This window comes from Mirounga leonina, unplaced genomic scaffold (assembly GCF_011800145.1).
Source record: "Mirounga leonina isolate KUSES-001 unplaced genomic scaffold, KU_Mleo_1.0 Mir_195, whole genome shotgun sequence".
Classification (NCBI taxonomy): Eukaryota; Metazoa; Chordata; class Mammalia; order Carnivora; family Phocidae; genus Mirounga; species Mirounga leonina.
Genome location: NW_023270490.1, coordinates 7,458,069 through 7,527,611, shown reverse-complemented (window position 1 = coordinate 7,527,611; position 69,543 = coordinate 7,458,069). Strand labels below are relative to the sequence as shown.

At 52.7% G+C, this 69,543-nt stretch overlaps 2 protein-coding genes and 3 long non-coding RNA genes across 8 annotated transcripts in view; 3 read left to right on the top strand and 2 right to left on the bottom strand.

Moving 5' to 3' along the window:
- ZBP1 (Z-DNA binding protein 1) overlaps positions 1–302 on the top strand; it is a 12,220-nt gene extending 11,918 nt beyond the window's left edge. For 2 of the 3 annotated variants that reach the window (XM_035025448.1, XM_035025446.1), the window contains one exon: positions 1–301. This exon is cut by the window's left edge and continues 734 nt beyond it. The gene's annotated coding sequence lies outside the window, so the exon portion shown is untranslated. The other variant, XM_035025447.1, reaches the window with a different exon arrangement.
- Positions 303–18,377: 18,075 nt separating this feature from the next.
- On the top strand, positions 18,378–23,574 carry LOC118023999. The gene is made up of 3 exons (XR_004682975.1): positions 18,378–18,508; positions 19,487–19,706; positions 19,939–23,574. It is a non-coding gene; the product is annotated as an uncharacterized LOC118023999 (long non-coding RNA).
- A 6,169-nt stretch (positions 23,575–29,743) lies between these two features.
- LOC118023998 lies at positions 29,744–31,376 on the bottom strand. The gene is made up of 2 exons (XR_004682974.1): positions 31,285–31,376; positions 29,744–30,968 (listed from the first exon to the last, which is right to left on the bottom strand). It is a non-coding gene; the product is annotated as an uncharacterized LOC118023998 (long non-coding RNA).
- A 1,584-nt stretch (positions 31,377–32,960) lies between these two features.
- On the bottom strand, positions 32,961–38,248 carry PCK1 (phosphoenolpyruvate carboxykinase 1). Of its 2 annotated transcripts, XM_035025444.1 has the most exons (10): positions 38,122–38,248; positions 37,694–37,958; positions 37,009–37,190; positions 36,422–36,625; positions 36,105–36,292; positions 35,585–35,747; positions 34,911–35,135; positions 34,686–34,817; positions 34,218–34,313; positions 32,961–34,028 (listed from the first exon to the last, which is right to left on the bottom strand). In XM_035025444.1, exons 2-10 carry the CDS (start codon positions 37,915–37,917, stop codon positions 33,574–33,576), a joined length of 1,869 nt encoding a protein of 622 aa, XP_034881335.1. In that variant the 5' UTR covers positions 37,918–37,958; positions 38,122–38,248; the 3' UTR covers positions 32,961–33,573. The 2 variants fall into 2 exon arrangements, with proteins under 2 accessions (XP_034881335.1, XP_034881336.1); XM_035025445.1 differs by lacking the exon at positions 34,686–34,817.
- Positions 38,249–40,693: 2,445 nt separating this feature from the next.
- On the top strand, positions 40,694–42,728 carry LOC118024104. Its single transcript, XR_004682996.1, has 3 exons — positions 40,694–40,736; positions 41,465–41,577; positions 42,438–42,728. It is a non-coding gene; the product is annotated as an uncharacterized LOC118024104 (long non-coding RNA).
- The last annotated feature ends 26,815 nt before the right edge of the window (positions 42,729–69,543 follow it).

Genomic DNA, 69,543 nt, shown 5'->3' with positions numbered 1-69,543 from the left:
GACACTTGGGAAGGGACGAAGGGAGGAAGATAGAGGAGGATAGAGTGGTCAGCCAGGCAGGACCGTTGCGGAAGAGGACTCACATCGTCCACTTGTTATGTCCATAACACACACACAGCTCCGTGCCCACTACCCCTCCCAGTGCCACACCCGTACCTCACTCTCTTTTGTGTTTCCTCCTCTGGACCATGGATGTCCAATGCCCAGGAGCCATGTTTCCTGCAGCTAGCGTCTGCCTTCGTGGAGGAAAGGCTGGCTCATCACGGAGCCTCAGTAAAGAATGTCATTGAACAACCTTTTGTCTCTTTTCAATGCGACTGGGAGGATCTTGAGATCCTTGACACGTTGATCAGTGCCTGGACAAATACACAGCACTTACAGTATGTCCCTTCAAGGGGAGCCCTAAGGCATTGTTTGAGCCCCTGGGTCCGGTCATTCCTGCTTCTTTGCACGTGTCCGTTAGATGAGCTGATGTATCTGTCCCCTCCGTGTGGAAGTCAGCTCCCGCTGATTTTCCTTTCCCAGTGTGGCATGTCCCTCTCACCTCTGCCACCCCCTTTCCTTAGCTCGGTGCTACTCAGCCAGCAGGTCTCAGCTGGTGACTGGCCAGAGCAACGGAATGCTATGATTGGCCGGCTGGCATCACACGATCTATCCCTGGCACCAGGATGGGGGTCAGCCACCCCCAGTCACCTCGCTTAAGGGCAAGGGATGGGCAGTTCTCGAAAGTTACAGAAAGGGGATGCTGCCGGACGGGCGAGAAGCTCGGAAGTCCACTGCATTTCCCCCAGCACCAGCCAGTGAAGTCACTACGCACAGGAGCCTTGTCTTTTCCCTCTGCACGTACCCCCAGTGTGTGCCCGACAGGCCCCTTCACTGACCACGCCCGGGGGCTCCCGACGGAGGGAGACAAAGCCCTGCCCCGTGGTGCGCAGTTCACGGTCGGCGGGAGAGGTGGGCATCAACAGGGGTCCCCAACAGGACTAGTCACAGGGAACTAGGGAGGACGGAACAGGGGCCCACACGCTGCCTGGAGGGTCCAGGAGGCTCCATGGGGAGGAGAAAACCCGAGAGCTCACTCTCCCACATCTGGCAGAGGGAGGTAGGGTGGGATGGGGATGACTTCCTAGGCAGGGCACAGCCCAGGCAAACGCGTAATGATCAGAGCAAGACGACTTATTCAGAGCACGACAGCCAAACGTTCGGGTGTCGGTGGAACGCGCCCTGCAAAGAAAACCAGTGGGAGGTTGGCTGGAGAGAAGCAGGTGCTGGACCACATGACCCTGGGAGTTTGGACTTGACCCTGCGCTCTGTATGAGCCCCACCTGCACACGTCTTCCAGGAAGGACTGGGCGGGTGCACACGACAAGGAAGTTGGATTCATTAGGAGGGGGCGTCTCGTTCTGTGGGCTGGAATTGCCTGCCCACTGGGGGCAAAGTTATCTCTGCCACCATGTTGACCCAGGGCCACCCCCTGGGGCTCATTCCCTCAGGGGATATCTGGTTTGCAACACAACAGCAGGTAAAAGGGACTTGAAACTGGGTTTGGCTCACTCCTCCTGGCATTGTCCTTCCTCTGCGGTGAGCTGGAAACTGCTCGCCTTGAAGTTTGCCCAAGGTCTGTGGTTAACCAGGCCATGTCAGTGGAGGATCCAAAAGCAGCCCCAAACTCAGCCTCAGCCCTCATCCCCAGCCCCAGCCGGGATACTCCTCTTTCCGCGAGATTTCCTCTCTCTGTATAAATTAATTTGTCATAAACACGCTGACAAAGCATTGCCAGCTGTTAATGGGGGCTGGAGGGGAAGGTCACCCCTGGTCTCTCCAGGAAGGAAATTAACTAGCTTCCATTAGCTAGCAGGGAATGATTAAGTCCGTCCATCCTCCAGCCCTTTGTTCTCACCGGGTCCCCAGCCACCCACCCTCCCTTCTGCCATGATATGTGCAAACAGAGTTTGCGGCCCCCAGAGTTGAATGGGGGCAGTTTGCTCCATGAGAATTAGAGGTGATTTTCCCAAATCACCATGACCTGCTCACAAATGCAAATCCCAGTCTCTCTGCTAGTCTCAGGATGAGCCCAGGTGGGACTCCTCCTCACCTGTGGGGCTTTAGCAGGCAGCCAAGATTAGAGGCTTTGAGCAAGAAAGGGTCTAGGGAGTAATTCAGGAGCATTTTGGCTGCGAGTGACAGAAACTTAGCTCACCTAGGCTTAAAAAAGGAATCTATTTGCTCATGCAACTGGGAAATCAAGAGATACTTAGCTTCAGGAATGGCTGGCTCCAGGGGCTCAAGCATTATTTTTCAGGCTTCTTTCTCTCCATCTCTCTGAGAAACTCTCTTCTCTCGCTGCCCAAGGCTTAGGGCTTGCCAGTTTAGCAACCCCAGCCGAAAGAGAATTCTTCAAGCCGAATGCTGCTGATAGAATGTCCCGGGGAGGGTTCTGATTGGTTGAGCGTGGGTCACATGCTTGCCCAAACTTGTAAGTGGAGCCCATGACCGGGGCCGAGCCTTCCAGATTCTGAGTCACGTTTCTCCAGCCCTAATGATACACCCATGCTCCAGAGGCACCCTCACATCCACCAGCCTCTTCGCTCTGATAAATGAGGCCAGAATGCCACCCGACCCATGGGCAGCCATGCCACAGCGGATAAAAAGAGGGGACAGAACCAGCATTTTGTATCCTGTGAAAAGCTCCTCCTGCAAGAGGTTCTGTGAATTAAGAGTTCCCTGGGCAAATAAACTGGAGAAAAAAGGGTAGCCAGCCCTGGGTGATCCTCAGGAGCCCATTGCCCAGAGAGGTAAACAGGCTCAGGAAGGTTAGGCGACTGCCCAAGGGGTAGAGACAGGATTGGAACCGAGGCCACCGGGCTCCTAAGCTCTGACACCTGATGCTGGAGAAGCAGTTTGGGGCTCAAACCCCGGCCTGGCTCTCACTGCCTGGCTTCACTTTTTGTGACACATTCGCTCATTCCCTTCCCCAGCCCCACCTGGGACCCTATGTCTTTTGCTCCCATCAGCAGGGTCTCCACCCGCTGCTGGAGAAGCAGCCCGGCCTTGAAAAGGCCACAAAGCCCAGAGGGTAGGGATGTAGGATAGGGGATGGAGGCCCGGCTGCCCAAAAGGTCACCTTGGGGAGGCACAGCCAGCTCTACCTCCCGGTGGGAGACGTGCGAGTGCATGGACGCAGAGGCCCTCCCTATCTGTGTGACCTCACCCCCGGGTGCCCAGGTCACAGCTCTGAGCCTCAGCCTTCTCATCTGCAGAATGGGCCCGGGAGGCAATCAAGTCAGGTTTGCTGGAGGGTCAGAGGAGAAGGTGGGGGGCTGCGGCTGGCAGAACCCTCGCTGCAGGGTCTGGCCCCGGGCTCCAGCACCAGGGCCCACGTTACCCACCTCCCCCTGCTGCCGGCGCCGTGAGGCAAGTCCGGACACGTTTCTGGTTGTCACGGGGGCAGAGGGAGGAAGTGGTTTCCCGTCACGGTTGTAACAAATTGCCATCAAGTGGTTTAAAACAAACAAACGTATCTTACAGCGCCGGAAGTCAGAAGTCCCCCATGGGCCTCCTGACTGAAGCCCAGGTTTCGGCAGGGCAGGCTCCTTCTGGAGGCTCCAGAGGAGAATCCTTCTCCCGGCCCTTCCAGCTTCTGGAGGCCACTTGCGTTCCCCGCTCACGGCCCGTCCTTCACCCTCGAATCGAGCATCACCGCATCTTCCGATCTCCGTCTCTTCCTCGCCCTCCTTCCTCTTCTAAGGACCGCTGTGACGCCATGAGGTCCACCTGACCACCCGGACCCCCCCCACCTCAAGATCTTAGGCATGTCTGCGAAGTCTGCGTCGCCGAGTAAGGTGACAGAGTCACAGCCTCTGGGGATCAGGGCATGGACATCACTGGGGGGCATCATGCAGCCACCACACTGAAGCGGGACAGCCCCCCACAACAAAGAGTCATGAAGCCCAAAATGTCCGCAGAGCCAGGTGCAGAAACCCACCACAGGTGACGCTGTTTTCATTATCAGCATCGTGGAGATAAAAGAGCGAGCGGGCCGTGGTGTCGCAGCCCCAGGTGTAACCTGAGTGTAACCTCAGGTGAGGCCCAGCAACTCTGAGCCTCAGTTTCCTCCTCTGTAAAAAGACAGCCCCTCGTGCGCGGAGCTCACCATGTCTTACACTGGGACTCTCAGTCCACGGAGCATCTAAGAAATGCTGATGTCCGGGCGCACCCCAGACCCGTGGAGGACACCTTCTAGGGGTGGGGCCCGGGCAGGTGGATTTTTAAAAGCCCCTCCCCTGTGCCGAGGAGCCCCCCTCCTCGCTGCGATGTCCAGGGCTGCCCCCGGCCGGGCACCCCGGGCAACAATGCACCTCAGCCGTGGCTGTGAGCCCAGCAGCGCCCTCACCCAGCGCCACGCTCTGGCCGGCCTCGGTGGCAGGAGGGCCTCGGTGGCAGGAGGGCCTCGGTGGCAGGAGGGCCTCAGCTCCCCCAGCGGCGGCCACCAGCCAAGCCGGAGCTCCGCTTTTCACAGCCTTGGGCCGAGCGCCCTCTGCTGGCGGGCTGGCGGCAGCGCGCACTGAGCTTGTGCACCTGCAGGGTCCCCGCCCCCATACCCTCCCCCAAAACTGGCCACGCACACAGTGTTTTGCCTGTGGTTTTGGGTGGTGCACAGCGCCCTAAGCCCATGCACAGATGCCAGGTTAAATTCCTGCTGTGCCTTCTCATCTGGGTCTCCCTTCCCACTGATGCCAGCGCCCCAAAGGCAAAACCCTAGTGCCCTGCAAGGGCTGAGCTCTTTCAGGGGGAACATCCTTGTAAGCCGGGACCCCTAGGAGCCCCCAGCCCCTGCAGGAGCCCCAGGGCTCTTCCTTGCACCCCCTACCATAGCTGCCTTTCTTCAGTCTCCTGCTGGTACAAACTCACTTAATCCTTCTGTGCAGTCCCCAAAGAGCGGGATTCCCACCCCTTTCACACAGTCAAAATACTGAGGCCCAGAAGAGGTGAAGCTACTCACCCAAGATCGCACAGCCAGGGAAGAGCCTGCTGGGATTATACTAGGGGACAGAGCAGGTGAAGACAGCCCTGATGGGGTTGGAGGGAATCCTCCGGACACGGAAGGCTGCATCACGCTTAGCAGACGCCTCCCATCTGAGGGGTGGGGAGCTGGGGTTGGGGGTGACCACCCCTCTGAGCACACAGCTGCACGTCCTCACGCTGACCCACCACGCAGGTGGACACCCACGGGTCTATGCACAGGGTGGGGCTGAAGCGAACAAGCTCAGGGCCACTCTGGGGTCAAAGTTCAGCGCCCCCACCTACCCCCCCTTCAGCCACATGACCTTGGGATGAAATCAGCATCTGGCTCAGAGGAGACCCCGTAGGGGTGGTTCGCCGCACCACGTTCTGAGCTGCCCACGCCTTTGAGCTCCCTCCCCGTCCTCCGCGAATTTTACCTGACAATCGGCCGGGATCGGACGAACTGGAGCCACTCGCGCCTCGTGATGCCCGTCCAGGCCTGGCGGGCAGCAGCCTCCCCCTCTGGGCCTGCAGGCACTGCTTTGCAGAGCTCACCTGTCTAACCACACAATGGCCCTATGAAATGGACACACCAGGATTTTGCCCATTTCACAGATGAGGAGACTGAAGCTCAGGGGAGTAAGCCACTTCGAGCGGACATTGGGAGGCCCGGAGTGGGCACCATGATGCTTACCTCCAAATGTGGGTTTATCAAGACCTCCTTTGCATCACAGCACCCAGGCTTTGAGGTTTCAACCTTCCTTGAGGGCAGCGAAAACAAAACCAAAAAATTCTGGAAAACTCACTTTGCTCTTATAAATGCCGTGGCTCCGCAGCCCTGAGCAGCCCGGGCCACTCCCCAAGGGTGGGCACTGCGGCTCGGATTATGTGGCCCAAGAACATTCACTGACACAGAAGGAGGCCCACCACCCAGCGGCGCGTGGGGAGCAGGCCCAGCGGGCCACAGAGCTCTCTGCAGGGCACGACTCACTTTTGGGATGAGAGACTAGCTGGACGCCTGGAGGGCACCCTGAAGGAAGTAGTGCACACGCGAGGCGAGGCTCGCTCTGGGTGTGAATTCCAGGTGGTCAGTTCCTTTCGGCTTTATCTGGATCTCGGCTTTGTCTGCAGGGCACTTGCGCTAACTGGGTGACTGCAAACATCTGCAGGAATGGAGACGCCGGTGCCGACCGGCCGCCCTGTGCCCTGGACACCGCGGGTCTGGCCGGGACCTGGGCCGTGGCCGTGGCTCTGGCCACCAGGGGGCGCTCCCGATCTTTTTTTGGCAAACAGAGCCCAAGCTTGGCTCTAACTGGGCGGTGGGACAGAGGGTCCCAGGATCCACTTCTCTGCCTCAACTCAGCCCAGGACCCCTGGGGTAGGGGCTCGTTCTTGAGGTCCTTTCCAGGGCTGGAACTTTGCATTTGCAGACCCCTGGCCCCGTCCTATCCCTGCAGGGCTGACCACTCTGCACCTCTGTTACCCCAGGCCCAGAGGTGCATGTCCTCGAAACGACCTTTGGGTGCCTTTTTGTCCAGTCCCTGCAGGGGTCACTGGGGTCTATCTGTCCTGGGGAGACCCTTGTTCCTGTGGGGATCCTGCCTCTTCATACCAGCCTCTCACCCCAGGTCAGTGCCTGGAGCCCTGGCAGCTCTTGTCTCTTGCCTCTTTATAGCTTTCTGATTTTCTCTCTCTGTGTCTCTGTCTCTGTCTCCCTCTCACCATGCCCTCCTACAAGATGACATCTTCATTCCAGCAAAGTCCCAAATACCCACGTATCTGTGTAGGCAGATTCCTGGACCCCACCCCTGCAGAATTCAATCCACTGGGGCTGCGTAGGGCCCAGGAATCTGCATTTCACATAAATCTCACCAGACTCTCCCCTGCTGAAAGCCCTCTGTGGTTAGCTCACAGCTCAAAAACGATCCTAAGCTGCTATGGAGGACTGGCTTAACCTTACTGACCCTCTTCATCTCCTGACCTTTCTGCCACCCTCGCTAGCCCCAGCCTCACCAGTCTTGAATTGACTTAAGTTCTCCTGCCCCAGGACCTTTGCACATGTACTCCCTCCGGCTTCCTTTCTCTGTCTTTTCGGGCTGGCTCATTTTCAGGGTCTCATTTCAAATGTTTCCTCATCAGAGAAGTCCTCCCTGTCACCCAGGCACTCTCTGTCACAGCTCCTGAGCTATGTCCTAAGCACCCAGAGCAATCTGCCATCATTTTGTTTCCTTCTTCCTTTAATTAGTCTCTCTCCCTGGATGACCCTCAGCTCCAGAGGTATGTGTCCTCTGTCAGTCTCTCTGCTGTTTCCTCAGTGACTAGAACAATGTCTGGCCAGCAAATAGAGATACAATATGTGTTTCATGAATAAATGAATGAATGAATGAGCTCCCACAGGTGACGGATGTCCTGTGGGGGCTGGAGACCCAGACAAGTAGTCTATCATTCAAATCCTTTCAAGGTCAGGCCCCACCATGGGTCTTCATTCCCTTACACCTTGCCCCCCTGGTTGCTCCCCAGACCTGATCATCCCAGCCCAGGAAGACCCCTCTCCAGCCCCTGGGCCTTAGCTTGGGCAGCGCCCTCTACCTGGCTGCCCTCCCCGCTCAACTCTGCCCATAACTCTCCCTGTTAAGGCCTCACCCAACCTCCATCTCCACCATGAAGCCTTCCTGGTCCCTTCCCTGAATCAACATTTACCTCTGTCCTATAAATTCCACCCTACACTTTATGGGTCCCTCAGGGTTCCGCCCAAGGCCGTTACTGTCCTCTCAAGGGCCAGTGCCATGCGGGGACCCAGGCTGTACTGACCACCCTCAGATGCCGAGTGGACTCCTAGAGGTGCTGGCCGGCTCCCCCCGGCCCAGAGGTGCTATGCCTGTAGGATGGGTGTGGCCCGGAAATCAGCATTCTCTAGCCCCTTCCCCCAGAGCTGATGCAGGTTGTAGTGGGCTGGACCCTGTGACTCCCACCGCACTGAGCCCAGGGCCAGTGCAGGCCAGGGCCCAGAACCGAGAAGGAGCAGCTCCGCACCCAGTCCTGCGGGGGAGATGGAGTCCTCCCGGGCCACCGTGTCCTGAGGGCAGAGGCTTTGCCCCAGAGCCGCCTCGGTGGTTCAGACCCTGCCCCTGTGCAGCCGTGGGCAAGGAGGCACCTCTCTGTGCCTGGTTGTGCCGACCTCGCAGGCCACGGGGGGTTCAGGGAGCCCGACCCCTGACGCTCTGGGACAGGCCTGACGGGGAGTGAGGATTGTTTGTTGGAGAGGCGGTCAGCCTGGGAGCAGAGAGCGAGCGCGGAGTGGGGCGCCGTTTCCCCTCAGCCTGTATCGGGCACCCGAAGAGCCAGTGGGCGTGCAGGTGACCCTCCAAGCCTCGGGCTCCTGGTCTGTAACGGGGAATCCTTGTCCATCTGACCCCACACCTGGGCAGAAGGGAGGGACTCAGCTCACGGCTCGTTCCTGCCACTCAACAGTGAACTCCTAAAGGTAGTGGCCGTGCCCTCATTCTGGGGCTCCAGGACGTGGTCCCTGCCCTCTCGTCCCCCGGTCCCTGTGTCCGGTCCCATGGTCCTGTCCCCTTCCTCGTGTGAGAGCAGATTGTGGTCCCCCTGCTGTGGCCATCATAGCCAGGCTGCTTCTCGGACTCCCCCAGGGCCACGGTTGGGCCCCCAAAAGATGGGGTGCATGGTGAACCCCTCACTGTCCTCACCTACTTCCCTTGGACCCACTGCCAAGTGCCCCTGCGTGGGGTCGGCACATGGACTTGCATGCGGACAGGCAAGCAGCTTTGGCGGGGACCTCACTCCGGCCTGGGGTATTTACAAAGACCTGGGTCTCAGTCCACATGCTGACGTGGGGGCCAATGTCCCTGTAGGCATCACCAGGTTAAGCATTGATTTTTCCGGCCCATTCTGGCTTCTGGGCAGGGAACATCTAAGGGAACTGCCAGGTCCAGAGATTTTTTTGTGCCTGAGCTGGGGGCTGCCCTCCTGCCCCTGCCCTGCCCTCTCCCTTGCTGACACTTGAGGCCCAGACCAAACGTCCTGTCTGCCCTAGGCCCCCACACCCCAATCCCAGCCTCGCCACCTGCACATGCCAAGCATGCCCCCTACCCTTTGCTCGCCCAGCCCCCCTCCAGCTGGCCCTCCCGGCTGCCCCGAGGTGGTCCCACGCCTCCTGGGTGAGAGGGGAGAGTCCTCAGAAGCAAGAACCAGGTCTGGGTCTTAGCCCAGCAGCAGGGAGGGCACAGCCAGGTGGCTCTGAGTGTCCCCAACCCCTGCTCATCCCACTCCTCCCCAGGACTTAGCAGATCTCCCTAGAGAAGTCTCCCGGGAAGGATCCTGACCGTGTTCACTTGTTAGACTTCACACCTGCCTCTTCCCCCATTTCCAAAGCCACCCCCGGTCTGGCCATGACCATCTTTCCCTGGACACAGAAGCAGCCTCCCCACTGACCCCCCCCCCATCCATTCTCCACCCAGCATCCGGGGGACTGGGGAACATGCAGCTCCTGGCACCCCCCGGCTGCAACCCTCCATGGCTCACAATTGCCCCCAGGACCAGCCAAACCCGGCCCTCCAACCTTTCCCATCGTCTCCCTGCTCCCTGCCCCAGCTCTGCACACCAGACTCCGAGGCTGGGTATGCTTCGGCCTTGCACTCACCCCTTGGCTTCTACACGTTTCCTCTTACACAGTGCCCTTCCTGCTTTTACAGGGGGCCCCAGGCTGCAGCTCAGGTGTCCCTCTTCCAGACAGGAGGCTCATGCCCCTCGCCCCTCTGACAGTGGCCTGACCCCCACAGAGACACCATCTTGGTGTTGCATGTGGCTTTGGAATTGGCACCCACCTGCTGGTTAGTCCCCTTCAGAGACAGCTGTGTCGGGTGGGCGTGGGCCTGGGGTGATGGTCCAGGTCCCCACCCGGCTCTCACAGAAGCATACCCCACCTGCTGCCCCGGCCCCTCCCAGGGAAGCCCCCGCCCCTCCACTCCAGCTGGGTTCTGGCGCCCGGGTGGCCTCCAGGATCCACGCATCCCCACGAGCCCCCAACCATCCTGTGTACCACATCATGGGAGGACTAATCATTGGACTGGGGTTGCCAAGGGGCACGTGTCCTTCCCCATGTCCATCCCAGGCCTGTCCCACGCCTGGCTCAGAGGTGGCTGGGGGCTCAGAGTTCAGGCCCTGGTTCCAACCTGCTCTGCCATTGTCAGCGTGGGCCCCTGGGCAAGGAACCCACCTTGGTGAGCCTCAAGGCCCCCCTGGCCCGAAGTGGAGGAGGTGACTGTGTTTAGCTCTCAGAGGGGCCCAGCCCTGCATCGGCAGATGCTGAGCACTCAGGACAGTGCTTGAGGTATGGTGAGTGCTCAGGGAACACAAGTACCTCTTTATCTTACCATCCTGTACCATGGTTTCATTTATTTATTTTTTATCATGTCGGCAGCCGGGATATCCCATACCGCCAGGCACTCAGTAAATGTTTGGTGGATAAACAGTGGCACCCGGGGCTCCGAGGAGACCCCGGCCTGCTTTATGAGCAAGGGAAGTCACTCCTTCCCCACTGACCTTGAACCTCCTCCTCCCTTGGGCAGGTCACCAAAACGCCCCCATTGTAACATTCACGGCTAGGGCCTGGGTTCTCCTGGGGCCTGGAAAATTCACCCAGGCAGAGCGTCAAATCCACAGGGAATGATTAACGGGGCCAGCTCAGGCTGGATCTCTTGCAAGAAACTTCCAAGCTGCCAGAGACACTGGCTGTGGGTTAGGGGGGCAGCCCCACCCTGTCCAGCTCTGCCCCCACCACTCAGGACTTTGGTAAAGAAAAGCAAGGCCTTGCAAAGCCCTGTCCAAGCAGGGAGGAGGGCAGCGAAGGGGAAACTGGGTGGACCTCCTCCCTACTTGCCAGGACAGCAAAACTCCCCAAAGCTCCCCAAGGCCAAGTGCGGGGCAGTGCTCTTCTCAGGCATTCGATTTATCTCTGTCCTGGCTTTGCTTCTTGGCTAGTTTTGAGCCTGGAGGCATTTCCTGGGGAAGGAGCCGCTCGCTCGAAGGCTGGGAGCCTAGTGGGCCAGAAACTCACTGAGGCCAGCTGCCCCAGCTTGGACCTCTGCCCCGGACAGACCTCCTCTGAGCTGAAGCTGATCCCCGCCGATCTGCGAGTGCGGGCCATGCAGGGTCACTGCCTACTGTATACCGAGCTGGGCGAGGAGCTGGGCACGATTTGCCCCCACCCATCTTCCCAGCAGCCGCAGGGGTAGGGCGGGGCGGTGGGGAGGACAGACGAGGAGCCTCCCTGTGCCAGGGTGGTCTCTGCAACATTGGCACAATAATCCAATTCAGGGAGCAGAGCTCAGAGCAGGCAGGCATCTGGCCACAGGTCACTCTGCTGGAGAGTTGTTCTGCAGGATTCGAGTCCCTGGTCTTCCCTGTGACTCCCTCTGGCCACCAGCGGTGCCCTGTCCTGTCTAGTGATGCTGCCTGAGCTACAGCCACCTCTGGGCATGTCACACGTGTCAGGGCAAAGGTGCTGCCTTAGGGTGGAGCCCGCCTTTTCAGCCCAAGAGGAAGAAGCAGGAAGGATGGTACTGTGTGGTTGTTAACACTCATATGCTACTGTTTAACCTGAGTTCAAATCCTGATTCCCTGTGTGGCCTCAGGCCAGGTCTAGTCTCTCTGGTGCATAATGAGAACAGTGATAGCCAGTCATTAATGGAGGCCGCTCAGAGAGCGCCTCTATGGAGCCAGCCTCCAGAAGCATCTCGTTTTTATCATCCGTGTCATTCACCTGATTCCCCAAAGGGTCTGTGTGAGTGTCCAGGGTTAATATCTAGGGTTTGGACCAGGGCTCAGGAAGGCCCATGGCAAATCCCAGATTAATCACTTATCCTCCCCAGCCTTGATTTCCCCATGTTAAATGGGACTGATAACAGGCTCCCTGTCTCAGGTGTTTACAAGGTGCCAGGCGCTGTTCTGAGTAACCTCTTAGTGTGTGTTAGCTCATTCATTCCTCACCAAAACCCCACGAGTCAGGGACAGGGGTGGGGGCTGCTGGGAAGAACACAGTGTCACCCTTTCTAAGAGGCTCCAGATGCATTTGGCCCATGGGGACTTCCAAGCACGAGCAGCTTTGTGACCACTCCCAAGTGGGGCCACTATGCTTGGAGGAGACCCCTCCCCAGCCTCCCCAGGACATACTGGTGTCCACAGAGCCAGCCCAATGTTCCAAGCCCACTGGGGTCAGCAATCTTCTCCCCTTCCTGCTTCTTCTCTCTCCCTGCTTAATATTAAGTGATGTCAGGAATTCTGGCTGACATCATTCTGGGTTAAACCCCAGAACCATCCTTGGGAGACCAGGTCTGTTTCAGGCACCTGATTAGGTAAGCAAGCATGGAACCACCCATACCAGGACAGCAGGATCCAAGGAGGAATGTTGGGGCTCACAAAGGGCTGTTTTGATCACAGGGAGGGTGCCTTCGAGTGTTTTCTGAGACAAACCCGAAGCCCTTGAGGACGCAGAGAGAGGCTCATTGCTGTTGGCACCGTTGGGTAGAGGTATTCTGTGGCTGCATGAGAAATGGGAAGTGAGTTCCCCATCCCCTGAAGAAATCAAGCAGGCATGGGTGTCCCCTAATCTGTGGTCCTGGGAGGCTTGCCTGGGGCAGAAGGGTGGACAGTTTGACAAGACGGTGGGGAGTAAACGAGTCCAGGTCAAACATTTAGAACTGTGTTCGGCTCACAGAACCCAACACGTGCTGGTTACTGTTTAAAGGTCCCTTCCGGTCCTAAGCTGGAGGAGTCTATGGCTTTGTCTATATGCCCACTTGCACAGCATGAAGGAAGAACATCAGGCAAGAAATTGCTGAAGGGTTAAGAATTAAGTTAGAGACCAATTAAGGAGTGAGTCTAGATGCATCCCTGAGCCCCAGCTGCTCAAGTGCCAGAATATCCGTGGAAATGTGACAAATTGGAGAAATTCATATTTATTAGAACTCCTCTCGGGGAGAGTGTGTCTGTAATTGCAAGAAATCTCAGGACAAACCACCTGCTCTGGGGATGAGACCTCTTCCCTAAAGATGTGCTTATACGATAGAAGGCGCCCCTTATGTGCCTTCTAAGGAGGTGCAGCCTTGCTCCAAAGGACTCTGGTTCAGCTGAGCAAGTTGGGTTGGAGTAGAATTTTTCAGGATGAAGAAGGAGGTTAAGTCCTGGCGGCTGCCTTCTGCACACAGGACACCCGCAGAGGGACACCCAAGGGGGAGGCTGCCTGGGGACCCTCTGTCCTCTGTCTGAGAGTCAGTCCCAAACTGAGGAACCCCTTTCTGGATGGAGAAAGATGGGAGACAAGCAGGTTCTTTATGGCAGCAAGAATGTGTCTGTCTTCCTTCCAGAAGAATCCATGGGGGTGAGGTTTGGAGGGGAGCTTCACTCTCCTTTGTTTGAGATATACCCCAGGTGCCCCGGACACCTGAAGCCGCCTGGAGTACCCTCAGCCTGCTCCCTGGAAATGTCTGCTCAAGGATGAGCTCACGTGATGGATCTTGGGCATCCCACCAGAGCGCGTGCCCCGTGGGGTGTCTGGCTCCCCGTCCTATACCTTCATGTGTGCAAAGTTCCTGTACATGGTGGATCCTCGATTACTGTATGTTGGAGCAGATTAAATAAAACCAAAGCCCTTTTGAGAGGTAAGCATAGGTTTTCATTCCCTACCTGTCATTCCTGAGGAGTCATGCTCTTGCATTCAGTGAACCCATATTTCCTCTCCCAGCCTGATCGGCTTCTACCCCGGCCCACCTCCGGGCATCTTCTGGAGGAGCTCAGAGAGCTGCCTCACCGGCCGGTACCCAAACACGATCGTTCCCACCTCTACTCCTTTGTCTACGTCGGTCCCCTGCCTGGTATGCTGTCTCTCCAAACCCTTTCCCTTCTCACAGCTCCCACTTCGTTCCCAATTTCCAAAAGTCCTGAATATCCTCCTTTCTCCCCACCCTCCATCCTACATGAGCATCCCTGCGCCGTGTTGAAGGCTGCTTTCCTGAGCATCCAAATACTGCATGCACACAATGGAATGATTTTTAAATGCTTTTTAAAAATGGACATTCATTTAAAAGCCAGTGTCTGGGGTTAGGATAGCTCTGTTCCCTGATGTGGACACTCACAGTGAGCCCACTGGCGTCACAGCCAGGCCCCCGTGGTGAGGCTAGGATGTGACATCCTTGGAGAAGCCCACTTTTAGGGGAGCAACCATTGTTTTAAAGCTTTGAAGGCAATTGTGAACACAGCATGTTTTGCAGTTAGGATATCACAACCAAGAAGCTTCCATGGTGAGGGGATGTGTGTGTGTGTGTGGGGGGGGGTGTCGAGCCCCACCTGGCCCTTCCTACTGGATCTCAACCTGATGTGCTGGGAACCGAGACTCTCTGGGCAGAGCTGTCAGCACCCTAATCTCTGCCTGTCGCAGGCCACAGACTCCCCTGCAGCATGACCTTTGGCTCCCAGTCACTCCCTGTCACCCTCCCGAAGGCTGCCCTGTCTAGCTCTGTCCTCCCAGGTAGCCAGATCCCCAGAGAGAGCCTGGCTTCTGGAAGATGCAAGGTCAGGTGCTCGCTTCGGCAGCACATATACTAAAATTGGAAGATGCAAGGTCAGGAGGGGGGCACAGCTGCAAGGTGCAAGTCCCCTCAGGTGCGTCCCAGCCCCCCATCGTGACATGGACCCCACTCCCGCCCCGCCCACTCGCTTCCCGGCAGAGGTCCCCACGCTGATACCTGTCCCCACGACTGCTCGAAGCCAAAAACCTAGGGGCTCTTTGCTTCTCTGCCTCACCAACACCCCATCCATCTCTAGGTCTGTTGGCTCCACCCCCCAAGTGTGGCCCGAATCTGACACCGTCTTTCTACCCCCATGGCACACATCTTTCCCCCTGAAGCCCCTCTTCCCTGACATGGAGACCCCTTCTGCTGTCTCCCATCCATTCCCTGCATGGCAGCCAGAGAGAGCCTTTTAAAACTATAGATCGGGTCATGTCTACACCACTGGTCTACACCAGCGGTTCTCAAATTTGAGTGTGCACCAGAATCTCCGGACGGACAGCCCTAGAGTCTCTGATTCAGCCAGTCTGGAGTAGGGCCCAAACTCAGCCTTTGTGACAAGTTCCCAAGGGCTGCTGCTGGCATGGGGCCACGGCTGAAGGATGCAGGTCTACACTGAGTTTTGGGCTACCTTCAAGTCAAAATCAGAACCAACTATAAGCCATGCTGTGGGCAGGGTGTTAACACACAGACTGTCTGTATTCGAGTCCTGGCTCTGCCACCTCCTGTGCTTTCCTTGATCAAATGACTTAGCCACTCTGTGCTTCAGGTCGATTTTCCTCGCGGTAAAATGGGGGCAATGAGAGTATCTCCTTTCCGGGGTTGCTGTTGTGAGGGTGAAACACGCTAATGGTGCTGTGCCCGAGTTTGGGGTCAGGGATGAGAGTGATCCCAGGGAGCCCTGTGGGAGGGGCCTGAATGGGGCACGATCGCCCCTCGGGCAGCCGCGGGAGCCCTGGGATCCAGTGCAGGACATCCCACCAGTCACCTTGACATTGAGTTTACTCCAGCTGGGAGGCCAGGGACGAGAGGTATTCATCCGCCAGCCTCGGCAGTGGTGGGATGGGGACTGTGCCCGGCGGGGGTGAGACAGCCTGCCGCACCTGCAGGAAGGGCCACTCGAGGGGTCTGGCCAAGCAGGCCACCCTCATCCACACGGTCGCCTCCCTGTTTGCTGGGTTGTGGTCTGTCTCCCCCGACTAGCTGGCTTCGCTCCAGGATTCCAGAAGCTGTAGTGGTGATCATCCAGCCTCCAGCCTCTAGCAGGTGTAGAGTGGCATTCACCGAATGAATGAATGAATGAATGAATGAATGAAGTACTTGGGTGGAAGTAAGGCTGGAAGCCCAGACCATTTCTCACTCCTGCGTCCTCCCCCTGCTCCCCAATGCTTTGCCCCACTCCTGAGACCACAGAGACCCTTCTGACCTTGGCAGCTGAGGGAACTAATCTGACGGTGGAGCTGGGAACTCTGTCTAACTGCAAGGCCCCATGCAACCCATTGATCTGGGAGCAGCCTGAACAGAATGAACAGCATTTGCTCCTTCGTCCATCCCGGGCACTCCCAAAAGCCTAGAGCCTTGGTTAGGATTCAGTGTGGTACATGGAACAGAGAATCAAACCAGAAGTCACCAAAGCCCAGGTCCCTTCTACCTTATTGTCCCTCCATCCTCAGCACAGAGCTTCTACTTCAGAGACCAAGGTGGTTGCCTGTGCTCTAGCCATCACGTCCCCATTCCAGCCATCAAGAAGGGGAAAGGAGTGAGGAAGAGCTTGTTCACTTTCTATAAGGGTACTTCCTGGAAGGCCACACACAGGACTTACACTTACATCTCATTGGCCAGCGCTCAGTCACACATCCATGTGCCCAGACGCTAAAAATTAGGGTCCTCGTTCCTGGAGAAGACAGGGAGAGCAGATGATGTGGGGCAGTCAGCAGCAGCTCTGCCTTGGCAACCTCTGAGGGGAGCCATTCTATCATTCTGATTCTTCTACTCTGTGCCAGGTGCAGATGAAACAGCAGGGACCAGGAGGGAGAAAGCCCTGAGGGATGCACCTCCCAGCCGAGACCAGGAGGTGCCCATCGGCAAAGCCTGGGAAGAGAGCAGCAGTGCTGAGAAAGAGCCGCGGGGGGCAGAGGGCTAAAAAGCTACCCTAGCCGCAGGAGACGGAGCAGGCCTTTCTGGGCAGGCGGCATTTGGGCAGAAGCTGGAGGGGTGAGAAGGAGCCGTTGACCGTTCCAAGAAGCAGGAAGTGGCTTGCACATCCCAGCTCAGCCGGGCGCTGGCCAAGTGCCCCCGGGCGGGTCCCTGCGCCTCCCTGAGCCCCTTCTCTCACCTACAGCACGGGGGCCGCTGCCACTCACTCACTGGGCTGCAGAAGGGGGTCTTTAGGGAGAGACAGAACCCCAGAGGGTCTGAGAACCTTGCTATACATCGGTGGTTCTCAACTGGGGGAGATTGTGCCCACTCACCCCACCCCCCCCAGCCCAGGGAACATGTGTCCATTTCTGGAGACACCTGTGATCCTACAACTGGGGAGGGGGCTGCTTCTGATGGCATCTAGAGGGTGGAGGCCAGGGATGCTACTAGAAACATCCTACAGAGCCCTGAACAGCAAATCACCCAGCCCCAAACCTGCCCCCTGCAGTCACCCAGCCACAAGGAACGGAGTCAGGGTCTACCCGTGGGGTCCCTCCACCCAAAGCCCACTCTGTCTTCTCCAAACATGTTCCAGAACCCCCATCCCAGGCCCCTTCCATGCACCCCAGACAATGGGGTTTAGACGTCTGCTTTCTTAACAAACAGCCACGATGACTCAGACATTTGCTGAAGTTTAAGGGGACCTAAACTATGTACTTGTAAAGTGCCAGGCACGTAGCCACCACCCCCACACCAAAATCCATTACCAGTTTAAAGTACAGCTGTTATTTTTACAGCATTGCTTAGAAATGGCTTGCAATCTCTAATTTGCTAAATTGATGTGTATATTGACTAAATAAATATTCGGCACGAAGCCCGAGTCCCCCTCCACACTTATTAATCCTCAGGAAATGGAAACACAAGACACGAAATGAGCTTTTGCTCAGAGCTGCAGACAGGAATACATTATGTTGTTTTTCAAGCGTTCGGGGGCCTGACTCGCTGCAGCAGAGACGGTCCAATCACCAGGCTCCAGGCTTTCCGTGACGCACATGTCTGCCTGTGGACGTGCCTGTGTTGCTAAGGTTCTTTCTCGGACTTTGAAAGTCTAGACCAGGAAACTTTTAACTCAACGGGGAAAGATCTGGGGTGACTTCCTTTGGGGGAGCTGATTGAAGGCGTTGGTGGATGGCACCAGGGTTCGGGGATAGAAGTCAGAGCCACTGGCAAGACCACTGAGGGATAAGGCGGGACAATTCCCCTCCCCAAGGACTAGGCTGGTAGTGCTCTGGGCTCTGGGGAGAGGAGGCAGAGCTCCCCGGGGCGGGGGGATGGGGGGACGTGGCCTCTGTCAACACCCCTGCCCCAGGATAGAACAGTGAGCAAAAGGGGGTGTGGGTCCTGTGGCTTTCCCCATCCTCGGGGGCTCCGACCTCTGGGATGTTGATGGGTCCTTGGGGCTGGCTTTGCACCAGGGTGGAGGGGGGAACAGACACGTGGGGAGACCCGGGGGTGTCGGAGAGGTCCCTCGTGTATTAACTTCTAAAGGCGCCAACTTCATGAAATATTTGTCTATGGTGCCAACTGATACCAATGAAGCAATAAAGCCCAGACTTAGCAGGGAAGTTCATCTCAGGAGCCGGGGAGTGGGGAAATGTTCTCCAGAAGAGGAAAAGGCAAGAGCTTTCCTTTGGCCTTACTGGGAGGGTGTGAATCCCAAGAGGGAGGCATTTCATGGAGTCTGGCCTCTGCCCAAAGCCAGCCCAAGGCTCCCTTACCAGGTGAGATGCCAGACCCCTGAGGGCCTCCCCCCCGCTCAGAGAGGCCGATCCCACGGGCTGGAGACGGAGGGGTCTTCGGCATCAGAGCGACCTCGGGCTGTCCGATGGGGCTCAGGGTGGCATCCACACAGGCAGTGCCCAGAGCTTGACCCACAGCCAGCTAGCTCTCTGTGGCCGAAGGCAGCGGTGACCCCTCCCACTGGGGCCCAGATACAACGGGTGGAGCGGAGGGCAGTGGGGCCCTCTGAAGCCTTTGCACTCTCAGGGATGCCCCCGAGCGAGCCCGTGGGACCCCAAAATGGGACAGCTACAGAGGCTGCAGGGGTGAGGGAGAAGGAAACACAGACCTCACCTCTACCACTCTGCAGGCAGAAGGAACAGCCAATGCGGTTGACCCAGGCGGTAGGCCAAGGCCAGGCTGGCAGGAGGGATGGTTGACCTGAGAAGAGGCCGTTGGGGGGGAGGGGGAGGGTAGCCAAGGTCCGGTTCCACGGGCCCTCGTGGCCACACACAGGAGGAATTGGGGTTGTTGCCTGGTGCAGTGGGCAACCACGGGAGAGCTTCGTAAGGGACGTTATCTGAGCTGAGCCTCAGCGGCCCCGGGAACCAGCTTCAGCCTCATTTGGAAGGGAGCTCCTAGGCATGCAGCTCCTGAGCTCAGCGAGAGCCCGGCCGCCTCGGGAGGGAACAGGACCAGCGGGGACTCTGAATGAAACAGAGGGGTGTCCCATGCCCGTGACCCCACACACCTGCCCGAGCGGGGAGGGTAGAAACAGCAGATCACCGCAGGCGGCGAGGCCGCAGAGGGAAAGCTGGTCGGGGCTGGCGGGCGCCAAAGCACATGCACTTGGAAATCTGGGGGGCAGTTCCCGGCAAAGTTCTACAGCCATCTGCCCTCCACACGTAGGTATTTACCCAAGAGGAAGTACCCAGAAAGACCAGGACAGGCATTCACAGTTTCCTTCCCCCCTCTGGCAGAGCTGGAAACAGGCCAGCCGGCCGCAGTGGGGGACTGGCTCAACCCACCATGGTCAAGGCTTCCTGGGGGCCACACGGCCACACAGAAGAGGGTCCTGGGACCACAGCCTGCAAAAGAGAAAGAACCCATGTCCATCACAGAAGTCTGTCTGTCTTGGATAAGGCACAACCCTCCTCTAGTGAAGGAAAGAAGACCAATGGTTGCCTGGGGCTCAAGGAGGTGAGATTCATAGGGCAGGGCACCGGGGAACTTTCTGGGGTGATGATGGAATGTTCTAGATCTTGATCTGGGTGGTGGTGACACACAAGTGTCCAAACTCATCCCCCTTGCCCCTGAAGACCTATGTATTTTACTGCATGTAAAGATACCCTGACAAAAAAATATCTTTATAAAGGGGGGGTCTGCTTTGGGGCTTGGGGTCCATGAGCTCCTCTCCCCTCTCTCTCTCGAGCTCCCCAAGTCCCCCAGGCAAAGCAGAAGCTCTGTGCGAGTGGAAAGAGCCTCACGCGGGGGCTCCTGAGGCCACGGCGCCCGCCTTCCTGCGGCGCATCCATCTTGTTACTGCCGAGCTGGAGAATTGCTCCCGGGGCCGAATCTTGAATATTCATCTGATTTACGGCCCGCTGCCGACAGCTTTATGAATCCGCCCACCAATACCTGCAGCCGGTCATCAATCTTCCCCCGAGATTGTGCTTCTGCCAGTAACTCATGAATTAAAGAGGCCCCCGGCGGCCCCCACGCCTCCCTCCCCTCGCGGCGCGGCGGGATGGAAGGAGGGCCTGACCAGAAGTCAAAACACTCTTGTCGTCTTGCGGTGGTGGCGGCTCTGGGTGACCTTGGATGACTCGCTCAGACTGTCCACAGTGAGCAAGAGAAACTTGGGAGCCTTCAGATCTGCCTCTTCCCAGCTGTGAGCCTCAGTTTCCCCACCTGGAGAGACGGGGGCAGTAGCACCTCTGTCTGCTTCCCTGGGTGGGGGGCCGAGGCAGGTGGGGGGCGAGCGAGCCGTTCGGTGGCAGGGCATTTGGACCTGTCTGCAGGAGCGAGGGAGATGGTGGTGCTCACAGCGAGCCCCCCACCATCTCTCGTACGCAGTGTGAGAATGAAGGCAGCATTTCCTTCGAGGGCTTTCGGGGGACCCCAGGAGGCACTGAGAAGGCACTCAGCACAGTGCTCTGCACCTGGCAAGCACTCGATGGGGGGTGGATGTGAGGATTGTTTATCTAGGAAGGCACAAATGTCATCAGCTTAGCTCTGGGCTCAGGAAGCAGCTCTGAAGTGTTGGCAGAGCCCACCCTCAGCAGGGACCCCTGACCAAAAACTGCTGCCCAAAGCCCAGGGCCATGTCCAGTTGGCTGGCATGGGAGCCCCCCAGAGTCTGCCACAGGGATAACACTCAGCAAATGGTCCCCAGTTGCTCAAACTTTCACCCAACCACTGGTAGTGTCTGCAGAGCGTTGGGGGAACCCAGGCCTGGCTCCACCTGGGTCAGTAGATGGCTGGAAGGCAGACAGCGGCAGGTAGATGTAGCCCCTCTGGACTCAGACACATCGGGGTTCAAATCCTGTCCTGCCCTGAGCATCCAGGGACCTTGGCAAGTCTCTCACCCCGTGAGCCCCATAAGCTGGATCTTGGTGCCATGGCTGCCTCGGGTGGGGGGGAGGCTGGGGGCTCAGAGAGGCAGCCTGCTGTAAGTGCCTTCTCTGCCACATGGGAGCCCACAGGAGTGTCGGCCCCAATGGGTGTCACTGAATGTCTGGCTGACACCAGGCACCGTTCTGGGCACCGGTGGGGTGGGGTGGGGGTTAGTCCAGATCCTGTTCCTCAGTGGCTCGCTCAACAGAGGTTCATCAGTCTCTTCAGACCACAAAAAGCTCAGGAGACCCGTCCCCAAGGACCCACTGAGGGACAGCCCCTCCCCAGGTCCCAGCTCCCACCCATCTCTGCAGTGTGGCAGTGTCCCCCGGAACTGTGGCTTGCTGCAACGGCATCATCCCTGCCAGCCTTCGGGGTGCCCTTCCCAAGCCGACACGCCAGCCGATCAATCCTCCCCTCCGCACCGTGCCACGGCTCCGGCCTGGGGGTCCTGCCCACAGCACGGCTCCTTTGTCCGACGGGCGCTCCCCTACAGAGCCCCAGGACACAAGGGAGGCAGTCATCGGAACGAGCTGACATGTACTGGGCACTTACTGTGTGCCAAGCATGTTCAGAATAGCTGACGTGCACTCCTTCTCTGAACCCCCACCAAGAGGAAGGTCGTGTTATTATCTCTCTGGTACAAAGCAGGGAGCCGAGGCATAGAGAGGTAAGGGGACTCACTCGAGGTCACACAGCTCAGAAGCGGCTGACACCAGAGCCTACGCCCTCACCCCCTGCCGTGCCCACTGCAGCCCAGCGCAGCTGCCCCTTGCCCCGTGAAGTGTGCGTGGCACCATGAGGGTTCAGTGAGACTCTGCTCCTTGAAAATGAACTATCTGACCTGGGGAGTCACCTCACCACTCTGAACCTCAGTCTCCTCTTCTGCAAACTGAAAACAGTGGGCCCACTCGCTGCTGGAATGTGGGCTGGATCCACCGTGAAGAGGTACCTAAAGCCCCAGCCTGGTGCAGGGCCACGGGGAATGCTCTCCCCTTCTGGCCACGCTGCTCTGCACCTGGACCCCCTGGATGTCAGAAGTCCACCACTAACCAGCCTAATCCTGGGAGAAGGGTACCTTGGAAGGAGGTAAAGGGGGAGGCGGAGGCCAAAGCTGGGAGCACCAGCTTACCTACTTGGCATTGCCTGCAGAGGGGTGGAGGGTGGAGGGGTGGAAGAGCCTGAAGCTCACCAGGGAAAAGGTCTCAGCTTCTGGGAACAGCATTTCCCTGGGGCTTCAGCCTCCACCACTAGGGTTTCTGATCTATGGACTTTTCACCTTGGCATCGGCTTCCCGAACACGTTGGCAGTATTTACCCTGTGGGAGGAGGAAGGGGCCCGATAGATGGTGTGCGCATGCACGCTAGAGCAGAACATCAGCCAGGGCAGCTGGATCCGGGCCTTCGAGAGCCCCCAGCTCCTGGAGCCTCAGATGTAGGCTTCCCTCCTGGTCTTTCGTCCTTGCTCTCTGGCCCCATCCTCCTTCAACTCTTGCTCTTAGGACTAAAACGCTGGTGGTTGGGAAGATGCCAAACTCACAGCCCCCCTCTCTGGGGATTTACACCCAGGGTGGAGACCAGGGCTAAAAATCCAAGCTCCCACCTTTGCTAGCTATAAGAACGCCCCTACTGCCTCATCTACAGAATGGGGGATCATAATAACACCCAAGTCTCCAGGTTGAGAGGAGGAACAAAAGGATGCCTGGAAAGTGCGCGCACACACAAGCATTCAGCAAGTGGCAGGTGTTGTCTCCAGCCATATGGGTGCCCAGTAAATGTTCGCTATAGGTGGATGGCGGGAGAGAGGATAAATGGATGGATGGATGGAGGACAGACAAATGAACGTATACTTGAATGGATACCTAGATAGGTAAATAGAAGTAGGTGGACAGACAGATAGTGGATGTGCAGTCACTATCCATCCATTGATTTATCCATCCATCCATCCATCCATCCACCCATCCATCCATCCATGCATCCATCCTTCCTACTATCTCTGTTGGATGTGTGCTTGCGCACACGGCTAGGTAGATAGAGAATGGGACAGATAGGAAGACAGATACACAGACGGATGGGTAGATGAGTGAATAAATGGGTGGCTGGCTGGCCCGATGGGTGGATGGATGGTGGGTGGGTAGATGTTCCAATGGACAACTGAATGAATCAACAGATGGAGAGATAGATGAATGGACAGATGGATTGCTGGATGGCTGGGACCAGAAACTAAATGCTAAATTGCCTCCCTCCCGAAGGTGGTAATAACAATTGCTTCAGCTCCTGCCTGGTACCACATACATTAACACGGCCACAGGGGGCCGGAACGCCGCAGCCTGCACAATCTGCTCATTAACTGACTCACGGAGCTTTTCACCTATTCGAAACCAACAGGGTGGCAGCGTGACATTTAAGATTTCCTTTCAGCAATCACTTGCTTGGCCTTTCACAGAACACAGCGTACGCTGTTCGCTGGCTTATGTTCTCCTCCAAAGGTGCCCGTGAGCCCCCCATGTGCAGTAATGGGCCCAGGTTCCCCAGGGCTCGGGGGGGTGTGCCCCCAAAAGTTGGGAGCCCCTTCCCCCTCAGCTGCCTTGCCACACTCTCTCTCTGCAGAAGTGCTACCAGTTACCTTAATTACCCTTCAGTTAGGGGGTTTCATTTATAACGGAGTGGCGAGGAAGTATTGGAGAAAGAGTCTCCTTGGCAACCAAGTTTTTAAACACAGGAATTCTCCGAGTTTTAAAGCCACTTCTCATCTAATTTCCCCCCTGAAAATTAGCTTGGAACTTTTCAGATGCTGAAATTTTTAGCAGAACAGCAGGCTAGCACTTATGTCTGAAACCATAAAAGACCTAGATTTCTCCCCTGCCAGAGGCAAGAGCCTGGGAAGTTGTTCAATTTCCGGTGCCACTTTGTTCTTGGTGGAGAAGCAGGAACTGCCACAGCCATTATGAAGTAACCACGGAGAGCCACATTTTCTGACCTGCGGTCGGTCACACTCGCCACGCCAACCTGTTTCCTGGACTCAGGTTGTTCAAGATCCCCATCGTCTGAGTTCTGCCATGTGGGCTGGATGGAGAGACCCCTGGGACAATCGAGTGGTCTGGGCCCAGCTCCCCAGGTTGAGAAGGATGGCACCAACCAGCACCCCAAAGTGGAAAGCATACCATTTCAGATTTCAGGGTCTGCTCTCCACTGAGGTTTCTCTCACTAAAAGCTTCCTGTCTCCTCCCTGTGCCAACAAAATGAATCCCAGCTCAGGTCCACGGCTTGGTTTTTCATAATCTGCTCCAGCCTGGGGCACCCACTCCAACTCTCTCCACTTCCCACGGTCCACACACCTTACTAGGACCAAGCCATGTTTCTGCCCACTCAGCTTCCAACTGTCTAGATGGCACTTACTCCCAACTCACGGTGCACCGATCCTCAAACTTTCCACCCTCAGCCCGCCTTGATCCTTGCTTGTGCCCCTTAATCCACCTGCAATTCCTATACTCTGTCCTTTCGACCCTGGCTTTCCAAACTTGACATCATTTTACTAGGGCTGCTCACATGCCACTTCCTCTGAACCGTTGTAGCAATCTGTCTACACCCCTGAGAACATCCAGCTTTTCTGCTCTGTCCAGCTTAGCAGTTACCTCGTCCTGAAGACACATGGTATTGTGGGAAAATCAGGCAGAGCTGATTAAGCTTCTGGCTCTCACAGCTTGGGAGGTGCATTGCCCTGGTGAGAAGATGAAAGGGTGGATGGAAGGGAGATGAAGGGTTTACATCTAATGGACCCTACAGTGGTCAGATGAGCCCCTAAGTGGAGGTTGGATGGTCAACTGGGTAGATGTGTGGATGGATGGAGGGCAGGCGGAGGCATAGATGGTTGGAAGATAAAGAAATGGATAATTAAGTGGAAGGGTAAGGGGCTGGATTGATAGATGGAGAGAAGGGGGGAGGAGGGGAGAGAGAGGGAAAGGTGGGGGAAGGTAGATTGCAAATGCAACTCGCTGCCCAGGCAGAATTACAAAATATGGGAGGTGGACCAGGAGGCTGACCACCCGGGAATTCTGGAAGGGGCAGAAAGTGAGCCTATGGATTCTTGTCTGTAGGAAATATTGCTCCTGATAACTTGAGGCTTGAAGTTTTTCAGTGACCCTGGGAAAAGGACAGAGGCTCCTATGGGACCAATTCATTAAGAAGGACAGTCCTGATCAGCTCACCTAAGCACTTGGGCCGACTCTAAGTGCCAGGCAGTCAGAGGGCATTCAATAACTATTCATTGGAAAGTGACGGATTGATCTTGGAGGCCTGCCATGGTCGGGAGGCATGGCTGGCTGGGAAGTGCACACAGGCATTTTGCTCATCAGGAGCATGGGCTCTCCTATTCTGCAGCAGGAAAAACTGACCCTGCTGTGAGCAGCCCAGCCTCCAGTCTTCGGTCTTGCTCCCATGTTTGCATGGTGCCAGAACCCACCCCGTGGAGGGGCCCAGGGCATGTGTCTCCCTACAAGAACCAACGCCCATGGTACAGGGGAGGTGGCCCTTCCTCTGAGCCATCTGGGTTCTGGATGTGAAGGACATCAGATTGGAGCTAGTCAACCCAAAGCAACATGACTTATAAGTCTGTTCTGGGAGTCAACTCGCCCATGAATCCAGGAAGACCCTATAGATAAAGAACTTACCCCATGGAGCTGGGGGCGGCGGGGGGGCGGGGGGGGGCGTTGTCTAAGGACCAGCATGAAGCTAGAGGGACATCTGAAAACTGCCCCTTTTCAGGAAGGACAAATCCCGCTAGGTCACAGACACACTCAGAGGCCACAGGAAGGTGTAAACGTCTTCAGCTTGCCCTCTGAGTTTTCATCCCAGCCTGTGAGGTCTATTCTAACTTGGACAGTTACACAGAAGGGGCACTGCACAACCCCAGGGCACACTCTTCGCGTAGACCAGGGGAGAAGGTAGCGGGGCCTTGGCAGGCTTCGTGGCCAGATTCGGGCCTCGCGTTCTTGAGCAGTGCGTCCGAAAGACAAACTTCCTGACGTAACTCGGGGAGCCTTGTGTTGTTAATAAAACTGTCTCTTTACTTCTTCCCTCAGACTCCCTCCCCACGAGGGCCTCGGGTGGGGGAAATAAGGAAAGGGGTGCACAGGGGAAGACAAATTCACTCTGCCTTATCTCTAAAGTGTTTAGCTAAGTGCCAGGCACATAATAAGTGCTCGATAAATAACCATTATTAGGGGAGGAAGAGATGGAGGAGATCAGACAGATCAGAATTTAATTCTGCCACGCAGATCTATTGTGCTTCTGCCCAAAGGAAAAAGAGAGAAAGAGTATCTCAACTTCCCATCTCCCTCCCGTCTCTGAGCCTGACTTTGTGGCAGTGTCCTCTCGTCCCCTTTTGCCTGCAGCCTGTTGGAAAAAAAAAAAAGAAAGAAAAAGAAAAAGCCAATCTGGCATGCTTGGCTGAGCCTCTACCTCCCCAGCCCACAGCCCCTCCGACTTTATGTTTGATTTCCCTGGGTCGAGAGGAAGCATTCTGATGATCCAAGTTAATTCAAAATGTAAATTTCATCTCCTAGCGGCTAATGGCTCTGAGCTCCGCTTTACAAACCCGGCAGCAGCTGCCTCGTGAGTCACCGGGGCCTCTGGCTCCCTGGTCCCTGCTCTTAATGGTGATAAAGCCTTCTGTGCCCACTGAGGCCAGACCGGAGTTCACCTCTGCAGGAAGGGTGTGCTGCCAATCGAGGGGACCGTGGGGTGGGAGGTTCAGGCCAATCCCAAGGGAAGCTCCAACCCGGCCAGACTGGTCAGTCCCCCGGGGCCATCTTGGGCCGCCAAGGTGCCCCTTCAGCCAGATCCGGGAGCCTCAGCCCCTGGCAGAGAACTTCACCGCGAGCCAGTGGCCTCCACTGGGGTCAGGCCTTCACCCAGACCCGAAAAGTAGCCTCGAACCCTGCAGGGGCTAGCGCTTGACTGGCAGCCAAGGCCTTCAGATGCTGGCTTCCCTGGGGCTGCCGTGGGCCTGGGGCTGCCCCTGGGCCCTGGAGAAGGTCCCTTTCATCTTCCCAGGAGATGTGAGGGCTTCTCTCGAGGCCAGCTGAGTACCCCACTGCCTGAGTTTGCCCGTGTCCTTGAAGACCAAACCAGCCGCAGGTTGGGAGCCTATCTCTCCCCTCCATGGCCTGCAGGGAGCCAGGCTTTGGGCCGAGATGGAGGGCCGAGGGGAGCAGGGGATGTGCCGGTGAGTCTGAGCGTTCCGTTCCACACCGCCCTTCCCTGGGACGTGGCGTTGGCAGAATTGAGCGGTATGTGAGGGGCAGATGGTGTTATCAAGTGGGACGAACAGGGAGTGGGGGGTGTTCCTGGGGCAGGATTGCAGACATGCTGAGGAGCGACAGGTGAGCTGTTTGCGGGTGGGACGTGTTCTTCCCGTCCCTGAAGGAAGCTCGCCTTCTCCACCTTGTCCTTCTCCCCGCACCTGGACCTGGGCTCACTAAACCCCAATTCTAAGGGTCCCACCGAGGAGCCACATGGCTCCAACTTCATGGCAGTTTGGAGGTGGAAAGACTTTCAGGGGGAAGGCGGGGCACTCCGGCACAGCTGGGGGAACTGAGGCTCAGAGAGGAAGAGCCTGTCCCCAGACCATGCCAGGATTCTAGTGGTTGTGGGGGATACTAGTTTCATAACCCAGATCCCCTTCCACAGGCTTCTGCTATAGGGGAAGGGGGAAGGAAAGTGGGCCCTCTTGCATGGCTGGAACCCTTGATGTTCAGAGCACATGTGTCTAGACCCTCCCTTATGTGGTGACATGAGCTGAACCCTCCCTTCCATTGCCAAGCCAGTTGGCGTGAGCTTCCTGACCCACTGTCAGAGCTGGGATGCTCTCTGGGGTCCTTCTCCCTGCTGGGGACCAGGTTGGGATTATAGCACTGGAGTCAACACCAATGCAAGCCAGCCGGGAATCCGAGGCTCCTGGTGGTCCCAGGGCTGCCACTTGCTCGATTCATGATTTTTGCCGGTTTCTGTCCTCTCTGGCCCTGTTTCTCCTAGAAGTTGGTGAGATGATTTTACGGTGCTCGTAACAACTGGGAGAGGTTCACGGGCCTGGCATTAGATGACATTGAACCCTACAATAAGAAAATCTGTCCTTTTTCCATTTTCTCTGAATGCTTCTGGTTGTCTCCGGGAGTGAATTTCAGTGGGTTGTACCTGCCCCACCACCTCCTTCTTCCCTGTCACCTTTCTGACAAGGCAAGCGCAGGTCTCCAACTGAGAGCCTTTGACAGACTACAGGTTTCGAATGCCAGTTAAGAGACACTTTTGTTTTTGTTGAATTTATTCTCTTTTTAAACCACGTTATGAGCTATAACTCATGTACTGTAAAATTCATCAGCTTAAAATGCATCATTCAATAGTTTTTAACATAGTCACAGGATTGCGCAACCTTCACCCCAATCTAATTTGAGAACGTTTTCAGCACCCCGAAGAGAAACCCCATCCCCGTTAGCAATCACTCCTTGCTCCTCAATGCCTCTCCCAACCTGACCCCTGGCAACCACAAATCTAATTTCAGTCCCTGTGGATTTGCCCATTCTGGACATTTACGTGTTGATCTGGTCGCTTTCGCAAGGAATGCCTGTTTTTTAATTAATGGCTAGGATGCAATGTATTCTTCTAAAACAAACTTCTTTCGATTTTCCCAATTAAGGGAATTGATCATTTGCTCAAGATAGCAGTTATCCATGGGAGGTGGGCTGTTCACTAGAACTTTTGGGAAAACACAGTGCAAATCCTGTCCGAGGGCCTGGGGGCTAACTTTGCTGTTGGTTCTCTGATTTGGGGAACTTTTCCTCCCCCCTCCCCTCTCCCCTCTCCCACAGCCACCAAGCCCCTTCCTCCGTCCTCCCTGACTGTTCTCAGAAACCCCCTGCATGAAGGAATTTGGGGGGTGGGTGTGAGCTGAGCAAAGTCTTTGCAAACAAATGCTTAGTCCCCTCTATTCAACAAACTCAGAAGGACAGCTGTGGTCTCAGCTTTTCTCCAGTCGTTTTGTCCAGAAGCAGCATCTACAACGAGTTTAATTATGCAATTAAAGTCATTTTCCTGGGCTGAACAAATATTTACAGCATATTTTGCTGCAAATTGCTTCGCCTGGAGAAAGGTTCTGCCGAGCGGGCTGGTGTGCCTGGCGTACATTCGCACATTTACATAGCCCATTACCAGGGGGCCACACGGCGCCGAGCAGGTGGCAGACAAGTGAGCCCCCAGGAACAAGCATCAGTGCAGAAACGGTGACAGGTGTCTGCAAAGCAAATGTGTTCCTGGCCCCGCCACGGTGCTGCCGTGGACCGATGACGTCCATTATTTCTCTGCAGCAGCCCCAAATCCCGGCTCTGCGGCATCAGAGAAAACCTCTGGGCTCCGTCCCACTGCTGGGGGGCGGGGGGGGGGCAGATGGCAGAGAGAACATCGTGCGTGGAACAGCTCTGTAAAAATCAGAGCCACGTCCATCATGCAGTGGTCCCGGGAGGTGGTCCTTGACAAGAACCCGTGTGTGGAACCTCTCCCAAGGGACCCCCCTGTGTTCAGTTTCCTGTCCAAGCGGGGACAGGAAAAGTCAAGGCAAAACTTCAGAAAAGCAGAAAAAAGTCACTTTCTTTATTTTACTCCCTCTGGGCTTTTTTCCATCTCAAGCTCCCATTTCACCCCAAGGAGGAAACTTCATCGTAGTTCATTGGGGTGATGTCAGCTGACTCAGGGTCTTCTCAGCTTGGGGGATCCTCCCCCTGCCCAGCTCCCCAGTCTGCTGCAAAGATCTGGGTGGAGGCTCGTGCAGTATGAAGGGGTCGGCGCTGGGGGAGGACAGATGCCACTGGTGGAGACAATGACTGCCAGGGATAATCCAGACCCAGGTTTGGGAGCCCCTCGGCTGAGAAGGTCTGGGTGTCCCATCATCCCAGGGTGGATGAGCGGGGGGCAGTTAGGGAACCAGTGGGATGATTTCAGCTTCTCACCTCTAGCGCGACCATCCTGAATGTCAGCCCTGAGGGGAGTGAGGGCTGGTCCTGTTCCCGCCTTGGCCTGGGTGGCGGCTGCTTGGGTCCATGTGTGCCCCCCCAGCCTGCCCCCAGCGACCCTGTGTCCTTCCCAGGGACAGCCCCCCAGAGCCACTCGGGAACCCAGGGCTGGTCAGCCATGGGCCAGCTGCCGTGAGGGACAGCGAGCTCCCCGTCCCTGGTGTTGCATGAGCTCAGCCCACAGTAAAGACCTAGAGCAGAGCAAACACGTGCCTGCTGAGTATCAGGCCCCTTCCTCACATCATCCCATTTGACCTCCTCAACCCCCTGAGAAGGTACGGTCATGGTGCCCATTTTACAGTTGGGGAAATGAGGCTTGGAGTTTTGTGCAATCACTGGAGAGTATGCTGGTGACTCACACCTGGACCCTCCGGACCCCAGAGTCCATGCCGAGCTGGGTTGTTTTGTTTTATCCTCGTCAGACCCCAGCAAGGGTGTTATTGTCCTATGACACCGATAAATGTCACTTTGGGTGACACCACTGGCCAGAGGTCGAACTGGGATGTGTCCAAGGTCGCCAGTGTTTACTGCCCCCTGGGAAAAGCAGGAGGGCGGGGGCAGGTGGGGGAAGGCAGGCCCTTTCCCATAGATGATGGAACCTGGTGCCTTATTTACTGCAGTTGCTGACCGTGATGGCCAAGGTCGTGATCATGTGCCCTCTGCAGGGGAGCAGGTCAAGGGAACCTGCAGGGCCCGTGCCCGGTGCTTAAAGCTCTAGAAGGAGCATGCTGTGTGGCACCCCGAGGGACGAGTGGGCAGCCTGGGGGCTCTGGGTGAGGATGGACCTGAGGAGAGAGGGTAAGAAGAGTAAGAACTTGTGAGCCCCAAACGTGCCCCTGGCAAGCCCCACCCCGCCCACCTGCCCCGCTGCCCCTGGCTGCCTCGAGTGAGCTTAAAAGCAGCTCTGTTGTCCCTTTTCAATATCTGCTGTGTACCTACTGTATTCTGGGCTTTAACCCAGTCTCCAGCACAACTCCAGGAACCCACGGGGGCCAGAGGGCAGCACCCACACTGGATTCCGGTGGAAGGTATCAGCCCTAGTTGGTCTGGGCTCGTGTGTGCTGGGAGGGGGCAGACCAGGAATCCACACCCGCAAACCACCTGGGCTTTGTCTGTCTTTCTGCCTTGCAGGGACTGGGGCACCACGTGGTAACATGGGCAAACAAGGTCATCGCGTCCTTCGTTATTGTAGTCAGAGGTCCCAGCACAGAAACCAGGACCTGCAGGTGGATGGAACACAGTTGGCACCGTTTGGGGAAAGTGAGTCAAGGGCCAAAGGCAAGGGTTGAGTCCTTGTGTTTCCTTGAACACTTTTGTTCTGTTTAAGGCACTCCTTCTGGGCTGCTCCCCAGACTCCCAGGGCCTGGTGGCAACGTGGTCACATGCCAGTGCGCTGGGCACGTGGAGGATGCCGCGCAGGGGTGTAACATCTTCCGAGATGGCCAGCTTTGCCATGAGGATCAGAAGCCTGCTGAAGGCCCAGAACAGGGCATCTTAACAATGGCTTCCAGGGGTGGGGTGGAGGAGGAAATGCTTGGAGCCCGGCAGGGGGCAGAGAAACAGAAGCCCGGTACCCTGGGTCCCAGCTCTCCCCAGCCTGGGGTGGACGCTCCCCTGCTTTGTCTCCCTCAGACGTTTGGTTTCTGAGTCCGAGCACATGCCAAGCAAGGGTTCTGCTGCGAAAAGAAAAAAACAGGTTTGAAAGCCACCAATTTAAATTAATACAGCGATAACATTTAATTGCATTAAACGGTTTTTTCCCCATCAGTTGTTTTGGCATTAGAACATGACACTTTGTCGGGAGAGCTGGGTCAGCGCTTGGCTCTTTAAAGGGAAAGAACGCTCTGGTTGCCGTTTCCCAGCTCTGAGGGACGCTCCTGGCCTCAGTTTCCCCATCTATGAGATTGAGATGCTCTCGGCTTCACCTTCCATGCGGAGCAAGGCACCAAGGAGTTTAGGGCAATGAGCGAGTTTGCAGGCAGTGGAAGCAAGGAAAGCCGAGATGCCGGGGTGTGGTGACTAATCTGAGAACATGCAGCTCGCTGGAAGGGTGAGGGGTCAAGCCGCGCTCACTGCCTGTGCCTGGACGGGGAGACAGCAGGCCGAGGACGCCGTGTTTATCTGCCGAATGCATGTGCCAAACCCAGCTTCGGGGTCGTTTGCGTTGTTCCTGACCACCCAACAAACCTGGAAGCCCAGGGACCAGGTGAGGGCTTGAGACCAAACCATGCCCCCTGTTTCTCTCAGGGCCACCCACTGTTGGCACACTGCTCAGTATACAGAAGGCGCTCAATGAATGCTCGCACCATGGAACTCCGCTTGGTTTTCTCTCTACTCTCCCCCCTTGTGGATGACAGTTGAAAAAAGCGTTCGTCAAAAAGTTTACTGACAAAAGCCCATGAAATTGGCCTCAATTTCCTCAATATGGGAGACCCAAACTTTTGCCAAAAAGCACATTTTAAATTCTCCCACTTAGTGACACAAGACCTACCATTTAATGACACTGACTAGTGGCTTCTAGACACTAACTGGTGGTTAGTTCAGAAAATCCAAACTGTGGTGCTATGGTACCCTTGGGTGACATTCTCTCTGCTCCCACTTCCCATCTGGCTCCTTTCTGTTCCTCCATCTCGCTCCCCCCACCAGCTCACTCCCTCCTTAGGGATGATCCTGATGTCCCCACCTCCTTTGGAGGGGGTTCTGACCACACGATGTTTCGTCAGAGAATTCCTTGCTTCTTGGTGGCCCAGATAAGAAAAACCAAGCAAATGAATCCATCTTCTCTACAAAAGTTTATTTTGTAATTTTTCCAAGAAGAGTTAGGGGAAAAAATTGGAATTACATCAAGGTAAGTAACAAGGGTATATAAAAATAATTTAAACACACATATTAATAATAAAGCAACCTTTCTTTCTAGCAACAACTAGTGGAGAATCTTGCCCAAGATTTTTCCAAAGGTATTATATACATCTTAGATAACAAGAAATACAGACACACACGCACGTGCACACACACACACATTCACACACCCATCTATACAGCTCAAGTATTTTATCGGTGCATTCCAGCTAACTGATAGAGCTACAGTGATAAAAAAAAAAACCAACAACAACAAAAAAAAACAGGAAAGTCTAATGCATAGTGTCTTCGGGGTTGAACAAATGTGCGTTGGAGAGTGAATTTTGGAGACATGCTAAGATTTCCCTCCCTGATCTCACAGTTACTAGCCTATACTCTGTGGTCTTATCTGAAACCTGAATCTGCTCATCCATGTGGTCATTACAGTAGGACGGGTGGTGTCAGTTCAGGACGTCCCACTCGCTCTTCCTCCCAGCATCTCTCATGGACTGGAGAGGGGGGTGATTTCACAGGTGAAGCCCTTGGGTCTGATTACATCTGGCTGATCCTTTGCTTCAGGGCAAGGACCTCTCTCTCGATTTCACAGGGGAGATCGGTGTTAACCTGCTCCTCTAGGTACCTCTGGATGTCTTCCACCTCCTTCTCCCAGAACTCCTTGGAGAGGTGGAAGAGCTCCTTCATGTTGATGTCCCCCAGGCCTGTCAGGTTCAGGGCCCCCTCCTCGGGGACGTAGCCGATGGGCGTGAGCTTGGCGCTGGCTTCCCCACTGATGCGGTTGAACATCCACTCCAGCACCCTGGAGTTCTCACCAAAGCCTGGCCAGAGGAATTTGCCTTCCTTGTCTTTCCGGAACCAGTTGACATGGAAGATCTTGGGCAGCTTGGCTGCTGGGCGCTGGGCCATGCTGAGCCAGTGGGCCAGGTATTTGCCAAAGTTGTAGCCAAAGAAGGGCCGCATGGCAAAGGGGTCGTGCATGATGACCTTGCCTATTAACAGAGAGGGGGGTGGTGCTGGTAAACGCTCTCATAGGGCAATATCGGTACCATTTATTGTTGACATAAGCACGCGTGGCTTTGTCTCTCTCGCACTACACATACGGACTAGCAGAGACAGACAGAGAGACAGAGAGCAGGCCAGTCACTCTCTGTGGTCGTAGGTTTTCCCCTTTGATTTACCTTGGTGTTCGGCAGCCGCTGTGGCCTCTGATCGCATGGCCGCCCCCACAAAAACTCCGTGTTGCCAACTGAGAGCTTCATAGACCAGGGGGACACCTGTAGCGGGAGAAAAGGATCATCCCTTAAAGGCTTTGACACAGACCCTTTGGCTGGCAATGACATCTCACAGAACGGAAAGACATGGCCGAACGGTATCTTTCTAACTGAACTAATTTTGTCCCCACCCCCCCAAAGCGAAAGTGCACAAATACACCACCGAGGCTACACAACAGAAAGTTGAACTGGATAGAGCGCCATTAGGTTAAGGATCCAGAAAGGCTCTCAAGTGCCTTGCCAATTATCCTGGCTTTTTGGAAGCTGGAGATCTTTGGCACCCTCTGACAAGGTCATGAGAAAGGAGAGATTCCATGGATGTCCCCTGGAAGCCAACACACCCACATTCCCAGGCCGAATGAAGGAGAGCCTCACCAGCAGGTCGGCGGCCCCCAAAGATGATGCCCTCAATGGGCACCCCTTCCGGAGACTCCCAGGCGGGGTCAATGATGGGGCACTGGCTGGCAGGGGTGCAGAAGCGTGAGTTGGGATGGGCACAAGGTTCCCCTACAATAGCAAGAGAGGAGAGGCCCCTTAGGGTCTTGTCCAGACAAGTAGTGCTTGTAGGCTAGAGCCCTGGGGCCTCCAGAGGGGGCTCACCATCCTGGGGGGTCCACTCCTTGTTCTTCCACGAAGTGATCCTGATGCCTGGGGCTAGTGGCTGGTCGATACCTTCCCAGTAAATGCCCCCATCACTGGTCTCGGCCACATTGGTGAAGATGGTGTTCTTCTGGATGGTCTTGATGGCATTGGGGTTGGTCTTCACAGAGGTTCCAGGAGCCACACCAAAAAAGCCATTTTCTGGGTTGATAGCCCTTAAGTTACCTGCAAAGTTTTAAACCAGAGAAGTAGAAGTGAATGCCAAACAAAGCCCAACATATATTCTCAGCTCTGGCCAGGCTAATTTTTGCACCAAATTCTCAAGTCTTTTTTTTTTCCCCCTCCTCCCCAGAAGAGATTTCTCTTTTCTCATCCGAGCATTATTTTCTACTTTCACACTTTTACAACCCTTTCTTCCTCGTCCCATTTCTACCAGTACTATTTTAACAAATTGATTGTGTCAACAAGTAGCAACATATGGCTCGATTTCAATCCAGAGTCTATATTAAATTAAAGAATGCTTACACAATACATATTCCTAAGGCTTTGCAAGATGTGAAATAACTAACTTAAAAATCCAAACACTGGATTTGGCAGGATTTGGCACACCTTAAAAGCCAAAAGTTTGCTTAGGTCCAATTATTATTGTCAACCGTTGGGCCTAAAAGAGTCACCTTGTTGGTCAAATTTCATCCAGGCGATGTCATCACCCACACACTCTATTTTCCACCCAGGGAGGCTGGGGTTCATCATGGCCAGGTTGGTCTTGCCACAGGCACTGGGAAAGGCTGCTGCGAAGTACTTCTTCTGGCCCTTGGGGTTGGTTATGCCCAGGATCTGTTGGGGACAAGATTCCTCCTTAATCTGTTCCTTCCCGTCCCTCCTGGTGGTCAGTGGCTCAGTCTAGGAGAGTGCCCAGAAGCCCCCCAAAAAGAGGTTCCCAAGATCTATGTCTTTAGGTATCAAAACGAACTCTTTAAATAATAAAGTCTAAAGGAGCTCCATTGGTCCCATTGCATTTGAAGAGCTTCAAAGGAAGCATTAATAATCATTGGTGGGATTTCTAAATCTGTCCTCCTCGGGGCGGCGGGTCAGGTCTTGCCTAATGGGAGATGCACTTCCGTACATACTCAGACCTCCGTGCCCCCACCTCCGAGTCCCCACCTTGTGCCTGCAGAACTTCCCACATCTTACCAGCATGTGTTCCGCCAGCCAACCCTCTTCCTTAGCCAACCGGCTGGCCATCCTGAGGGCAAAGCACTTCTTCCCAAGGAGCGAGTTCCCGCCGTACCCACTCCCAAAGGAGATGATTTCCCTGCGGTCAGGCAGGTGCGCGATGAGTGTCAGCTCTGGGTTACACGGCCAGTTGTTCACCAAAGGCTCTGCACAGGAGGACGCATCGCGGGTGAGCATGCCACATCCCCACCTGGAGATCCCCAGAGCAAAGGCCCGGGGTTTAAGGCTAAGCTCATTTGTTGCTTGAGCTTCCAATTCTGAAATAATACGCTTACTTTTTAAAGGTAAAGGGCATCCCACAGAATGGAGGCACTTGACGAATTCCCCGTCTCCCAGAGCTTCCAGGACGGCTGTGCCCATCCGTGTCATGATGCGCATGCTGGTCACCACGTAGGGTGAATCCGTCAGCTCGATGCCGATCTTCGACAGTGGTGAGCCCAGGGGCCCCATGCTGAATGGGATCACGTACATGGTGCGACCTGTGGGGGCCAGTAGATGGGAACCGGTGAGAAATGACCCCGCAACCACAGAGCAGGTGACCCTAGTCTCATGGTCCCCACTAACAGCATCACACCCTTGCTACCAGCAACCCCCACACCCGATTTTGAAGACTCCACTAGAAAATGAATGGAATGCCAAAATGAAAGAGTTTTCATAAACATGCAACTGGGTTCTGTCAAGCTATCCTAAATCCCAGTCGTGAGCCAGACATTTTCAATATGCTGCCAGTTTCATACATGAATTTAAAGCTATCTGAGGCCACAGGAGTGTTCATGGCTGTCGTAATTACCATTAGAATGACATAATAATGTTTGCCTTCGCTTTATTTGATTTTTCCCAGTCAAACAAATGTCTCACTCACCTTTCATGCACCCTGGAAATCGGGCTTTGAACGCTTTCTCAAAGTCCTCCTCTGACATCCAGCGACCTAGTTGGCTGAGGCCAGTTTTGGGGATGGGCATGGTATCTCTTTGCTCTTGGGTAATGATGACTGTCTTGCTTTCAATTCTGGCCACATCCCTGGGGTCAGTGAGAGCCAACCAGCTGCAAACATAAAAAACACACAGGTTAGGAATGGAGAGGGAAGTGCCGCCATCTTGCATTGCATCTGTGCCCGGGATTCCCTTCAGCCAAGTGTCCTGTCTGAATGGGCCGGTCCCATTCGTTACTGTGCTCTTCCCACACCGAGCAGAGGCCGGGCACACTGACGATGTCCCATAACTGTGGACAACCACACCAGCTGGGGCGCCTTCAAGGAGACATTTGCTAGACTACGAGCTTGTCTTTTAGGACAGAGCAGGTCTGACTGACATTTCTATCAGGGATTTAGTTTGCAAAGAGTGTTTGTATGTACCATCTCATTGCAGACTTGAGCCGCTCGATGAATGTCATTACACTGAAGTCTGTATGGTTCCACCATTTCATTAAGTTTTTCAAGAGTCGACAACCCACCCCAGCCCCCACTGGGTGTTCGTCCACCTCTTGCAGGAGCAGCCCCGCGGTGGCAAAGGGGAGGGTGTGAACGCGGAGGCTGGGGGCTGGCTTACCAGTTGTTGAGCTTCTGCAGCCTCTTGATCATGCCCTCTCCTTCCATTTGGTCCAGCAGCTGCTGGTTCTCCCCCTCGGAGCCATCACAGATGTGGATATGCTCAGGCTGGCACAGCCTGACGCTGCTCTCCAGGAATGCTCTCACCGCCTGGGGCAGGCTGTCTAGGGTGCCCTGGATGACTTTGGCTGAGAAGTTGAGGCCGTTTTGGAGCTGAGGAGGCATCTCTGCAGGGTCGTGCTAAGGACCACGGATGCCAAAATTCCCTGAAAGAGAAAACACAGCTTCTTGAACAAAGTAACAGATGCCCTCAAAGAAACTTAACATACTTCACTGGGCGGCACCTCACAAGACAATCATAGCTCTTAAGGAGAAAAGAAAACGAGTTTGTGTTATCTCTAGAAATGTCAGTTAGAAATCTCTACCTACCTTTCTTCTTTTCGGAAGATCTCGATGAGAGATCCAAGGGTTTCTTTTGAGGTTCTTCCCGCTGGCGGACGTGCGTTCCCAGTGGGAGGGCCCCGTTTGCTGTTTGGTAGCAGAAGCTCCTGGCCTTAAATCCCACGGAGGACAAAGGCCCCACCCCTCGGCTACACCCAGGGAGGCTCGTCTCTGACGTCAGGGGCAGGACTTTGGATCAGGGCCACGGTCCGTCATGCTTCGGGACTGGCTCATCACAGTAAGCCCCAGGGAGATAATCATTGAACAGATAGTTGTTAATGAGTGCTGGGAGGCCTTTGTCCCCAGACCAGCCACAGCAAGTTCTTACACAACTTGTGATTGACTAAACTTTGACCCAGTTCACTGCTGATGTCAGACTATGCACAGGCAGGTGGGACCCCGCAAGGCTGGGGGGGGCACCTCCTGGACAGCAAGGGTTGTTGGCAGCACATTTTGTGTCCTGCTGGGTGGCAGAACACAGTCAAGACCTAGGGGAAGGATGTGCCCAAATGTAAGTGAACACATGGCTCATTGGCAAAAGACCTCGCTGGGGGCTAATAATCTTACCGAGCGTCCCCTGTGTGTCCCCCCCAAATATAAACTCTGCGAGGGCAGGAATCTCTGCCTATTTTGTTCATTTTTGTATGTACAGTTCCTAGCATATAGTAGGCCCCGAACGAGGGAATGCCAAGCATCGTTCTAGATGCTTTGCACCAACTGACACATTGCCACCTTCTGAGCTGGAGCCTATGAACAGACAAGGAAACTGAGGCTTAGAGAGTCCAAGTGGCTACTCCCAGCTCCTGGTTGTAGGGTGATCGAGGGTAGATTGGAACATAAGCCAGCGGGGCTCTGGATCACCCCACCATAGTGTCCCTTGTGAGGTGCCATTTCCTTTTCTGGAACTTCCCATGTATTCTCTAAGCAGTTTCTGGGCTGGATGCAGTTACCCGCAGAGATAACTACACACTTCTCATTGCCCTTGCAAGTCTGAGCGTCTGGGGAGTGAAGGGGGCTTGGTGGTTTTGCTAGATTACGCTTGAGCAATGAGACCTTTATGCCAGCTATAAAGAATTTGCTCTGCAAGCCATAAGAATTTCAGTCCAATTTAATGAACTCTGGAGCTGTTTGCTGGCATTTCGAGAGCACTGGGTAAGAAGTCAGGAGCACAGGGCCAGGCCCCCACTCTCTGCAGGCAACCCAACAGTGCAGTCAGTGGGCACCTTGAGGCTGGGTCGGGATTTGCCTGCCGCCAGCATGGGATATGCAGAGATAATTCTGTGACTGTGTCTGTAAGGAGCTGCAGAAATACAAGATTCTGGGAATGGCAATCTCAGACCAAGAGTATCTAAAGGACTACCCAGTAAGCCTTAGTTCCCACAGCAACATTAGGTATACACATGTCACCATCTTCCACCGAAATTATCAACCCATTGCAATGTCTCATTTACTCAGATTCTTATTCAACCCAATGAATCTCTCAGTATAAACACCATATGAGAGATTTTCATTTAGTATAAAATTATTTCCCATTTAGGTGACTGGAATTCATTCCTAGTGGCGCTGTCAACCATATAAGTTTGTGCCATGTCTAAATTCAACCACAACGTAATGCTCAGTTGCTGAGGGACACTTTCTTAGCATTTGACACCAGTGAAATTAGCCATTCAAATGCACGGCCATAAACACGCAAACACACACATTTATGCCAATGCGGTCCATCTCACCAAATGGGTAGAGATTCCCATTTTGCTGATAAAACTGATGGCTTTCATTCCCTTGAAGAGTATATAGATTGAAAACAAAAATGAGAAACCAGAACTTATTTGCAGTTCTAAATGCTAACCATAAATTCAAGGTGTTTATGTTCAGAATCTTCCTGGAGAGAAATAGCTAGCTCAATTAAAATGTAGGAGCAGTGGGCCACCATCGTCCCTTGGCCAACTGCTTAATTACCCACACTGACCTCAGGGAAGGTTGGCATGAGTCCTTTGCAACTGTCCCTCGTCAAAATAACGTGGAAAGGCAAACATTGGGTTGCAGATTAACCTGAAAGTGCTGAATTTGTTAGAAGAGGGTGATGCAGACAGAAGCGAGGGTGTTGAGGATGCAGGGCAGAAGTATGGACAAAGTTCATTTAGCCTTCTGTTGATAGGACCCCAGGGGAGGCTGCCTGCCCCAAAGGGGTCTTTGCAACTAGAGATGGTCTCCCGGTGTGAGCTGCATTTGTCATTTCTGGGGTAAACGCCATGGGGACCCCCTAATTTTTCAAGGGTGGCTGAAGGTGCAAGACTGCTCCTCTTTTTAGCAACATATAAAAAGTGGAACCGAGACAAAATTGTTTTTGTTGGAAGAAGGAGAAAGAAACAGTAGACACTGGAAAAAAAAAAATAGTTTCAAACCCCTGAGTTAACGTCTTCACTTCTCCTTGTGAGGTTCCACACACACGTGTAGCTGTGGAAGCTGCGGGCTGGCTGTCCCCAGGGTCCAAGGAAGGAGCGAGCAGGACTCTGGAAAGCCTGTGTGGAGTGGGGCAGCGGAGAAGGCTAGCATGGAAACCAGATGGCTGTCTAGAGCTGCCAAGACTCAAATAGTGTGAGCAGGTAAGGGTGGGGGCAGGGAACGGCTGCCTTCCAGGTAAACAGTGGAAAGGAAACCATGCACTTAGGTGGGGTCTCACAAAGGATGCTGAGGACAGTTTGATGGAGACATATATTGGTGGTTTCTTCGTTATCTGAGAGCCAATTAAAAACAAACAGACAGGAATTCCAAAGACCATCAACACCAGTGTGTGGACTTCCTGCAGAACTAAGAGATGCTCGGAGGGATTGTGGGGGAAGGTGGATTCCACTGAGACACCCCACAGCACGGCGGGGAGGGGGAGGCCCAGTGAGACGTTCCCAGAGCCTTCTCACGCACAGGAGTCCTGACTTCATCTGTGGTGTGTATCAGGCTTCCATATTGGGTCTTTGTTTGAACAAGGAATTCCACAGCCAAAACACACTGGGAATCCACCAATCACAACCAATTCCTTCCTTGGAGAAGTGAAACAGCTGAGACCCAGAGGATGCAAATAGGACATTTTCCCAAGCTGAGGCTCTTAACTGCAAGATCAGGGCCTCCCCTCTCCACCCCACCACTGATCGGGGTGACCACAAAATGCCCCTCAGTTCAGGAATTTGAACTCGTAGGAAAGCATGACCCTTTCTTGGTAAAGACGGAAAGGGAAGGTTGTTTTCCAGAAGGTGATAAGAAACTAGCGGTGTAAATCGCATGTCTTGTGCTGGAGCCAAAGGTCTATGCACAAGTCAATTCTGGTCTCTGTTGCCAGGATGCTACTCCGTGGGCATGGACTGGCCCAGCCATGGAAGTTTCCAAACAGCGAGAAAACATGTTCAGCTGTACCATGATCTGCCATGGAATCATTTGCCAGCGCAATCCCAGGTGTGTTTGTTAGGGACAAATATTTACATGTTCTCCATTTATGGGGTAATCCTAACGTCTTTGCAGTCTGGAGGGTATTTTTACAGTTGAATGAGTTGAGTTTCTATTTTGGAGGCATAGAATCATGTAATTGAAAGGGTCCTTAAAATATTACGTTAATCCAGCTTAATGGGTAGGGGGTCTCCTCTGGGGATGATGACAACGTCTTGGGACTAGACAGAGGTGGGGGACGCACAGAGCACTGTGATGGTATTAAAGGCCACTGAATTGTACACTTCAAGATGGTTGGGTTTATGTTATGTGCATTTTGCCTCAATTAAGAAACAAAAAAGATTCTGTAGCCCAATCTTTTATTTTGAAGAATGTGGGAACAATGAACAGGTGTAGGGAGCAGGTGTATGGGGGAGGTTTATCAGAGGCCCTCTCTAGGATGCAGGCAGGTATCCCACACCCTCCTACTCAACCATCACCCCATGACCTAATCCTGTCCACTTCTCTCAATGGCCTTGTGATGTCTCAAGACCTTGATCGTGGGCTGCATGCACACTCACCCAGCAGAGACGAAAATTTCTATCATTTGAGAATCTTCCTTCAGGAGGGTGATGATGTTGTTTGTATATTCTTTCCACGACGAGGAGACAAAAATGAATCTAGAGGTAAACCACTGTGCTGGGTGCATGTTAATAAAGCATGATTTTTGCCACAAAGATGTGCCCACAAGACGTGTTCAATGAATGTTAATAACCAGGTGTCAGAACCTTTTCAGAGGGCTGGTTCTCTCCCATTTCAATCATTAGTGACCCATGGAAATAGTGACTCCATAAAATCTTGTTGATTTTCTTCGGCGATGTCTCTGTCAGGTTTATGGAGAGGCATAAAGGAGCTCTGGCCATGCAGAAATGATGCACAGGGTGGATGGACTCCAGTGTGAGATGCCACATCCATCCCGTGAATGACTTCGCCCTTCAGAGAGCAGTGTCATCTCTGCGGGACGCCGACGCTGAGACCGAAGCTGCAGCACCAGGCCACGACGGGTGAGTTGCCCTCAAAGTCAGGACGAGCAGATTCTAGAACTGCTCGCGTGGTTTGCCTCCCATTGCTCTCTACCCGGGGCCGTGTGAGACAGTGACACCACTTTGCCCAAGCCACTTGGGTGAAATGGTCTGTAGTTTGCTGCCCAACACATCCTAAGTGAGACGAGGATCCCTCTCCCAGGCGGCACAGAACCCAGACTCAGGAGCCCTGGGTTGACTCCAGAGCCAGCTCCCCTGGGAATCAGACCACCCTCTTTGCCTGCACAGCGTACAGGTGGATAAGATACGCACCAAGGCCGTTTCCAGCCATAAAGTCCTGTTGGGTTATCGCCACTCACATTTGCCGTCACAGATTCTGAGATCGGCGGTGGCTTTGGTCTCATTTCCCTCTCACCTACTTTGGAAGACTGGTGACACTGTGTTTGCTAAGCCTCTCTTCGTGTCAGAGGCCAGGGAGGTCTTTGTTCCTGTTAAAACGGGAAGTCAGGGGTGCCTCGGTGGCTCAGTTGGTGAAGCGTCTGCCTTTGGCTCAGGTCATGATCCCAGGGTGCTGGGATCGAGTCCCACGTCAGGCTCCCTGCTCAGTGGGGAGTCTGCTTCTCCCTCTCCCTCTGCTCCCCCTGCTTGTGCTCCTTCTCTGGCTCTCTCTCTCAAATAAATAAATAAAATCTTAAAATAAAATAAAATGGGAGGTCAATATCACAGGCCAGGTGGTGTAGGTACACAACTACATTGGGTAGGAAAAGACAGCTAATGGGGATAAGACAAAACAAAATGAAAAACTCACATTGGCCCTAAGTTTTTAGAACTCTGGCTTAGCTCTCCCCCTCAGGTTGCATGCTGTAGACAGGGCAGACCCAGGTTTTGGCCCAAATCACCAACATCCCACCTTCCTTTTTGTTTCAAAGCTTTGTTGGCATAGGACTTTTAGTGTGGAGGGTGTTAGCTGTGTGGCAGGGCCCTGTGGATCTGTGTACTCTGGTCCATTCTCCAGAATGACCTACGTAAGAGCTCGTTCTAGATGAGCAGAGGGACAGATGTCCCCGGACGGGTCGTTTCTCCTCGACGATCTCCGTTTCCTCATTTCTAACCTGAGATGGCCCTTCTGCCTCCCAGGGCTGACTTCAGGAACTACAGAGGAAGCCAGCCCATGTTCTCAGTCTGCAACATGCAGAGTGAGAACAGGTTTGCCGTGAAATACTGCTCCCAAAACACTCACCCAGAAAAGACTGCAGCGCCCGGCAAAGTATGGGGACAAAAAGAACTAATTGCATAGTTACCACAAAAACAATCCAACACACTTATTTTGCAGCGAGAAAATGGATCCACTTTGTGGCACAGTTAACTCTATTGGAAATAATGATAGCCCCTCTGGAACTGAACACCACCCTCCCCTTGTGCTCACTGATAACTATGCAAATTCTTCCCCTTGCCTGTAATGTGGTGGCTCAGAACGAAAATGCCTTTTCTGGTCCGTGCTGGGAATAATTCCTGAAACTCAGTAAATCTTAACACACACTCAGCTCCTCTCCCAAGGGGGGAGGATTCATACCACGGAGACTCAATGACACAGTCCCCGGGGTGGGGGGTCCAGCCAGCACATCTCATCAGGGGTTGGGGGTGGGGGGTTCTAACTTAGCTGTAGAGCCTTGAAATCTTTCCAAGTTGAATTATATAGAAATTGAGGCCCCCCAGGACTGCTGTTCTCATATCCTGGAACAGAAGCAAAGCCTGTCTCACATGCAGAAAACCCTGTTTGTGTGAACAAGGACCAGAGTCTGGTGGGAAAAGATGCCTGCCCATAAGCCCCCTTCCCCAAACTGGCCTGCATCGCTTTGAAGAGATAACCAAGTAAACTAAGTGGTAAAGGGGAAAAGAAACGTTCATTTTTGTGTTTTGGATATTTAAAGAAAAAGTGTGATTGTTGTGGAGGCATGAGAAATCTGCGATGGGTGCACGGAGTCACCAGCCCACAGGGGCGGGGACAATTCATCTTGTCAGGAAGTTGGTGTCTGAAGCAGGAGCCTGGGAGGCAGTGGGTGGGGGGCCCTCCGTGCGCAGTGGACTCTGTGATCCTTTCATTTCCAATCAGGTTGACTTCTGTCCTGCAGTTCTTCTGCTGAAAGTGGGTGAGATTATGCCCATTTTCGTTTCCTGGCTTGAGCAAGGAAGCTGTGAGGTAAGAGCCCTCTTTCTGAACCCTTTTCTGCCTTGTCCAGAGCTGGCGTGGGCCGGGACCGGCAGGGTCTAGGGCCTGGTCATGTCTCAGGGTCTGGCCTCAGCTGCCCAGCCCCGTGGGCTCACTCTGAAGGCAACAGGGCCAACCGTTCCAGGCTGGAGAGCGGTCGCAGGGAGGGGCTTTCAGACGCCGACTCCCATACAGAGGCCGATCAACCTCACCTAGCAATTGATTCTATCTGGCCATTAAGGTCATCAGAAACAGGGACTGGCTCCACACTTCGATCTAGCAGATAGGGCCCATGGTGTCCTTGGGGAGGCAGTGAAATGTAGCCAACGGCATGCACGCCCCAGGCAAATACTTGCATTCGTCTCTAGACCACGTGGCCCTAGTCAACTCACACCCTCTCTTTGCTTCCTCGGTTCCCTCTGCTGTTAGCCGAGGACAATTACAGTACTTGCTTCATGGGGCAGTCATGAGGATCAGATCTGGTAACTGGACAACAGGGTTGGCACCATTGAGCCAACACTCATAAATGCCCGAAGGAACAAAGCACCATCTTTATGGGCGCAGATTCTTTTATTGGCTTAACAATTGAATTCTCTGGGGTGCTAGGCATGGGAAGGAGGGGACAAGAAAGCAAAGGCAAAGTCCCCGAACTTCTAGGAGTCTGGGTTCTCCCTTCTCTCAACATCTTCCACACCTCAAGCCACGCCTGGCACGTAGTAGGTGCTCAGCAAATGTCTGGGGGGACAAGTCCTACACACACGGGAGACACCAATCACTAAGCACCAAGTGCACTGTGCCGACAGTAAATATACCCAATAAATGTACCCGCTCCCTAATAAATCCCTAACCATAGAATGATGGCAGTATCACCTCTGGTTTCTGTTTAACTTTTTCCATACGCTTTCCTGTCTCCTCGTCTTCTCTCTCATTTCCTTGAATCAGATTTATGTTATTACGCGTGCGGAATAGCCGGCTCCTTTTTCACTCCCGATTCTGCCGCTCCCCCACTCATCAGCTCCCCAGAGCACGTACTGCTTGGACTCACTCGAAGCCACCCTGAGCAGGCGTTTGTCTGAGCTGCGTCGTTTACTTTTCTGGAAGTCCCACGGCGCTTTCTCATAACTGCGACCATCAAGAGCCGGGAGACGGACGCGCCTTCGATGAAATAGGTGCACTGCATAGAGCCTAAGCCGTTTTAGAAAGTCCTGAGTTACGGCCGAACAGGCTCCTATTAGCAGAACGCGGGAGCTCATTGTGAATAGTGGTAAACACTTCTGGTGGGAGACGGGTCTTGACAGCGTTGATGAATGGCTAGAATCATTTTCCACCTGCCCGACTCATTCCAACCTCAAGCTGCTGAAAATACCCTTTTCCACTTGCCCTTTGCTAAGTGCTGAGGCACGAACAAAAGTCCATTCCCGAGCTGGGTACCTAATTTTTATTAATAATATCTTCACTCTATCAGTCATTGTTAACTAACGGGAACATTTGAAGAAATTAATTTAAGCCTGGCGAGAGGAAACATGGCAGCTCATTACAAGTCCCCTCCCCAATGAATTCTGCAGCACTCGCTGCATCACAAATATGCACAGTGACTCAGGCTGGCCCAACTTGACTTCCTCCCACAGAGGACACTTTCTCCTTCAGAGAGCTGCTTCCTCTACTAGGGGCTGTGCTAAAGCTGCTTAATTAAGGTTTAACCTTAATCAACCTGCTAATAATACAGGTTTCTGGATACCCCACCCCATCCCCCAGAAGTCTCGCAGTGGCCGCGGCCCCTGGGGATGTGGGTGCCGAGAAGGTGGTTTCGGGGTGGCGGTGGGGGACGGAAAGGGGGGATGCGTTCTGTGGGCGGGGCTCAGCTGCCCCGTCTCAAGAATTCACTTGACACTGAGGTGGGCCTTTTGCAATTTGGCCTCTACATTCTTGCCCAAGGGTGGAGAGCAAAGGAACGGGAAGATAGGGATGCAGGAAAGGCTAACCTCCAGGCACCGGAGCAGGCTCTTATATCCCACGTGCCCCGGGTACCCTTCCCAGAAACCCACTTCTCCAACCCAGACTGAACATTGCCAACTGAAAAGCCCAATGTTTGTCTCCCCGGACCTGTAGCATCTTGGGTACAAGACAGCTGGCCATACAGCAGCCCTCTGGAGGATCATGTCTGAGGCAGAAAACAAAGGTGGAAGGGAAATGATTACATTTCCTTACTATCTACAGCCCATTGACAAGTCCTTGAAACAGGCAGAGTGACATTCCCCTAGGGACTCACCTGCCTCCTTGTGGATACTTTGCTAAGGGCAAAAGGCAATCTTAAGCCAACCCCCAGGATCCTGTAAGTCTACTTTAACATATAAAAACTCCTTTGGAAATTTCCTTTATCTTTACCCCCCAAGATACATGTTGGCAGTCACCCCCCAAGCATATGGCCCACCGATAGACACCTGAAGGGTCTCAGGACTGAGTTTTTACTTAACAATAATAAATGACCTTTCCTAACAATAGCCAGCCCCCTCAGGATCCTAGAAACCTTGTTTCCAAAATACCTGGGAGGCTTACACTATCCCTAACCCCCTCCCCGCTTGAAAGTATATACTGGGCCACTCCTCATGACCCAAGTGCGGCTCTTTCTGCCCACAGGTCCCGTCCCCGTGCTTTGATAAAACCACCTTTTTGCACCAAAGACGTCTCAAGAATTCTTTCTTGGCCGTCGGCTTCGAACCCTAATGTCTTCCCTACATCAGTGTTTATTTCTATGCAGCCAACTCCAACCTCAGGATGAAAGTTCAAAGAGCTGCAGAAGCATTCTGAGCATTGAGCATTTAAAAAAAAAAAAATCGTGAGGCGCCACAAGCCAGCGAGATTGGATTTTCAGTGAACTGCCCTGTGGTGGTAAATGAAAAATTCAGGCGCCTTGGGTCAAAACACGTTCTTAAAATATGTGTGTTTGGTGATTTATATCAAGTACTTCTGCGTTTAGACATTCCCGCATACATTTTGGAATGTGTGAAACCCATTCGAGCAGTCTTAAGGCTTTGTTTTTTTCTTTCAGGTGAAAATCCCAGGTGTCCTTTATGTTCAAATGAGTCTTCACGGTTTCCTCTTGCAGAGACGGCGATGAAATAATTGCGTTCAGTAGGCAACCACATATAAAGTAGCTCATGTGAATTATTAATGATAAATTCTTTGGGGAAAAAAAAAACTTCTTGGACTTTCTTTGTTGTACTTTTAACAACTGAATGCGATGCTCATCAGATGTCTTCTTCTGAGCTGTCACATTATTTAAATGACGGCATGTCTGACAGTTCCAGAGGAGCGTGCTCGGTAAGTACCCAAAAAGGGAAGGGTCTCCCTGCCTTGATGGGCACCTCTTAGGCTTTTCAAAATAAAGGTTTTGAGCGCTTTAATTTTGGAGTGACTTGCCATAGTTCAACGCAGAGTTAAAAGATTCTCAGATACTTTGCAGAACAGCGAAGAAGTTTCGTGCTTTGCTACAAACAGAATACTCCGCAAGTGACATTTGAAAGGCACCGATGGAAGGTAATGCCTGCTCAAAATATACTTAGAAACGCTTCGCTCCTCATTGTTCTTTACGTATCTCATCATTCCAGATATTGTCATGTCAAAGAAAAGTTGACTGTGATGTATGTTGTTACTCTGAAAAAGATAGCCCAAGGCCAGAGGTGAAACCTAACAGGGGAAGGGAGATCTGAACATACTCTCCGGGAGCACTGAGATTTCATGACCTCTGGCTGCAGGCATTTCCACAAAATTGCAGGCTGGCCCACCACTGCCCCATCGTACCTCCTGCCGTGCCTGGGACGCTTATCGCTACATATCTGAGTGCAATCCGGGAGGCCAGCCGCTGCGCTAACTGATCTGAGAGGTGACAGGGGCGTGGGGAGGCGGTCGAGCAACCAGAAGAATCCTGAATATTTCAGTCCATTGTTTTAGTGACATGTTCCGGCAGCTCGTCCCACCGTCGGTATCAGATTGTGGTAGGTGGGTCCCATCAGTCCTTGGAAGCTCCAAGGGTCATCCCTTCAAAGTCAGCTTCCCTTCTGGGAATGAAACTTGGTCCCAGCCTTGAGCAGCCACCTTTGTTCCGACCGCAGAGCCTTTGTTCCTGCTCTCACTTCTGCCCGGATCCCTCCGCATGGTTTGTGCGGGGCTGGGCCTTCTTCTCGGTCAGGGCTCAGCACTTCCTGGCCCCCACCAACACACTGTCCCCTAACTGTGTTTCCTTCCTGGTGCTCATAACGATGTGACATCTGTGTCTTCATTTGTCTACCTGTTACATTGCGTTACATCGCAGAATCCCTGACACGCAACCTTGTTCTGAGCGCATCTCTTTGAAAACACAGCGCCGGGGCGCCTGGGTGGCTCAGTCGTTAAGCATCTGCCTTCGGCTCAGGTCATGATCCCAGGGTCCTGGGATCGAGCCCCGCGTCGGGCTCCCTGCTCCGTGGGGAAGCCTGCTTCTCCCTCTCCCACTCCCCCTGCTTGTGTTCCCTCTCTCACTGTCTCTCTCTCTCTCAAATAAATAAAATCTTAAAAAAAGAAAACACAGCGCCATGCCATGAGTCACCTCGGGCATGAAAGCGTGAAGCCAAAGCACACTTTATATTAGTGATTCATTTGTGTTTTTGAAATTAAACAATAATTTCCCTTATGCTCTGTTCTTTTATATAACCGTGCCCACGGTAAAAACTCTTTATGAGTCAGGAAGTGTGTGTGGGGGGGTCTTAAGTTCACCTTTTATCATAAGACGATCAGTCACCACTCACCAGACGTCAGCTGAACACCCCAAACACACACTGTGTTAATGGGGCCTTTTTCTGGTCATTAGTAATTTATTCATTTATTCATTAAAACTTTCAGGGTAATTTACTAGCTGAAAAGAGAGATGACAGCAGAAGTATAAGCGTGTTACAGAAAGTCTACTGAATAAGACCTGATATTCGAAAATATTTTTAAGTTTTTCAATAGTGAAAGTATAAAAATTAGGATAGGGGAAGAAAACGAAGGTTTGGTGGTAAATGATAATATGAGAATATATAAGAAATGCGGTTACTTCATCATTTGCAGTAAAATGGTTATGATAATAGCATGGTATTATAAAAATAATAGGGTTATTATAAAATCATAGGGAATTTATCTTACCTTTTTTGCATTAAGATACAATAAAATTACACCCAGAAAACAAATTATCCCTTCTATTATTCTCATGAAGCTTTAGCTCTGCCTGAGCAGTCCACTGGAAACTTCCTTCGTTCTGTTGTGTGTTTCCTTTAGAGGGGACCTGCCACCGAATTGTCCAGAGGTCCTGCTTGGGGGCAGAGAGACAGACTGGCGAGGGGTCCGAGCTGGGTCCGACCCCGGGAAGCTCACAGGCCCACTCTCTGAGTGTGCTGGCCAAGAAGCTGGCAATAATTTTGGAGTCAGCATTCCTTTCTTCATTTGGTCATGACCTTTGAGAACTGCAGAGAACCTTCTAGAAGGAGATTGAGTCCCTCTTCAATCGGCAGAGCCATTGTGGCTGATGATGGCTGCGTGACTCGGTGTGGGCTCGAGGCACATTGATGGAGGAGCCCCCATCTCTCCTGACCCCCACTCTTGCCAGGACATGAGAGCTGAACTGCTCTGTGAACCTGAGGCTCATCTGAAGCTCACCAGGTCTTTACCAGATCCACCAGGTTGGCTGGGCACCGTCAGTGTTTGAGCGTAGCAGGGTTCCTTATGCAATTTGTTCCCATGACGCACTGAGGCACCCTCTTTGCAAGGCATTATTTTGACCAAGAGCCTGATGAAGCCACTGGCAATGAAGAGAGGCAAAAGGCAACCAAATGCCAAAGAAGATCAAGTGTTCAGAGCGGCCCCACCCATTTCCCTTTTAGTGACATGACCAATGGAATCAAGGTTGTCCAAGTCTAGGGGATCCGTGAAAAACCCTCCCTTTGTCTGGGAACCACCCTCTACCACTTGGTCTGTGGCTACAGAAGGATGCCCAGGGAGGGAGAGGTCAGGGAAGCGAGAAGCACAGAGTCCCTATTGTGTGAGCAAGCAAGTTGCCTCAGTGTCCTCCTCTGAAATAGAGGGATAAGAACAGTACCTGCTACCTAGGGCCATGGTGGGAGACCACCCGCGGCAGCCAGCGCTGGATGTACAGAGGCCCTCCATCATGGTAGCCGTCTTGACCTTTATCTGTTCTTCTCTTTCCCAGTGGAGAAGCAAGGAGATCCAGCAAAACCTCAGGCATCACCCTGGTCCTGCACTTCACGGACACCTGCAAACTTTGGCAAGTCCTGACTGTCCCCGGGGCCGAGTCAGAGAGGGCAACCCATAGGACCCCACTGCACCACTCTCCCCGCCTCTCCCCCAGGAGTGCCAATCTCAGACTCTCTGATCATGTTTCCAAGTGAAAGTACACTTATAATTTGTCTGGCTTCTTCATTTCTCCTAAGACAGAGTGACAGCCTCCTCTGTTCTCCCGCTCTGTGTTGGCTTTTAGCCTTTCTCCCTCTGGTTTTCCATCTCGCCTGCTCTTCTCTGTTGCTCAGCCCCCGCTGTATTCAATTGTCACTTCAGTATTAGCCCACTGTCTGCCTGGCAACCCGCTATTATGCACTTATTTTATTACTTGGTTTCCTACCCTGATCTTGTGATTCATTTCTAACCTTTACTGACTGTAACGTAACTCCTTTGCTGTTCTTTCTTTCCCCCTCACCAGCCCCCTCAACCTTTAACTTTCAGATGACAGCGTCAGTGAAGGCCTGGAAAAAGTCTTACCTGCATCTCCCAGCTGACAGTCTTGTTTTTCACTGAGCAATCAGTTTAATCAAATGAAGTGCTGTACTTAATGCTTTCAAGTCCTTTTGAGTAAGATAGGAAGAGATAAACAGGAATCGAGAAGGAAAATAAGGTGATCAATTGGTCCCACAGGCACATATTGGACCCAAGACAAAAGTCAAGACACTTCCTGCGTTTAGCCTGAACTTGCTCGATGGTGCATCCAGAAGGTCACGCAAGTGTAGATCAACGGTTACCATCCCCATGATCCATGCGTGTGGTTTCTTTTTTTTTTTTTAAAGATTTATTTATTTATTTGAGAGAGAGAGAATGAGAGAGAGCAAGCACATGAGAGGGGGGAGGGTCAGAGGGAGAAGCAGACTCCCTGCCGAGCAGGGAGCCTGATGCGGGACTTGATCCAGGGACTCCAGGATCATGACCTGAGCCAAAGGCAGTCGCCTAACCAACTGAGCCACCCAGGCGCCCCCGTGCGTGTGGTTTCTAACTATTTTTAGAATCGTATGCTACAGTTTAAGAAGAAAAAGGAATCTTATTGTTTTATGGATGCCCCATTCAAAGGACACCCAAAATATAAACCATCACAGTTACACAAGGCAGTGGGTTCTCTTCCGGTGGGTACCAGCAACAAGGTGGCAGGTCGGATTTTCTGCAGGGGGGGGATGCTAAGGAAGAAAGAGGACAGCAAGAGATCCTTGGAAGTCGACAGGTAGTAACGGCTGGAAAGGAGCACGTGAATCATCTTCCCCAACTCCCCGATATTCAGACGAGGAAACAGGTCCCGGGAGGTTGAGAAACTTGTGTGAAGACTGGAGCCAGGCAAGTCTCCTGGTTCCAAAACCCAGACTCTTCCCAGCCACTCAGCACCTGGAAGCAGAAACTCTATTGATTTTCTTTCATTCCTGTCTCACGTTTCTGTGATCATAACATCCTACGACACTCACCTGCTTTGCTTTCTCTCATTTATTTGTCCGTGGGTTGCCTCTCTCCTCTCCCCCCCCAACTCTGTGTGTAACAGCTTTGTTGAGATATAATTCACACACCCTGAAATTCATTAAAAGTATACAATTCGGTGGTTTTTACTATATTCATAGAGTTGTGCCACGGTCACCCCGATCGCTTTTAGAACATTGCATCCCCCAAGAAGGAACCTTTTCCCCATTAGCAGTCACTCACCAGTCCCACCTGCCAGGTCCCTGGCAACCACCAATCCACTTTCCGTCTCTATGGATTTGCCTATTCTGGAGATTTCCTGTCAATGGAATCCTACAATATGTGGTCTTTTGTGATTGGCTTCTTTCCCTCAACATCATATTTTCCAGGTTCATCCATGTTGTCACATTAGCAGTACGGCAAACTTTTTTATGACTGGATAGTATTCCGTTGTATGGATGGGCCACATTGTGTTCATCCATTCCTCTGCTGATGGACACTTGGGTAGCTTCCATATGGGGGCTATTATGGATCATGCTGCTGACCAGTCCCTTTTTATCTTTTAATGACTCCATAAACTTACTTAGTAACTGCAGCTGGCCCAGCTTTCTCTTAATCTTGCTTGTCTGGCCCTAAGTCATGATTTGACCAGACACCAAATATCACTAGGCTGACCCCCCCACCCCGCACCATCATCCTCCTTAGCAGGAGCTGCTTCTCCTGTCTTAAACTTGACATTATCTCTAAATGGCAACGTGTTTTGTGAAATGTCCCTGGTGACATTTCTGTTTTCTCTACAGCTCCCTTTCTGTACATTCACTTAAAGATCATTTTAAAATTCTGATATGCCAACCTATCCATTTTCTTTTTGCAGATCTGTGAGACCCTGTTGACAGGGTTTTGTACGGAAAGTTTCTGCTTTCCGTCTTTGCATCCCCTTGCTTCCCAAATCCAATCTTCACAACTGTGAGAGGTAGGAAAATCAAAGATTGTGCAAAAATAATGAAGCTGAATATCGAAGACATTAACATAACTTGTTAGAGACAAAACCTGAATCTGGCCTGTGTCTGTTGGCGTCCAGTCTGGCGAGCTTTCCAGTAGACCTCACGGGGACAAATTCAACTCACCAGGAACAGAGGGAGGGTCGGTACATGTGAAGGAAATTAAAATTTCCTTTTAAAATCATTTCTTTTCCAGGGGCGCCTGGGTGACACAGTCAGTTAAGCATCTGACTCCTGGTTTCAGTTCGGGTCTTGATCTCAGGGTCCTGGGATTGAGCCCCATGTTGGGCTCAGAGCCCGCTTGAGTTTCTGTCTCTCCCTCTTCCTCTGCCCCTCCCGCTCATGCGCTCACTCTCTCTCTCTAAAATAAATAAATAAGTATTTTAAAAAATTAATTTCTTTTCCAATGAAAAATCAATAGATAAAACAGGACACAAACACTGGGTACCCCAAACTAAATGGTATGAAGCATCTATAAAAACGGTGTCAGGATCCGAACATTGCACAGCTCAGAAATGTGAAATGATTGCCCCTAGCGAGCAGCGAGCTGCCAAACCACCTCAGTTCTAGACCTCTACTAGTAATTCTGACAGACGCTGGGTTAAAGTTTACCTCTTAAGATCTTTTAAGAAAGGCTTTGCTAAACAAATTAACAGTGTCAACAAGATTTCTGTCGACTGTTGAAGCTACTTAAGACCACAAGCTGTTTCCAAACATATTAGGCAGAGCAGGGATCACATATGTGCTTATCTCTTGGTGGGTATTGTAGCTGGACGTAAAATGAGCAATTGATATAGAGTTCACAAAATGAAGTTCTGAGTCATTCTTATCTGTTTACTTAATATTTCCCTAAAGAGTTTTATTGTCATGGTTTCCTAGACCAATTCTTGCTTGGTTTGCAAGTAATAAAATATCTTCTTTTAATTGGAAAATAATTTAAAATTTTACTCATTGAGCCAGGCCTTCTCAGACATTAATCCAAATTACAGGGGGACAAACTATTCCAGTCATGATATAGAGATTTACAAACCACTGAGTTCCGCTGGTAAGGAACACTTTAAATTGGACAGTAATGCAGACAAATATAGGCATTGGGGTAATAGAACAAAAAAAAAAGAAGCTTAGACACATTAAGTTAAACTCTGTCCTTAAAAAAATCATTTTGCGGTAAATATCAAGAGGCCAGAAGAAGTGCCGCCGCAATTTAGAATAAGATTATCACTGGACAGGAGAGAAAAGAGGTAGGAACCCATGGAATCTCAGTTAATCCTCTTGCAAGCACCCAAAGTAGAGATCAATCATTGTCCCCATTTTGCACAGGAATCCGTGATCCAGCCTGGTTGACTCATGTCCCCGAGGTTATAACGCTAGGACCTATGGTGGGCATCTACACACATCCGAGCAGGGAGGCTCGGATATCTGTGGTCTAGACTGTGGGGTCGTGGGGCATGTGAGCAGGGGCGGCACTGACGGAAGCCGGTGGAGGTAGAAGGTCTGTGGGCATGAGGGCAGAGGCTGAGCCTGGTCCCTTGGCTCATCATAGCCATTTGGAATTTGCCATAAAGTGGAGGACAAAGGAGAGGACAGGAGAACAGGAGAAGCAAAGCAAAAAACTGGGCAGGTGGGAGTCTGGACAGGTGTGGGCGATGCAGCATGCCAGGGAGGACCACAGGCTTCTCCAGCCTCTGGGTGAAGTGGTCACCTAGCACAGTGCTTTTCAGGCGGGGTGACATTTGGCAGTGTCCAGAGACATCTCTGGTTGTCACAGCTGGGTGGTGCTGCTGGCTTCGTGCGGGCAGAGGTGAGGGACGCTGCTAAACCGTCTGCAATGTGCAGGACAGCCTCCTCCCCAGAGAATCAACCAGCCCAAACATCAGTAGAGCCAGGGGTGGGAAGCTCTGCCCTAAATTGTCTGCCTCTCCATTCGATTTTGTTCTCACTGAGCGACCTTCATGTGTAGGCTGTTTTGCTTCTGTGGCAGGTTGGTGCTCCGTAGCTGCTACGATTTCTATCATCACAGCTACGAATGTTCCTGGTAACCGTGGCCACCATTCAAAGGAGCCCTCACCAGGTCAAGGTACAACGATCACCGGGCTCCCTGCTTTCCACACGGTGTCTCATTTGGCGCATCAGCAGGTCTATGAGGTAGATCATATTCTGATCCCGATGTCTAGATGAGGACACAGAATCTCAGAAATAGGAAGCAGCTGATTTCAGGTGACCGCAGCTGGGCTAGGAATCCATACACTGGCTCCGGAGTCTTGCTCGTCACCCCTGCATTGGGCTGTCTTCATTAAAACCATTCCCGGTTTCTTCCTGGACCCACACTTGAACATGTATTCTCCCTTAATCTCCCTTCCCACCTGCCCCGAGAGTGGGAAGCGTGTGGCTACCTTACAACTAAGGAAACTGAGGCTCACAAAGGTTCTAGCTCTTCCGGGGCCCTCAGTGAAGCTGGGATTCTGGACGAGGTCTGTCCCCCACCCTATCACGGCTATCCCTGCTCACAGTAGCTGTGAGGAACGATGCACCCTGGATGGCAGAAGTGGGGTCTGTCCCCCTAGAACGGGAGCGTTTATTGCAAATAAAGACCTTGGTACCCCAGTCCACACACCAATACCTTCTGAGTCTGGGTTATTCCATCATGGAGTCTTGACAATCAAATTTCTGGACATTCAAGGCTAGACGTCAGGCCCTGAGCCTACATGACAGCTCCGGGGTGACCCCCCCCATCACCCTGTGCCTTCGGTCACCCCGGGACGTCAACCCATATGACAAAACACAGCAATTAGCAAATCCGAATGTCCCATAAACAGCTGCAGAGAAAACACAAACGCCACTTTATGGATATCAGCGCATCTACGTTTGACATTTTTGTGGATAGCAACTGTACAGATAAACTTGCCCTCGCAGATGAAAGCCCCGTGGTGTCTTCAGGCGTGATGACCCAGAACAGGCATCAATAGCTACCACGTCCTTAATGTCTGTCCTGACGATTCAGACTCAGGGGCGTTCCATCAAGTGAGATGAACATTTCGAGGCTGCTCAGAGCACGTACGTCCTTGAAACGGGCTCCTTTCATCAGTTCTGCTAGCTTAACTTCCACGCCTGGCCCTGTTTGAACTCCACTCTCAAGCAGTCAAACCCTGCCCTGCACTGTCCCGCATGAGCGAAAGAAGCAGAAAGCTAATTGGTTTTTAAGCTGCTGATTCCCTGCATTCATCACTAAGACACAACACCCAGCTCCAGCTGGCGCGAGGGCCCATCCGTGCCGAGGCAAAGACTCAGCAGTCTTTTGTCTCTGTTGCTCTGACCACTGCTGGTAATTGGAAAATCACCTCGGAATTCATCTTGCAAAAACAACGGAAGTCCAGTCTCATTGCTGAAGGGTGCTTAGTCTATAACTTCCTGGCAGATTGCTGGAGATAGGCCAGAGACAACTCTCGGGAAGAAAGCAGGCCTTGAGCGCTGAAGCAGAAGGACAAAAGGCGTGTAGGTACACATTAACTACGGGGTCCTGCACCCCGATCTCTGGAACGCTGCATGTTGGAGAGGGCTCATTCTCAAGAGCTAAAGGCGTGCGCAGGGATAACGATGGGGAAGAGTGAGCTGGGCGAGTTAGACTACTGTCAAGGTCAAGAACATCAGCTGTGCCTTGACTCCAGCTCACTGCAGGAACTTGGGGCTTAAAAGCACGTTTGTATTTGGACTCTTCCAGTTCATTCAGCAGATGAATGCCAGGTATTGTTCAAGGCTCTGGGGAACCGAGCTGAACGAGAGGGCCCTGCTCTCCTGGGGCTACATCCCAAAGGGAAACCAACAGCAAGCAGGCAAACAGGTAACCAAGGATTCAGATAAAGGAGATTTAAAAACACAGGGTGTGCTAGAAATCAAGCGTTGGGGAGGGAGTGTTCTGGTTAGTAGCTACACTGGGAAAAGTACGGCGGTGATGAGAGGAGGCACCACGCTTACATCCTAGGGAGGAGGCCTCCAAAGTCCAAAGTGGGCACAGGTTGGCATGGAGGAAGCACGAGGCCGGAGCCTGGCCACGCTGGGGCCGAGGGGGAGCTGGTGTGAGGTCGAAGCTACTGGCGGGAGCTGGGGCAGGGAGACGCTGCAAGCCGGGGTGGAAAGTGCAGTCCAAAAAGAAGGAGCCAACATCTTGGCCTCCTTCTAGATCAAATATTCAAGGTCAGCAAACCAAAGACGAATATCCTTACACTTCAGCCCGGGCTGTTTGAAATTGTCAAGACTAAATAGGTCCCCAGTGAGCATCTCCATAAATGGTAACCCGACGGGAAAACAATCACAGCTCCCTCAGAACTGCACACGCGGACGGTGGCCAGTCCGGCTGTCACCCTCCACAGAGCGGCCCTTTGTCATCCGCTGTCCCTGAAAGCAGATGGAAGTACGACAGACGTCCCCATCCACAAGGATCGCCATTACCATGATGAAGTCTAAGGCACTGTACTGGGCTCTCTGGAGGGGACAACCATGAGACAAGAATTAAAGGGAGATTTCTAAAATGTAAATTGGATCGTGTCACCCCCCTGGCTTGAACCCCCCACACCGTGGCTTCCTAGCGAACCCAAATAGAGCCCAACTCCTGCCCGTGGTCTATGCACACAGCCCTGCGGGAACCGCCCTCCCTCCTCCCTGCCCACTCAGGGGTTCTGACAACAGGGAGGAGGAGGAGGAGAGGCTCAGAGGCACCCGGCAGCCCCGGGCCAGACTCAGAAGAAAGCTGCTTCGGAGTTGGGCTCGCCAAGAGACGGGGCACATGAGCGAACACCCAGGGAGTGCGTGTGTGTCCCTGTGGGTGCATGCATGCGTGAGTTGGGGGAATGGCTCCTACCAGGTGGGTTTGAGGGTGCTGAGGAAAATCGGCTATAGGGGAGTGATGGGGCTTGGGCTCTGCACACAGTTGAAATGGTCTACTCTAAATTCCGTAGGAAAGTCCTTCAGGAAGTTACAATAGCCTCCATCTCCAGTCTAGAGGGCCAGCATCGTCAACTCTTCCTCCCGAGTGGGAAGAGCTCATCGTGTCTTCGGTTAGCCCCGCTGAAGTAGCGGTCGTGCAGCTGGGGGCTCGGGGCCAGGGGGGCTGGGCGCCCCGCACCACCCTGGCTCCATGCACCCACCTCCCAGCCCTGTGCCCTCGGACAAGCTCTCCACACCCCGGCCCCCAGGGGGTGATTCCAAGACATGGCTTTGGTGAGCCTAGAGCACGATACAAACGTTCGTTATTGTCATTCCAGAACTCTCATTTGGTAAAAACAATGACTTAATGAGCTAATCAAGTGCTTCCGAGTGCTACCAAGGTGCCAACCACCCAAGTCGTCCTTCTGTGTTTTCTCCTTCTGTGACTGTACTGAGAACCAGCGGGAAGATGTCCCAGAGTCGGGGGCACCAGCTGGCTTGGGCCAAATCTGGTTCCAGCATCTATTTTGTTTGGTTGACAAGAGGGCTTAACATTTCTTTTAATTAGTTGCCACTTTGAAAACTCGGGAGAATTTCCTTACCCCTCTAGGTCCCGGCCACAGGGGAGCTGGGAACGCTATCCCCTTGGGGGAGGGCACCCATCCCGCCTCCGGCTGCCAAGAGCCAGTGACTTGCCTGGTCCCTAAAAGCAAAAGGATGTGCAATCCTCTCCCTACATTTAAAAATACATGATTGGGGCGCCTGGGTGGCTCAGATGGTTAAGCGTCTGCCTTCAGCTCGGGTCATGATCCCAGGGTCCTAGGATGGAGCCCCGCATCGGGCTCCCTGCTCAGCGGTGGGCCTGCTTCTCCCCCTCCCTCTGCTTCTCCTCCTGCTCATGTTCTCTCTCTCTCTCTATCTCTGTGTCTCGAATGAATAAATTAAAAAATCTTAAAAAAAAAAATACATGATTGACCCGTAACATATCCATAACCTTAGGGCGCCTCACGTAAGCAGTCGCAGCCCCAGGGGCACCAAGTAGGGTTCTGGGGTGCAGGGAAATGAATCTGACAATGTGGAGCCTCCGTGGGTCTCAGCGACCTGAGGCCTTGGTTCCCAGTCTGTAGGGATCCCTGACCTCAGACCCTCACCCCTGTGAGCCATCCCCACTCCCTCCCAGTCAGAGGCCGCTTCCAGTGCAGAGGGGGGCTGCGCCCCGCTGACTTTGTGAGCCCAGAGGCCTTTGGAACGTGAGCTCCCAGGCATCCAAGTCAGTTACGGTTCAGTACCATCCGCAGAGTTCCCGGGTTGTGGTACCAGAATCCAGGCGGCCTTCCTAACTGGATGAGACGGGCGGGAGCCTCGGCCGGCGTCCTGTGGAAAAGTCCAGTGCCCTCCGCAGGAGGCTGGGCGGGGCCGGGAGGGGAGCACGAGGGAGCCCCGTGGCGAGGGGACTGTGGCTGTCCTGATTGTGCTGCCGGTTACGCAGGTCTACACGTGGGATAGGAGTGCTCACACATGCACACAAAGGAGTGTGCGTAATAGTGAAAATTTGAAAAACCTGAGCTGTCCCTAGGGCCATTTGCTGGGTTGGACATCATGCGGTAGGCACGTAAGATGTAACCCTTGACAGAGAGTGGGTAAAGGGCACATTTCTTTGCAACATTCTGTGAATCTATAATTATTTTCAACACAAAAAAATTTAAAAACAAAACCAAAATCCTTAGGGTTGGTCTCTGTGTCCGAGCCCCCAGTTCTGGGTTCAATCCATGTGTGGATCGTTACCCCCTGGCCCTACAGATGGCTGCCCTATGCTCACAGAGATGTGGAGCCCAGGCTTCTCTGTGACTTCTGCACATACACACATACCACACACACACACACAGAGCACATAACACACACACCATGCCCCAAGGTCTCTGTGTGTGCACAGAGCTCGCTGGAGGTTGGGAGGAGATACGCAGGACTTGTCGTTGACCAAGCTCTGTAAGCGATGTTTGAGCCATTTCACAGTATTGCCTGGCCAACCCTTTGCCCCCTTCCTTTCTGTTCTTTTCCTTCCATGCCCCACTCCTTCAAAAACAAATAAACAAACAACAAAAAGCAAAAAGAAAACAGGTGCATTCTTCCTTTGTAACCAGAGCAGTCCCGTTATAACGCGGAGGGGGTCTCCCCTTGTACCCGCGGGGAGCTTGGCAAGGGCAGTGGCCCCGTCCGCATTATTCTGCCCTCAGGACGAGTGGGAGAGGAGCTGCTCCTCACAGGGTCCCCTCCCCCTCGGGTCAGAGGCGGGTGCCCGGCCTACAGGGCAGCCTCTGGGAACCCCGGTTTATCCGCCAGCCCCCCAGGCACTCAACCAGAGCTCCCAGTCTGCTTTTCAAACGGCTTGCTCTCTCCCTGCCCCCCTCCTTCTTTCTTCCCACGAACATTTGGTTGGCCCTCCAAAGCGCAGCCCTGAGGACCCCAAAGTGGAGGGGAGACTGTGTGCCCTTCGAGAGCAGCATCTTGGCAGGCAGCCCACAAAGATGAAGGGCAAAGCCACCTCTCCTGTGTCTTCTGACACCCCAAATGTAGAACTTTGCTCCAAACGAAAACTGTCCCTTCCTCTTTCCAGAGTAATGATTCTGACTTTTCATTCTGTAGAAAATGAACCTGGGGACATGTGTCAATCAAAAGCCGGAGCTACTCTGGGTGGGAAAGGTAAACTCTGAATATACTCTTAGCTCGGTGTGGGGATTCTATTTTATGTTGTTTTATTACGGCACAAGGCCTTTATAATTTCTATAAACGGAGAATTTGAAGAAACATCAGACACCTATTACGTCAAACAATAGAGACAACCAAACGTAAGGCTAAGCCGAACCCACTACACATTTATTTTGAACACTCAGCTCCTAGAACCAGGGAAAACTATTGTGTAAAATGATTGCACAGCTATTCATTCGCACCCATTCCTTCTGAAGACAGGGGCTGAGGGCCCCGCAGGCACTCACCTAGTCCCAGGGAGGGAGCAAACAGCGAAGGTGACACAGGGAGGACCCTTGCCCTAGGGGAGCTTGCGTTCTAGTTACGCTTGTTGTTAGCAGACCATGAGCAGCGTTCAATTCGGGAAGGACGCCCCAGCAGCTTTCAAATGCTGAGGAAAATTAAGTTGATGAGGGACTTTGGGGTTTCGGTTTTCAACAGGGAAGTCAGGAAGGCCTCAGAGAAGGGAGGGTTGAACAGAGATGTGCTGTGGGGGTGGTTGGAGAACAGCATCCTACTGTGTGGGGCAAGAACATTCCACGGGAAGAGAACATCGAGGCGCAGGGGAGGCAATATTTTCCTTGCCCTCTGAGGGTCTCCAGTGGGGCTGAGAATGGAGCTGATCTGAGGCAGACGAACAGGAGGCTCGCATGCAGCTTGTTACACGAGCCCAGCCCCCGAGGGGAAACGGGGACCCAGCCAGAGCGTCTCCACGCCAAGCCGAGCAAAGAGAGGAAAAAAGAGTGGAAAAGCCACCATCACATCCAGGGAGACTGCGGGCGGATGGGAGTTATTATAACAGGGCCTGTGTGTATGGATTTCTCTTGGCCTTGATGACTGGTCCCTGGTGATAAGAACGTTCCTCTCTTCCTGGTACCTGGAGCCCATCATCCATGTGGGGCCTTCAGGAAGAAAGGGGGCGATCAGACTGCCCTGCCCGCACCTGCTGTTTTTCAAGTGCCTTCATCTCCAAAGAATCCACGTGCCAAAGTGGTGTAGTTTGGGGTGGCACGTTCTGCCATCCTTCAGAGTCCAAAGTCCCTGAGGCACCAGCCTGTTTGGGGGATGAGGAGCAGCAAGGGGCCATGTGGCGGGAGCAGGGGTGGAAGAGACGGGGGCAGCCTGAAGTCTGGGAGGAGAAAGCGGGGCAGGGGCACCAGCCCTCATGGCGCTTGGAGGGGCCTGCGTGCGGCCTGGTGGCATTTTGAGCCGAGATATGATCCAGCAGCAGTGGCCTGGGTTAGGGTGGGGGCTGGGGAGGAAAGAAGGGGGCCAGTTCTGGGAATATTTTGAGGTAGAGCCAACAAGATCTGCTGACGAATGCACGCAGGTATGAGAGAAAGAGGACCCCTGAGGCCTTTGGCTGGAGTATCTAGAAGGATCTCCTTAACTGCAATGGGAAGATGAGGTGAAATGGGATTTGGGTAAAGGGACTCAAGAGTTCTGCTTTGGACAAGTTAGGTTTGCCCATCAGGTGCCTTGACGGGGGCAGAGAGAGCAGGCAGATGGGTGACGGAGTCTCCGGGCTGGAGACGGACATTTGGGAGCCTTCGTGCACTGAAAATGTGGAGACCCCGCCCTGGGAGAGGAGAGGACCAGGGTGGGGTGTCCTGGGTGCAGGAGTACCAGTTTCTTGCTGTTGCTGGAACACGTCACAAACCCAGTGGCCCAGGGCAACACCCATTTGTTCTCGCACAGTTCTGGAAGTCAGAAGTCTAAAATGAGTCAGCAGAACTGCATTCCCTCTGGACGTTCTAGAGCAGAATCTATCTCCTGGCCTCTTCCAGCTTCCCAGTGCCGGCCTCCCTTAGCTCGTGGCCCCTTCCTCCTCCTTCAAAGCCAGCAGCACCTGCCCACCTCTCTCTGCTCCCATCACCATGTGTCCCTTCTCTGGCTCTGCCCCTCCTGCCTTGTTCCTACCAGGATCCTTGTGACGACACAGACCCAGAGATGAGGAACATCTCCCCATTTCGACATCCTTGCCTTCACCACATCTGCCAAGTCCCCTTTGCCCTATAACCTAACATATTAACACAAGCGAAGAAAGTATATGAAAGAGGAGTGAGTGGGGCGCCTGAGTGGCTCGGTCGGTGAAGCATCCGACTCTTGATTTCAGCTCAGGTCATGCTCTCAGGGTCATGAGATCGAGCCCTGTGTTGGGCTCAGTGCTGGCCATGGAGACTGCTGGAGATTGTCTCCCTCTCCCCCTGTACCTCCCCACCTCATGTGCACACACGCACACGCTCTCTCTCTCACTCACTCTCTCTCTCTAAAAAAAAGAGAGGAGTGAGTGGCCAACAGCATCAAATGCCCTGAGAAGTTGAGTAAAGTGAGTCCTGGGTCCTGGGAACCGAGCACGGACCCATGAGCAAGAGCAAGAATGGAGCAGCTTCTGCAGAAAAGCAGGACATCCTCAAACTGTCCTTGGCACCAGACGATGTCAAGTGTCATCCCTCTCAAGTTCTCAGCATAGCAGTCTCTAGTTAGCATATAATTAGGTGCGATCTAACTATGCCCCCGAATCCAGACCTTTCTCTAATGCTAAACCCATTTGAGAAATTAAAAAATGTAATATCATACCTCTCTATCTGGCCTATGCCAGAAGATCAAGGGATGCCCTTTTTCTAAAAGGACGATTTAATGTTGGAACCAGCAAAAGAAATTTAGAAAGTGAAGTTCAGAAGACTTGCAGAATTCCAGTGATGCTAAATAATCTTATTATAAGTAACAATTGCTACATAAGTGAGTGAAAATAATAATAAAAGAGTTAACATTTATTTTGCATCTACTATATCCCAGGCACTGTGTTATTTTTAGGCACTTGACATGGATTATTGCATTTATTCTTCACAATAATAAAATTAGGAAGGTACTATTATTAGGCTCAAATTACAGAGGAGAAAACAGAGACTCAGAGAGGGTGAGTAACCCGTTGAAGGCCACACAGCTGGGAAGCTGAGTACCATTTTTATGACCTGGCATGTGGCCTCCTGGAGTAGGGACAAATGGAACACAGTCCATAAACCGTCAGAATTTATTGTAGACACTTGATCCTCCAAGATTTTTTTCCAACAACATAAAAGTAGATCACCTTTTCTTTTGCACTAGCTCTATGTATTACTGAAGGAAATTATGCAGAGAAAAGAAAGTCCTTCACATCGGCTCCTTTAGCACCCCAGCCCCCAAAGGTAACCACTCTTCATGGTTTGGAGTACACATACCCAGATTTCTCCCCCAAGATGCTTGTTTTCAGACTCCATGTAACTAGATTAAATGTAATAAAACTTTTATTGATGATCTATTTATTTCCCAAATGCTTCTTCTTGTAGAAGCAGGACAAGGCAGAGATTATAATGATAAAGTTCTGGAGAGTTCCGGAACACCTGGTCCACTTTCACTTAATAGTCAAATTCCCATGCTTGGACCCTGCCCCTTTCCTTCTCATAAACATTCTAAACAATTTTAAGAATTTTTTCCTGGGCCTCCTTTGTCCCCAAACTCCTCACCCCTTGGCCAAGTCCATGAGCACTTCTGAATTGCTCATTAAATAAAAGTACACACGCTCTGTGTTCATACCAAAGTTCAAAGTATAATGATCCATATAAAAAACAACATTTGCCCAATAGCTTAACTGGCGTGTTTGAAAATGGACACTCCTTTGCAACCCATTGGTTGAAATCAGTGACAGCAATAACACTTTAGGCAAAAGAGCTGGGCTGTTTACGTACTTTTTGGTACAAGTTATCTTTATGACACTTGGGGAAGCCCAACTAATCATTAAGAGTGGATTAAATCACAGTTTATGTGCCAGTTGTTATCAGCAGAGCAATATAAATAAATAAATACAGAACAACCAGCCAGGCAGAACAAAAACCTGGTCTGATCCTAATATTGGACAAAGTGGTGTTTAACTTTTGGCTCTTTTCCTTAGGATTGAGCGGATTATAGGAGCCCACACAGCTGGGGGAATTACAACATATCTCAGTACTACCTTCTAGTCTATTCTGCATTCAATTCTCTTTAACTTAAAGCAGGCCCGTAGTCCATCCTGGGAAATGCCACATCCAGTGTCCAAGCTGGAAATTCTGGGCACTGGATTACCTTTAGAAAGGCCTTCTGAGCACCCTATTTCCTGACAGGGGAGACAGCCGAGTTAGTTACAAATACCCACAGCATGAATGAACAACTGTTGCATGGAGTAAAAAGTTTCCTGAAGGTTCCTTAAAATGAAGAGGTCAAAGATAATTGTTTGGGTAAATATCGCCATAGAGCAGGAAGAGAAAACCACCATGACATTTACTTAAGACTCTAGGATATAAAAACCCACTTCACGCTTCCTGTATGCTAGAGAGGCATTGAAAAAAAGAATAGTTAAGGGGCACCTGGGTGGGCTCAGTCAGTTAAGCGTCTGACTCTTGATTTTGGCTCAGGTCATGATCTCAGGGTCGTGAGATCGAGCTCCATGTCAGGCTCTGCACTGAGCATGGAGCCTGCTTAAGATTTTCCCTCCCTCTCCTTCTGCCCATTCCTATTCTATCTCTATCTCTCACTAAAAAAATTAAAATTTTTTAAAAATTAAAAAGAACAAGAATGGTTAAGGACTATGGACTCCACCATCCAGCTAGGCCACAAAGAGTTGTCAAGGGCCCTCTCTGTCCCAGGTACTTGGGTACAACTGTCAGCAAAACAAAGATCTCCTACCTTTGAACTACATCGTAGGTAGATAGACAGACAGACGAAAGTTAGATAGATCAGCCCCCATGTGGCAATAAACAATACACACACTAAGGGGCCAATTAACACAGTATTTAAGGTAGAGACGCTCTGAATCACAGTTCCCAAGTCTCTTAGCCTTTCTGTTTCTTTCACTGTGAAAAGGGGATTATGACACTGCCCTCTGTAGGCTTTCTGGTTGATTCAAGAGATAACACGTCAAGTGTTTAGCATACTTCAGCTCACACGGGCTCCTGGTGCAGACTTGCTGACAATTTCAGTCTTCTAGCCCCATTTCGATATTGAACTCCTTTCCCACTTGGGAGCTTCAAAGACTTAGGTGCTTAGCATGTGCCTCGGAAAGATTCTGCACTCAAGTTAGGGGCCCGGGGGAACTAGTAAGTGGGGAGGCTCGTGACCCTTAACTTTGGAAGCACCGAGCAGACAGAAGCACCTGCTGGCCTACTTTGTTCCCTCCTGCCCCGCAGAACACTCATTTATTTTGAACTTTCTAAATAGTTTTATGTTGGCCATTTATCTCTCTCTGTTTAAATCTATCACATTCCTGAGTGATATCAGAGATCCTATCCGTCCCACACATCCTATGCCTACTGGGTCAAAAGCATGGCCCGGAGGGGATGCTGGTTACCAAGAGAGCTGAGTAGAAGGTACTAGAACATCTGCTTTCCGCAGCCAAGCACCAGCATGGCCTTCCCAGTCATTCCCCTGTGTGTGGCACGCACCCTATCCTTGGCCAGGGCCCTTCTCTACTATGAGCCACACTGGCTGACCAAAAGCTGATGGCGAGGAAGTGCCAAGGAACACAATACCGCCCCAAATGCTGAAATGACAATGCTAGAGGGCTGTGAGAACCTTCAAGCAACCCACTGGGCAGGCAGCTGGCCCGGGACAAAAGGCTTTTGCAAGCATCACTGTCGCCTGGAGGAGGCAAGTGACCAATAATTGTAGGACAGGCCCTGGATGAACCCAAGCTAGCCCATCAGCGCCCTGGGCGTTTTTAGGAGACCAAGCAGCATTTACGTCCAGAAGAGGATGCCACCGGGTCTCCTGGCTCTCAGCAGGGCCTCGCCAGAGCCATCGGCACGCTGGGGGACACCTACGACATGCCAAACAAAGGTCTGGGCCTGAGGGTCCAGCAGCAAAGCTTACATCTAGCGAGGCTCCTTGGGGTCCTTAGTGGGTGGATCAGAATGGAGCAGGGACAAGGAAGCACAGGAAAAAGGTTTGGAAAGAGGGACATGGGAGGGCAGATCAAGGAAGGAATGGAGGCGCGTCTGTGGGAGTTTAGGTGTGACAAGAAGGTCGTGGACCCAAGAGTTAATTGTCTTTTTTTTTTTTTTTTCATTCTAGACTAAATGCAGGCACCCTGCCTTGCACTCTATCTCGATCCCCTAAACGGCAGGGATCAAAAATCTACCTGGAAGAAACTGCTCCACACACTCAGGGTCCAGTGGGATCACATCTCTTCTGTTCCTAGTCTCCTGTGCCCCACAGGCCTTGTGGCAGAAAGCCGACGTCTCCTTCCTGAGGTGTCTCCCCCCACAAATGTTCTAGTATCTGAGTACGCAGGGAGGCTTCTGGAGTCCAAAGGGAAGGGTCGGTTCAGATTCCACAGGGAATGAGGATTGGCTGCAGTGTCTACTCAAAGCCAGCCGCACCCCTAGGATGCTGGCACTGCTGAAATGAGGTCCCGACTTTCCAGATTCTTCCAGGACTACCGGATGTGCCCACTGCCTTGAGATCGAGGCCGGCCCACACGTAGGCTCCAAATACTGCCGCCCAGATCTTTTAAAGCCATCCCCAGGCACAGCCAGCCCGGCAGCCTGCCATGTGGGCCACCTCACGGCCCTGAGCATGGTTTTTCTTCCTCGTGATCCACTCGTAAAGGCTCCTCTCCTTTCCCCGGTCAGTGGGGCTGTCTGGACACTCTGGAAGGAAGATGACCTTCTGGGGTGTCCCCACCTTCTCAAACAGGACCCTCTTAGAAGCTCCAAAGGGACACATCTTTCAGTGGCAGGCCCCCTAGTGGGTCCTGAGATGGCCCCCTCCCAATGACTCCCGGGAACGTCTGCTAAGAGTAAGGAAAACAAATATAATCTTTAGTGCAACTTCCCACTTCAGGAGCAAAGTTTAGAAAATTGCAGGTTTGTCTCCTCTGCTTTACCTCCTGCCAGTCGCCTTCCTCCATGTCACTCCTCCCCTCTTCCCGGACAGTTTCCCCCTGCTGCACCTCCCCTTCTCCCCCCTTCTCCTCTTAAGCCCTTACTTTTCCCCTCCAAGCCTACCTCAGTTTCCCCTCTCCACATCCATCCTCCCACCGGCCTTAGGTCTCCATTAACAAATTTGTTTTTAATCGGTAGTTGGAATTTCTGATCACAAATTTATAACATAAAGAGCGGCAGAACTTTGCAGCTCCAGAAGTGTTAGAACCATAAATGCAAAATTACCAGAGAAGGCACTAAATAGGTGGTGACTGTTCAAGCAGAAAAACTCATTTAAATGATTTAAAAGAAGTTATTAGAACACACCATTTTCCCAGTGACCTTCCAACAGTTATCTTCTCTGTAGAGTACACAGATTGTAATAGAAACCCCAGACACAGATCCAAGCATCTAACGAACAAATGCATTACTGCTGGTACATGAGTTTCTTTTAAAAAGTGAATTTAGTTCTTCTTTGTACCATCGAAAATGAAAAAAAAAAAAAAAATAGCATCCGCACTATGCACAAGGATGTGAAGTAAAATCGCAAGAACTATAGGAAACAATGTGGGGAATAAAGTGGTTGGCAGGTGGAAAGCGCTTTCATGGACAGAGAGAGTTCTCTGGCTGTGGACGGGGGAGAAACCCATCCTGAGCTGGTGGAAGACATGCTCAGGCCAAAGGAAAGCCAACAACTCTCCACCGAGGCTTTGGAAACCCATCACAGCCTCCTCCTGGAGACTCTGCTTTCTCCTCTGAGTTGCCTGGAGGGTTTTGGTTTTGTTTTCTTTTTTTTCCCCCATCATCCAAATAAATTTATTCACAATCAGCAAACAAGAAAATTCCATTACAATTTTATTAAAATTTTGAAAAAAGTGAAAACAGAATAGAATGATTCCCTGGAATGTTGTAAAACCACACCTTTAAAAAAAAAAAAGAAAGTCAGGGGTGTCTGGGTGGCTCAGCCGGTTAAGCGTCTGCCTTCCGCTCAGGTCATGATCTCACTGTCCTGGGATTGAACCCGGGCGTCAGGCTCCCTGCTCAGCGGGGAGTCTGCTTCTCCCTCGGCCCCTCACCCCGCTCATGCTCTCTCTCTGTCTCTCAAGAATCAATTCTTTTAAAATAATTAAAATTTAAAAATAAATAAATAAAAATAAATCAGTGAACTGCAAAGGATTTTAATCACCCCCTTAGCTCCAAACTTGTATTTATTTTGTAACTAGCTGGAGACACCCACCCAACTCTTTCTGGAGACCATCAAAATTATTAATTTCTATTACAAAGAATGTATGGAGGTGAAATTCGCACAACACGCAGCCCCTCCTGTGACCAGTCGGGGGGGGGGCACGTGGTGCTTCGCGGTGCGCCCCTCTCTTCTCCGTTTCTCCCTCGCTTTCCCCCAGGCG

Bases quoted from the DNA above. Each gene is read 5' to 3' on its own strand.
- PCK1 (XM_035025444.1), bottom strand. From the start codon at position 37,917: ATGCCTCCTCAGCTCCAAAACGGCCTCAACTTCTCAGCCAAAGTCATC. The intron at 37,191-37,693 runs GTAAGCCAGCCC...TTATGTTTGCAG, and splicing joins CTGCAGAAGCTCAACAACTG to CTGGTTGGCTCTCACTGACC. The intron at 35,748-36,104 runs GTAAGATGTGGG...TGTCCCCAACAG, and splicing joins GGCTGGCGGAACACATGCTG to ATCCTGGGCATAACCAACCC.